This window comes from Mustelus asterias, chromosome 16 (genome assembly GCF_964213995.1).
Source record: "Mustelus asterias chromosome 16, sMusAst1.hap1.1, whole genome shotgun sequence".
In the NCBI taxonomy this organism is placed as follows: Eukaryota; Metazoa; Chordata; class Chondrichthyes; order Carcharhiniformes; family Triakidae; genus Mustelus; species Mustelus asterias.
Genome location: NC_135816.1, coordinates 98,195,599 through 98,265,585, shown reverse-complemented (window position 1 = coordinate 98,265,585; position 69,987 = coordinate 98,195,599). Strand labels below are relative to the sequence as shown.

The 69,987-nt window shown below is 54.4% G+C and overlaps 3 non-coding genes across 3 annotated transcripts; 2 read left to right on the top strand and 1 right to left on the bottom strand.

The window, feature by feature from the left end:
- Positions 1 to 38,570: 38,570 nt before the first annotated feature.
- trnak-uuu (transfer RNA lysine (anticodon UUU)) lies at positions 38,571 to 38,643 on the bottom strand. The gene has a single exon. It is a non-coding gene; the product is annotated as a tRNA-Lys (tRNA).
- A 1,576-nt stretch (positions 38,644 to 40,219) lies between these two features.
- Positions 40,220 to 40,293, top strand: trnat-agu (transfer RNA threonine (anticodon AGU)). Its single transcript has one exon. It is a non-coding gene; the product is annotated as a tRNA-Thr (tRNA).
- A 12,034-nt stretch (positions 40,294 to 52,327) lies between these two features.
- On the top strand, positions 52,328 to 52,401 carry trnat-agu (transfer RNA threonine (anticodon AGU)). The gene has a single exon. It is a non-coding gene; the product is annotated as a tRNA-Thr (tRNA).
- Positions 52,402 to 69,987: the final 17,586 nt, after the last annotated feature.

Below are 69,987 nucleotides of genomic sequence, written 5' to 3'. Positions count from 1 at the left end.
GATGCGTAGGTTAGAGGGATTAGCAGGTAAATATGTGGGGATAGGGCCTGGGTGGGATTGTGGTCGGTGCAGACTCGATGGGCCGAATGGCCTCCTTCTGCACGGTTGGGTTTCTATGATTTCAATGAGTGCCCACTGTCAATAAGGAGTGCCCCCTGTCAACGAGGAATGCCCACTGTCAATGAGGAGTGCCCCCCGTCAACGAGCAATGCCCACTGTCAATGAAGAGTGCCCCCCGTCAATGAGGTGTGCCCCCTTCCAATGAGGAGTGCCCCCTGTCATCGAGGAGTGCCCCCTGTCATCGAGGAGTGCCCCCTGACAATGAAGAGTGCCCTCCCCCCGTCTATCAGGAGCACTCCCTGTCAATGAGGTGTGCCCCCTGTCAATGAGAAGCACCCCCGTCAATGAGGAGTGACCCTGTAAATGAGGAGTGCCCCATCGTCAATGAGCAGTGACCGGTGTAAATTAGGAGTGCCCCCCGTCATAAAGCAGTGCACCCCGTCAATGACGAATGCCCCCTGTCAATGAGCAGTGCAGCCCGTCAATGAGGAGTGTCCCCCACGCCCCGGTCAATGAGGAGTTCCCTCTGTCAATGAGAAGTGCCCCCTGTCAATGAGGAGTGCACCCTGTCAATGAGGAGTCCCAGCTGTTAATTAGGAGTGCCCCCTGTCATTGAGGAGAGCCCCCTGTCAATGAGGAGAGCCCCTTGTCAATGAGGAGTGCACCCTGTCAATGAGGAGTCCCAGCTGTTAATTAGGAGTGCCCCCTGTCATTGAGGAGAGCCCTCTGTCAATGTGGAATGTCCCCTGTCAATGCGGAGGGCCCCCTGTCAATGAGGAGTGCCCCCGTCAATGAGGAGTGCCCCATGTCAATGAGGAGTGCCCCCCGTCAATGAGGAGTGCCCCATGTCAATGAGGTAGTGCCCCCTTTCAATGAGGACAGCCCCCTGTCAATGAGGAGTTCCCCGTGTCATTGAGGAGTGCCCCCCCGTCATGAGGTGTGCCCCCACCGTCAATGAGGAGTGCCCCCTGTCAATGAGGAGTGCCCCCTTGCAATTTGAAGTGCCCCCCTGTCAATGAGGGGTGCCCCCTTTCAATGAGGAGTGCCCGCTGTCAATGAGGATTGGCCCTGTCAATTAGGAGTCCCCCCTTTCAATTAGGAGTGCCCCATATCAAATACGAGCTCCCCATGTCAATAAGGAGTGCCCCCTGTCAAATAGGAGTGCCTCATGTCAATTAGGAGTGCCCCCTGACAAATTGCCCATGTCAATTAGGAATGCCCCCTGTCAATTGGGAGGCCCCTGTCAATGAGGAATTCCCCTTGTCAATGAGGAGTGCCACTCCGTCAATGAGGAGTGCCCCCCCCCCGTCAATCAGGAGTGCCCCACCGTCAATGACGAATGCCTCCCCCCCCCCGCGTTAATGACGAGTGCCCCACCGTCAATGTGGAGTGACCCCTAGTCAATGACGAATGCACCACCGTCAATGAGGAGTGCCCGCTGTCAATGGCGAGTGCCCCCCTGTCAATGAGAAGTGTCCACTGTCGATTAGGTGTGCTCCCTGCCAATGTGGAGTGCCTCCTGTCAATGAGGAGTGCCCCCTGACAAGGAGGAGTGCCCCCTGTCAATGAGGAGTTCCCCCTGTCAATGAGGAGTGCCCCCCGTCAATGAGGAGTGCTTTCTGTCAATGAGGAGTTCCCCCTGTCAATGAGGAGTGCCGCCTGTCAATGAGGAGAGTTCCCTGTCAATGAGGAGTGCACCCTGTCAATGAGGAGTGCCCCATGTGAATCAGGAGTGTCCCCCTTCAATGGGAACAGCCCCCTGTCAATGCGGAGTTCCCCGAGTCAGTGAGGAGCGCCCCCCCCCCCCCCCGTCAATGAGGAGTGCCCCCACCGTCAATGAAGAGTGTCACCTGTCAATGAGGAGCGCCCCCCATCACCTAGGGGCGACCGCTGTAAATTATGAGTGACCCCCTTTCAATTCGGAGTGCCCCCCTGTCAATGAGGACTGCCCTCTGTCAAGGTGGAGTGCCCCCTGTCAATGAGGAGTTCCCCCTGTCAATGATGAGTGCCGCCTGACAATGAGGAGTGCTCCCTGTCAATCAGGAGCTCCCCCTGTCAATGAGGAGTGCGGCCTGTCAATGCGGAGTGCTCCCTGTCAATGAGGAGTGCCCCCTGTCGATGAGGAGTGTCCGACCGTCACTGTGGAGTGCGGCACCGCCCATGAGGAGAGCCCCACCATCAGTGCGGAGTGCCCCTGTCAATGCGGAGTGCCCCCCGTCAATGAGGAGTACCCCCTTGCAATTAGGAGTGCCGCTTGTCAGTTAGGAGCTCCCACTGTCAGTTCGGAGTACCCCCTGTCAATAAGGAGTCCTCCCTGTCATTTTCGAGTGCCCCCTGCCAATTCGGAGTGACGCAGGAAATTAGGAGTGCCCCCTGTCAATTTCGAGTTCCCCCTGTCAATTGGAGTGCCCCTGTCAATTGGAGTGTCCCCTGTCTATTGGAGTGCCCCCTGTCAATGAGGAGTGCCCCCTGTCAACGAGGACTGCCCCTTGTCAATGAGGTGTGCCCCCTGTCAATCAAGTGTGCCGCCTGTCAATTAGCAGTGCCCCCTGTCAATTAAGTCTGCCCTCTGGCAATGAGGATTGCGCCTTGTCAATTAGGAGTGGCCCCCTATCAATTAGGAGTGCCCCTGTCAATTAGGAGAGCCCTTTGTCAATGAGGACTTCACCATGTCAATGAGGATTGCCCCACCGTCAATGAGGAGTGCCACCCTGTGAATGAGTCGTGCCCCCCCTCCCCGACTATGACGATGCCCCCCAGGTCAATGAGGAGTGCCCCACCGTCAATGAGGAGTGCAACCCTGTCAATGAGGATTGCCCCTTGTCAATGAGAATTGCCCCCTGTCAATAATGAGTTCCCCGTCAATGAGGTGTGCCCCGTGTGAATGAGGACTGCCCCCTTTCAATGAGGAGTTCCCCGTGTCAATGAGGAGTGCCCCCATCAATGAGGAGGGCCCCACCGTCAATAAAGACTGCCCCCCGTCAATGAGGAGTGCACCCACCGTCAATGGGGAGTGCCCCCTTTCAATGAGGTGTGCCCCCTATCACCTAGGAGTGACCCCTGTCAATTGGGAGCTCCCCCTGTCATTGAGGGGTGCCCCCTTTCAATGAGAAGTGCCCGCTGTCAATGAGGATTGGCCCTGTCAATTAGGACTCCCCCCTTTCAATTAGGAGTGCCCCATATCAATTTTGAGCTCCCCATGTCAATTAGGAGTGCCCCAATATCAATTAGGATTGCCCCATGTCAATTAGGAGTGCCCCCTGACAAATAGCAGTGCCCCATGTCAATTAGGAGTGCCTCATGTCATTTAAGAGTGCGCCCTGTCAATTAGGAGTGCCCCCTGTCAATTGGGAGGCCCCTGTCAATGAGGAATTCCCCTTGGCAATGAGGAGTGCCACTCCGTCAACGAGGAGTTCCCCCCCGTCAAGCAGGAGTACCCCACCGTCAATGAGGAGTGCCCCACCGTCAATAAGGTCGACCTCACCGTCAATGAGGAGTGCCCCATATGAATTGGGAGTGCCCCCAGTCAATTCGGAGAGCCCCCGTCAATTATGAGTGAACCCTGTCAATTTGGAGTGCCCGCTGCCAATTAGGAGTGCCCCCTGTCAATTAGGAGTTCCCCCATGTCAATTGGAGTGCACCCTGTCATTTGGTGTGCTCCGTGTCGATTGGAGTGCCGCCTGTCAATTGGAGTGCCCCCCTCAATTGGAGTGTCCCCTGTCAATGCGGAGTGCCCCCTGTCAATGAGGAGTGCCACCTGTCAATGAGGAGCGCCCCCATGTCAATTAGAGTGCACCCTGTCAATTGGAGTGCTCCGTGTCGATTGGAGTGCCCCCTGTCAATGAGGAGCACCCCCTGTCAATGAGGAGTGCACCCTGTCAATGAGGAGCACCCCCTGTCAATGAGGAGTGCCCCCTGTCCATAAAGATTGTCCCCTGTCAATTACAAGTCTCCCCTGACAATGAGGAGTGCTCCCTTTCATGCAGGAGTGCCCCTTGTCAGTTAGGAGCTCCTCTTTTCAATTAGGAGTGGCCCCAGAAAATAAGCAGTGCCCCCGGTCAATTAGGAAGCCCCTTTCAATGAGGAGATCCCCTTGTCAATGAGGAGTGCCGCCCCCGTCAATGACGAGTGTCCCATCGTCAATGAGGAGTGACCCATAGTCAATGACGAATGCACCACCGTCAATGGGGCGTGCCCGCTGTCAATGACGAGTGCCCTCCTGTCAACGAGGAGTGTCCACTGTCAATTAGGTGTGCCCCCTGTCAATGAGGAGTGCCCCCTGTCTATGAGGAGTGCCCTCTGTCAAGGAGGAGTGCCCCCTGTCAATGGGGAGTTCCCCCTGTCAATGAGGAGTGCCGCCTGCCAATGATGAGTGCTCCCTGTCAATGAGGAGTTCCCCCTGTCAATGAGGAGTGCCGCCTGTCAATGAGGAGTGCCGCCTGTCAATGAGGAGTGCCCCCTGTCAATGAGGAGTGTCCGACCGTCAATGAGGAGTGCCGCACCGTCCATGAGGAGTACCCCCTTGCAATTAGGAGTGTCGCTTGTCAGTTAGGAGCTCCCACTGTCAGTTAGGAGTGCCCCCTGTCAATTAGGAATCCTCCCTGTCATTCTGGAGTTCCCCCTGCCAATTCGGAGTGACGCAGGAAATTAGGAGTGCCCCACCGTCAAATTCGAGTTCCCCCTGTTAATTAGGAGTGGCCCCTGTCAATTAGGAGTGGCCCCTGTCAATTGGAGTGCCCCCTGTCTATTGGAGTGCCCCCTGTCAATGAGGAGTGCCGCCTGTCAACGAGTACTGCCCCTTGTCAATGAGGTGTGCCCCCTGTCAATCAAGTGTGCCGCCTGCCAATTAGGAGTGCCCCTGACAATTAGGCCTGCCCTCTGTCAATGAGGATTGCGCCTTGTCAATTCGGAGTGGCCCCCTATCAATTAGAAGTGTCCCTGTCAATTAGGAGAGCCCCCTGTCAATGAGGAATTCACCCTGTGAATGAGTAGTGCCCCCCCCCCCCACCGCCGTCTATGAAGATTCCCCTTGGTCAAAGTGGAGTGCCCCCCGTCAATGAGGAGTGCCCCCCGTCAATGAGGAGTGCCCCCTGTCAATGAGGATTGCCCCTTGTCAATGAGGATTGCCCCCTGTCAATGATGAGTGCCCGCTGTCAATGAGGAGTGCCCCATGTGAATGAGGAGTGCCCCCTTTCAATGAGGACAGCCCTCTGTCAATGAGGAGTTCCCTGTGTCAATGAGGAGTGCCCCCCCGTGAATGAGGAGTGCCCCACCGTCAATGAAGAGTGCCCCTCGTCAATGAGGAGTGCCCCCACCGCCAATGAGGAGTGCCCCCTGTCAATGAGGAGTGCCCCCTATCACCTAGGGGCGACCGCTGTGAATTAGGAGTGACCCCCTTTCAATTTGGAGTGCCCCCCTGTCAATGAGGGGTGCCCCCTTTCAATGAGGAGTGCCCGCTGTCAATGAGGATTGGCCCTGTCAATTAGGACTCCCCCCTTTCAATTAGAAGTGCCCCATATCAAATACGAGCTCCCCATGTCAATAAGGAGTGCCCCCTGTCAAATAGGAGTGCCTCATGTCAAGTAGGAGTGCCCACTGACAAATAGCAGTGCCCCATGTCAATTGGGAGTGCCCCATGTCAATTAAGAGTGCCCCCCGTCAATTAGGAATGCCCCCTGTCAATTGGGAGGCCCCTGTCAATGAGGAATTCCCCTTGTCAATGAGGAGTGCCACTCCGTCAATTAGGAGTGCCCCCCCCCGTCAATCAGGTGTACCTCACCGTCAATGACGAACGCCACCCCCCCGTCAATGACGAGTGCCCCACTGTCAATGAGGAGTGACCCCTAGCCAATGATGCATGCACCACCGTCGATGGGGAGTGCCCGCTGTCAACGACGAGTGCCCCCCTGTCAATGAGGAGTGTCCACTGTCGATTAGGTGTGCCCCCTGTCAATATGGAAAGCCCCCTGTCAATGAGGAGTTCCCCCTGTCAATGAGGAGTGCCCCCTGACAATGAGGAGTGCTTCCTGTCAATGAGGAGTGTCCCCTGTCAATGAGGAGTGCCCCATGTGAATGAGGAGTGTCCCCTTTCAATGAGGACAGCCCTCTGTCAATGCGGAGTTCCCCGCGTCAATGAGGAGTGCCCCCCGTCAATGAGGAGTGCCCCACCGTCAATGAAGAGTGCCCCCCGTCAATGAGGAGTGCCCCCACCGTCAATGAGGAGTGCCCCCTGTCAATGAGGAGTGCCCCACCGTCAATGAAGAGTGCCCCCCGTCAATGAGGAGTGCCCCCACCGTCAATGAGGAGTGCCCCCTGTCAATGAGGAGTGACCCCTGTCAATGAGGAGTGACCCCTGTCAGTTAGGAGTCCCTCCCCGAAAATGACGAGTGCCCCCCATCAATGAGCAGTGCCCCATGTCAATGAGTAGTGCCCTCTGTCAAAGAGTGACCCTGTCAATGAGGAGTGGCACGGTAGCACAGTGGTTAGCACTGCTGCTTCACAGCTCCAGGGTCCTGGGTTCGATTCCCGGCTCGGGTCACTGTCTGTGTGGAGTTTGCACATTCTCCTCGTGTCAGCGTGGGTTTCCTACGGGTGCTCCGGTTTCCTCCCACAGTCCAAAGATGTGCGGGCTAGGTTGATTGGCCAGGTGAAAAAATAATTGCCCCTTAGAGTCCTGAGATGCGTAGGTTAGAGGGATTAGCAGGTAAATATGTGGGGATAGGGCCTGGGTGGGATTGTGGTCGGTGCAGACTCGATGGGCCGAATGGCCTCCTTCTGCACGGTTGGGTTTCTATGATTTCAATGAGTGCCCACTGTCAATAAGGAGTGCCCCCTGTCAACGAGGAATGCCCACTGTCAATGAGGAGTGCCCCCCGTCAACGAGCAATGCCCACTGTCAATGAAGAGTGCCCCCCGTCAATGAGGTGTGCCCCCTTCCAATGAGGAGTGCCCCCTGTCATCGAGGAGTGCCCCCTGTCATCGAGGAGTGCCCCCTGACAATGAGGAGTGCCCTCCCCCCGTCTATCAGGAGCACTCCCTGTCAATGAGGTGTGCCCCCTGTCAATGAGAAGCACCCCCGTCAATGAGGAGTGACCCTGTAAATGAGGAGTGCCCCATCGTCAATGAGCAGTGACCGGTGTAAATTAGGAGTGCCCCCCGTCATAAAGCAGTGCACCCCGTCAATGACGAATGCCCCCTGTCAATGAGCAGTGCAGCCCGTCAATGAGGAGTGTCCCCCACGCCCCGGTCAATGAGGAGTTCCCTCTGTCAATGAGAAGTGCCCCCTGTCAATGAGGAGTGCACCCTGTCAATGAGGAGTCCCAGCTGTTAATTAGGAGTGCCCCCTGTCATTGAGGAGAGCCCCCTGTCAATGAGGAGAGCCCCTTGTCAATGAGGAGTGCACCCTGTCAATGAGGAGTCCCAGCTGTTAATTAGGAGTGCCCCCTGTCATTGAGGAGAGCCCTCTGTCAATGTGGAATGTCCCCTGTCAATGCGGAGGGCCCCCTGTCAATGAGGAGTGCCCCCGTCAATGAGGAGTGCCCCATGTCAATGAGGAGTGCCCCCCGTCAATGAGGAGTGCCCCATGTCAATGAGGGAGCTCCAGCCAATGAGGAGTATCCCCTGTCAATGAGGAGTGACCCCCCCTCTATGAAGAGTGCCCCCTGTCAATGAGCAGTGCACCCCGTCAATGAGGAGTGTCCCCCCACCCCACCCCTGTCAATGAGGAGTGCACCCTGTCAATGAGGAATCCCAGCTGTTAATTAGAAGTGCCCCCTGTCAATGAGGAGAGCCCCCGTCAATGAGGAGAGCCCCCTGTCAATGAGGAGTGCCCCCTGTCAATGATGAGTGTCCCCTGTCAATGATGAGTGCCCTCTGTCAATGTGGAATGCTCCTTGTCAATGAGGAGTACACCCTGTCAATGAGGAGTGCCCCCCCGTCTATGAAGAGTGCCACCTGTCAATGAGCAGTGCACCGCGCCAATGAGGAGTGTTCCCCCCCCCCCCCCGCCCCGGTCAATGAGGTGTTCCCTCTGTCAATGAGAAGTGCCCCCTGTCAATGAGTAGTGCACCCTGTCAATGAGAACTGCCAGCTGTTACTTAGCAGTGCCCCCTGTCAATGGGGAGAGCCCTCTGTCAATGAAGAGAGCCCCCTGTCAATGAGGAGTGCCCGCTGTTAATTATGAATGCCCCCTGTCAATGAGGAGTGCCCCCCCCCGTCTATTAGAGTACCCCACCCATCTATGAGGAGTACCCCCTGGCAATGCGGAGAGCCCCTGTGAATGATGAGTGTCCGCTGTCAATGAGAAGAACCCCCTGTCAATTAGGAGAGACCCCTGTCAATTAGGAGTCGTCCCCACCCCCGTCAATGACGAGTGGCCCCCTCCGCCCCCATCAATGAGGAGTGACCCCTGTAAATTAGGAGCGACCCCTGTAAATTTGGAGTCCCTGCCCCGTCGATGAGGAGGGGCTCCTGCCAATGTGGAATGCGCCCTGTAAATGAGGGGCAACCCTGTCAATGAGGAATGCCCTCAGCCAATGAGTGACCCTGACAATGAGGAGTGCTTCTTGTCAATGAAGAGTGCCCCTTGTCAATGAGGAGTGCCTCTGTCAACGGGGAGAGCCCCCTGTCAATGAGGAGTGCCCTCTGTCAATTAGGAGTGACCCTGTAAATGAGGAGTGCCCCCCCCCCAAATCAATGAGGAGTCACCTCTGCAAATTAGGATTGTCCCCCGTTAATGGGGAGTGCTCCCCGTAAATGAGCAATGCCCCCGGTCAATGAGGTGTGCCCCCTATCAATGAGGAGTGCCCCCTGTCAACGACATGTGCCCCCTGTCAACGAGTAGTTGGCCTGTAAATGATGAGTGCGCCCCATCAACGAGGAGCGCCCCCCGTCAAAGAGGAATACCCCACGTCAATGAGGAGTGCCCCCTGTCAATGACGAGTGCCCAATGTCAACGAGGAGTGCCCCCTGTCAATTAGGAGTGACCCTGTCAATTAGGACTCCCCCCGTCAATGACGAATACCCCCCATCAATGAGGAGTGCCCCCCGTCAATGAGGAATGAGCCTGTCAATGAGGAGTACCTCACGTCAATGAGGAAAGCCCCCTGTCAATGAGGAGGGCCCACTGTCAGTTAGGAGTCCCTCCCCGAAAATGACGAGTGCCACCCATCAATGAGGAGTGCCCCATGTCAATGAGTAGTGCCCTCTGTCAAAGAGTGACCCTGTCAATGAGGAGTGCTCACTATCAATAAGGAGTGCCCCTGTCAATGAGGAGTGCCCACTGTCAATGAGGAGTGCCCCGGTCAATGAGCAATGCCCACTGTCAATGAAGAGTGCCCCCCGTCAATGAGGTGTGCACCCCCCGTCTATCAGGAGTACCCCCAGACAATGAGGAGTGCCCCCAGTCAATGAGCAGTGCCCCCAGTCAATGAGGAGCGCCCCCTGTCAACGAGGTGTGATCCCTGTCAATGAGGAGTGCCACCCCACCCATCCCCCCTGTCAATGAGGAGTGCACCCTGTCAATGAGGAATCCCAGCGGTTAATTAGGAGTGCCCCCTGTCGATGAGGAGAGCCCCCTGTCAATGAGGAGAGCCCCCTGTCAATGAGGAGTGCCCCCTGTCAATGATGAGTGTCCCCTGTCAATGATGAGTGCCCTCTGTCAATGTGGAATGCTCCTTGTCAATGAGGAGTACACCCTGTCAATGAGGAGTGCCCCCACAACTATGAAGAGTGCCCCCTGTCAATGGGCAGTGCACCCCGTCAATGAGGAGTGCCCCTCCCCCCCCCCCCCGCCCCGGTCAATGAGGAGTTCCCTCTGTCAATGAGAAGTGCCCCCTGTCAATGAGTAGTGCACCCTGTCAACGAGGAGTGCCAGCTGTTAATTAGCAGTGCCCCCTGTCAATGGGGAGAGCCCTCTGTCAATGAGGAGAGCCCCCTGTCAATGAGGCGTGCCCGCTGTTAATTATATATGCCCCCTGTCAATGAGGAGTGCCGCAACCCCCCCCCCCCTCTATTAGAGTACCCCACCCATCTATGAGGAGTACCCCCTGGCAATGAGGAGTGCCCACTGTCAATGAGGAGTGCCCCTGTCAATGAGTAGTGCACCCTGTCAATGAGGAGTGCCAGCTGTTAATTAGCAGTGCCCCCTGTCAATGGGGAGAGCCCTCTGTCAATGGGGAGAGCCCCCTATCAATGAGGAGTGCCCGCTGTTAGTTATGAATGCCCCCTGTCAATGAGGAGTGCTCCCCCCCCCCGTCTATTAGAGTACCCCACCCATCTATGAGGAGTACCCCCTGGCAATGTGGAGTGCCCACTGTCAATGAGGAGTGCCCTCAGCCAATGAGTGACCCTGCCAATGAGGAGTGCTCCTTGTCAATGAAGAGTGCCCCTTGTCAATGAGGAGTGCCTCTGTCAATGAGGAGAGCCCTAAGTCAATGAGGAGTGCCCTCTGCCAATTAGGAGTGACCCTGTAAATGAGGAGTGCCCCCCCCCCCATTAATGAGGAGTCACCTCTGCAAGTTAGGATTGTCCCCCGTTAATGGGGAGTGCTCCCCGTAAATGAGCAATGCCCCCGGTCAATGAGGTGTGCCCCCTATCAATGAGGAGTGCCCCCTGTCAACGACATGTGCCCCCTGTCAACGAGTAGTTGGCCTGTAAATGATGAGTGCGCCCCATCAACGAGGAGCGCCCCCCGTCAAAGAGGAATACCCCACGTCAATGAGGAGTGCCCCCCGTTAATGAGGAGTGTTCTCTGTCAATGAGGAGTGCCCCCTGTCAATGACGAGTGCCCGCTGTCAACGAGGAGTGCCCCCTGTCAATTAGGAGTGACCCTGTCAATTAGGACTCCCCCCGACAATGACGAATACCCCCCATCAATGAGGAGTGCCCCCCGTCAATGAGGAATGAGCCTGTCAATGAGGAATGCCCTGTGTCAATGAGGAGTGCTCCCTGTCAATGAGGAGTGCCCCACGTCAATGAGGAAAGCCCCCTGTCAATGAGGAGGGCCCCCTGTCAGTTAGGAGTCCCTCCCCGAAAATGATGAGTGCCACCCATTAATGAGGAGTGCCCCATGTCAATGAGTTGTGCCCTCTGTCAAAGAGTGACCCTGTCAATGAGGAGTGCCCACTATCAATAGGGAGTGCCCCTGTCAATGAGGAGCGCCCACTGTCAATGAGGAGTGCCCACTGTCAATGATGAGTGTCCCCTGTCAATGATGAGTGCCCTCTGTCAATGTGTAGTGCTCCTTGTCAATGAGGAGTACACCCTGTCAATGAGGAGTGCCCCCCCCCGTCTATGAAGAGTGCCACATGTCAATGAGCAGTGCACCCCGCCAATGAGTAGTGTTCCACCCCCCCGCCCCGGTCAATGAGGAGTTCCCTCTGTCAATGAGAAGTGCCCCCTGTCAATGAGTAGTGCACCCTGTCAATGAGGAGTGCCAGCTGTTAATTAGCAGTGCCCCCTGTCAATGGGGAGAGCCCTCTGTCAATGAGGAGAGCCCCGTGTCAATGAGGAGTGACCGCTGTTAATTATGAATGCCCCCTGTCAATGAGGAGTGCCCCCTCCCGTCTATTAGAGAACCCCACCCATCTATGAGGAGTACCCCCTGGCAATGCGGAGAGCCCCTGTGAATGATGAGTGTCCGCTGTCAATGAGAAGAACCCCCTGTCAATTAGGAGAGACCCCTGTCAATTAGGAGTCGTCCCCACCCCCGTCAATGACGAGTGGCCCCCTCCGCCCCCATCAATGAGGAGTGACCCCTGTAAATTAGGAGCGACCCCTGTAAATTTGGAGTCCCTGCCCCGTCGATGAGGAGGGGCTCCTGCCAATGTGGAATGCGCCCTGTAAATGAGGGGCAACCCTGTCAATGAGGAATGCCCTCTGTCAATGAGGAGTGCCCTCAGCCAATGAGTGACCCTGACAATGAGGAGTGCTTCTTGTCAATGAAGAGTGCCCCTTGTCAATGAGGAGTGCCTCTGTCAACGGGGAGAGCCCCCTGTCAATGAGGAGTGCCCTCTGTCAATTAGGAGTGACCCTGTAAATGAGGAGTGCCCCCCCCAAATCAATGAGGAGTCACCTCTGCAAATTAGGATTGTCCCCCGTTAATGGGGAGTGCTCCCCGTAAATGAGCAATGCCCCCGGTCAATGAGGTGTGCCCCCTATCAATGAGGAGTGCCCCCTGTCAACGACATGTGCCCCCTGTCAACGAGTAGTTGGCCTGTAAATGATGAGTGCGCCCCATCAACGAGGAGCGCCCCCCGTCAAAGAGGAATACCCCACGTCAATGAGGAGTGCCCCCTGTCAATGACGAGTGCCCAATGTCAACGAGGAGTGCCCCCTGTCAATTAGGAGTGACCCTGTCAATTAGGACTCCCCCCGTCAATGACGAATACCCCCCATCAATGAGGAGTGCCCCCCGTCAATGAGGAATGAGCCTGTCAATGAGGAGTACCTCACGTCAATGAGGAAAGCCCCCTGTCAATGAGGAGGGCCCACTGTCAGTTAGGAGTCCCTCCCCGAAAATGACGAGTGCCACCCATCAATGAGGAGTGCCCCATGTCAATGAGTAGTGCCCTCTGTCAAAGAGTGACCCTGTCAATGAGGAGTGCTCACTATCAATAAGGAGTGCCCCTGTCAATGAGGAGTGCCCACTGTCAATGAGGAGTGCCCCGGTCAATGAGCAATGCCCACTGTCAATGAAGAGTGCCCCCCGTCAATGAGGTGTGCACCCCCCGTCTATCAGGAGTACCCCCAGACAATGAGGAGTGCCCCCAGTCAATGAGCAGTGCCCCCAGTCAATGAGGAGCGCCCCCTGTCAACGAGGTGTGATCCCTGTCAATGAGGAGTGCCACCCCACCCATCCCCCCCTGTCAATGAGGAGTGCACCCTGTCAATGAGGAATCCCAGCGGTTAATTAGGAGTGCCCCCTGTCGATGAGGAGAGCCCCCTGTCAATGAGGAGAGCCCCCTGTCAATGAGGAGTGCCCCCTGTCAATGATGAGTGTCCCCTGTCAATGATGAGTGCCCTCTGTCAATGTGGAATGCTCCTTGTCAATGAGGAGTACACCCTGTCAATGAGGAGTGCCCCCACAACTATGAAGAGTGCCCCCTGTCAATGGGCAGTGCACCCCGTCAATGAGGAGTGCCCCTCCCCCCCCCCCCCGCCCCGGTCAATGAGGAGTTCCCTCTGTCAATGAGAAGTGCCCCCTGTCAATGAGTAGTGCACCCTGTCAACGAGGAGTGCCAGCTGTTAATTAGCAGTGCCCCCTGTCAATGGGGAGAGCCCTCTGTCAATGAGGAGAGCCCCCTGTCAATGAGGCGTGCCCGCTGTTAATTATATATGCCCCCTGTCAATGAGGAGTGCCGCAACCCCCCCCCCCCTCTATTAGAGTACCCCACCCATCTATGAGGAGTACCCCCTGGCAATGAGGAGTGCCCACTGTCAATGAGGAGTGCCCCTGTCAATGAGTAGTGCACCCTGTCAATGAGGAGTGCCAGCTGTTAATTAGCAGTGCCCCCTGTCAATGGGGAGAGCCCTCTGTCAATGGGGAGAGCCCCCTATCAATGAGGAGTGCCCGCTGTTAGTTATGAATGCCCCCTGTCAATGAGGAGTGCTCCCCCCCCCCGTCTATTAGAGTACCCCACCCATCTATGAGGAGTACCCCCTGGCAATGTGGAGTGCCCACTGTCAATGAGGAGTGCCCTCAGCCAATGAGTGACCCTGCCAATGAGGAGTGCTCCTTGTCAATGAAGAGTGCCCCTTGTCAATGAGGAGTGCCTCTGTCAATGAGGAGAGCCCTAAGTCAATGAGGAGTGCCCTCTGCCAATTAGGAGTGACCCTGTAAATGAGGAGTGCCCCCCCCCCCATTAATGAGGAGTCACCTCTGCAAGTTAGGATTGTCCCCCGTTAATGGGGAGTGCTCCCCGTAAATGAGCAATGCCCCCGGTCAATGAGGTGTGCCCCCTATCAATGAGGAGTGCCCCCTGTCAACGACATGTGCCCCCTGTCAACGAGTAGTTGGCCTGTAAATGATGAGTGCGCCCCATCAACGAGGAGCGCCCCCCGTCAAAGAGGAATACCCCACGTCAATGAGGAGTGCCCCCCGTCAATGAGGAGTGTTCTCTGTCAATGAGGAGTGCCCCCTGTCAATGACGAGTGCCCGCTGTCAACGAGGAGTGCCCCCTGTCAATTAGGAGTGACCCTGTCAATTAGGACTCCCCCCGACAATGACGAATACCCCCCATCAATGAGGAGTGCCCCCCGTCAATGAGGAATGAGCCTGTCAATGAGGAATGCCCTGTGTCAATGAGGAGTGCTCCCTGTCAATGAGGAGTGCCCCACGTCAATGAGGAAAGCCCCCTGTCAATGAGGAGGGCCCCCTGTCAGTTAGGAGTCCCTCCCCGAAAATGATGAGTGCCACCCATTAATGAGGAGTGCCCCATGTCAATGAGTTGTGCCCTCTGTCAAAGAGTGACCCTGTCAATGAGGAGTGCCCACTATCAATAGGGAGTGCCCCTGTCAATGAGGAGCGCCCACTGTCAATGAGGAGTGCCCACTGTCAATGATGAGTGTCCCCTGTCAATGATGAGTGCCCTCTGTCAATGTGTAGTGCTCCTTGTCAATGAGGAGTACACCCTGTCAATGAGGAGTGCCCCCCCGTCTATGAAGAGTGCCACCTGTCAATGAGCAGTGCACCCCGCCAATGAGTAGTGTTCCACCCCCCCGCCCCGGTCAATGAGGAGTTCCCTCTGTCAATGAGAAGTGCCCCCTGTCAATGAGTAGTGCACCCTGTCAATGAGGAGTGCCAGCTGTTAATTAGCAGTGCCCCCTGTCAATGGGGAGAGCCCTCTGTCAATGAGGAGAGCCCCGTGTCAATGAGGAGTGACCGCTGTTAATTATGAATGCCCCCTGTCAATGAGGAGTGCCCCCTCCCGTCTATTAGAGAACCCCACCCATCTATGAGGAGTGCCCCCTAGCAATGAGGAGTGCCCACTGTCAATGAGGAGTGCCCCTGTCAATGAGTAGTGTACCCTGTCAAAGAGGAGTGCCAGCTGTTACTTTGCAGTGCCCCCTGTCAATGAGGAGTACCTCACGTCAATGAGGAAAGCCCCCTGTCAATGAGGAGGGCCCACTGTCAGTTAGGAGTCCCTCCCCGAAAATGACGAGTGCCACCCATCAATGAGGAGTGCCCCATGTCAATGAGTAGTGCCCTCTGTCAAAGAGTGACCCTGTCAATGAGGAGTGCTCACTATCAATAAGGAGTGCCCCTGTCAATGAGGAGTGCCCACTGTCAATGAGGAGTGCCCCCGTCAATGAACAATGCCCACTGTCAATGAAGAGTGCCCCCCGTCAATGAGGTGTGCACCCCCCGTCTATCAGGAGTACCCCCAGACAATGAGGAGTGCCCCCAGTCAATGAGCAGTGCCCCCAGTCAATGAGGAGCGCCCCCTGTCAACGAGGTGTGATCCCTGTCAATGAGGAGTGCCACCCCACCCATCCCCCCTGTCAACGAGGAGTGCCAGCTGTTAATTAGCAGAGCCCCCTGTCAATGGGGAGAGCCCTCTGTCAATGAGGAGAGCCCCCTGTCAATGAGGAGTGCCCGCTGTTAATTATATATGCCCCCTGTCAATGAGGAGTGCCGCAACCCCCCCCCCCCTCCCGTCTATTAGAGTACCCCACCCATCTATGAGGAGTACCCCCTGGCAATGAGGAGTGCGCACTGTCAATGAGGAGTGCCCCTGTCAATGAGTAGTGCACCCTGTCAATGAGGAGTGCCCGCTGTTAATTATGAATGCCCCCTGTCAATGAGGAGTGCTCCCCCCCCCGTCTATTAGAGTACCCCACCCATCTATGAGGAGTACACCCTGGCAATGTGGAGTGCCCACTGTCAATGAGGAGTGCCCTCAGCCAATGAGTGACCCTGCCAATGAGGAGTGCTCCTTGTCAATGAAGAGTGCCCCTTGTCAATGAGGAGTGCCTCTGTCAATGGGGAGAGCCCCCTGTCAATGAGGAGTGCCCTCTGTCAATTAGGAGTGACCCTGTAAATGAGGAGTGCCCCCCCCATTAATGAGGAGTCACCTCTGCAAGTTAGGATTGTCCCCCGTTAATGGGGAGTGCTCCCCGTAAATGAGCAATGCCCCCGGTCAATGAGGTGTGCCCCCTATCAATGAGGAGTGCCCCCTGTCAACGACATGTGCCCCCTGTCAACGAGTAGTTGGCCTGTAAATGATGAGTGCGCCCCATCAACGAGGAGCGCCCCCCGTCAAAGAGGAATACCCCACGTCAATGAGGAGTGCCCCCCGTCAATGAGGAGTGTTCTCTGTCAATGAGGAGTGCCAGCTGTTAATTAGCAGTGCCCCCTGTCAATTGGAAGAACCCTCTGTCAATGAGGAGAGCCCCCTGTCAATGAGGAGTGCCCGCTGTTAATTATGAATGCCCCCTGTCAATGAGGAGTGCTCCCCCCCCCCCGTCTATTAGAGTACCCCACGCATCTATGAGGAGTACCCCCTGGCAATGTGGAGTGGCCACAGTCAATGAGGAGTGCCCTCAGCCAATGAGTGACCCTGACAATGAGGAGTGATCCTTGTCAATGAAGAGTGCCCCTTGTCAATGAGGAGTGCCTCTGTCAATGAGGAGAGCCCCCTGTAAATGAGGACTGCCCTCTGTCAATTAGGACTAACCCTGTAAATGAGGAGTGCCCCCCCCCCCCATTAATGAGCAGTCACCTCTGCAAATTAGGATTGTCCCCCGTTAATGGGGAGTGCTCCCCGTAAATAGGCAATGCCCCCGGTCAATGAGGTGTGCCCCCTATCAATGAGGAGTGCCCCCTGTCAACGACATGTGCCCCCTGTCAACGAGTAGTTGGCCTGTAAATGATGAGTGCGCCCCATCAACGAGGAGCGCCCCCCGTAAAAGAGGAATACCCCACGTCAATGAGGAGTGCCCCCCGTCAATGAGGAGTGTTCGCTGTCAATGAGGAGTGCCCCCTGTCAATGACGAGTGCCCGCTGTCAACGAGGAGTGCCCCCTGTCAATTAGGAGTGACCCAGTCAATTAGGACTCCCCCCGACAATGACGAATACCCCCCATCAATGAGGAGTGCCCCCCGTCAATGAGGAATGAGCCTGTCAATGAGGAATGCACTCTGTCAATGAGGAGTGCTCCCTGTCAATGAGGAGTGCCCCACGTCAATGAGGAAAGCCCCCTGTCAATGAGGAGGGCCCACTGTCAGTTAGGAGTCCCTCCCCGAAAATGACGAGTACCACCCATCAATGAGGAGTGCCCCATGTCAATGAGTAGTGCCCTCTGTCAAAGAGTGACCCTGTCAATGAGGAGTGCTCACTATCAATAAGGAGTGCCCCTGTCAATGAGGAGTGCCCACTGTCAATGAGGAGTGCCCCCGTCAATGAGCAATGCCCACTGTCAATGAAGAGTGCCCCCCGTCAATGAGGTGTGCACCCCCCGTCTATCAGGAGTACCCCCAGACAATGAGGAGTGCCCCCAGTCAATGAGCAGTGTCCCCAGTCAATGAGGAGCGCCCCCTGTCAACGAGGTGTGATCCCTGTCAATGAGGAGTGCCACCCCACCCATCCCCCCTGTCAATGAGGAGTGCACCCTGTCAATGAGGAGTCCCAGCGGTTAATTAGGAGTGCCCCCTGTCGATGAGGAGAGCCCCCTGTCAATGAGGAGACCCCCTGTCAATGAGGAGTGCCCCCTGTCAATGATGAGTGTCCCCTGTCAATGATGAGTGCCCTCTGTCAATGTGGAATGCTCCTTGTCAATGAGGAGTACACCCTGTCAATGAGGAGTGCCCCCACATCTATGAAGAGTGCCCCCTGTCAATGAGCAGTGCACCCCGTCAATGAGGAGTGTCCCTCCCCCCCCCCCCCCCCCCGCCCCGGTCAATGAGGAGTTCCCTCTGTCAATGAGAAGTGCCCCCTGTCAATGAGTAGTGCACCCTGTCAACGAGGAGTGCCAGCTGTTAATTAGCAGTGCCACCTGTCAATGGGGAGAGCCCTCTGTCAATGAGGAGAGCCCCCTGTCAATGAGGAGTGCCCGCTGTTAATTATATATGCCCCCTGTCAATGAGGAGTGCCGAAACCCCCCCCCCCCCCGTCTATTAGAGTACCCCACCCATCTATGAGGAGTACCCCCTGGCAATGAGGAGTGCCCACTGTCAATGAGGAGTGCCCCTGTCAATGAGTAGTGCACCCTGTCAATGAGGAGTGCCAGCTGTTAATTAGCAGTGCCCCCTGTCAATGGGGAGAGCCCTCTGTCAATGAGGAGAGCCCCCTGTCAATGAGGAGTGCCCGCTGTTAATTATGAATGCCCCCTGTCAATGAGGAGTGCTCCCCCCCCCGTCTATTAGAGTACCCCACCCATCTATGAGGAGTACCCCCTGGCAATGTGGAGTGCCCACTGTCAATGAGGAGTGCCCTCAGCCAATGAGTGACCCTGCCAATGAGGAGTGCTCCTTGTCAATGAAGAGTGCCCCTTGTCAATGAGGAGTGCCTCTGTCAATGAGGAGAGCCCCCTGTCAATGAGGAGTGCCCTCTGTCAATTAGGAGTGACCCTGTAAATGAGGAGTGCCCCCCCCCCATTAATGAGGAGTCACCTCTGCAAATTAGGATTGTCCCCCGTTAATGGGGAGTGCTCCCCGTAAATGAGCAATGCCCCCTGTCAATGAGGTGTGCCCCCTATCAATGAGGAGTGCCCCTGTCAACGACATGTGCCCCCTGTCAACGAGTAGTTGGCCTGTAAATGATGAGTGCGCCCCATCAACGAGGAGCGCCCCCCGTCAAAGAGGAATACCCCACGTCAATGAGGAGTGCCCCCCGTCAATGAGGAGTGTTCTCTGTCAATGAGGAGTGCCCCCTGTCAATGACGAGTGCCCGCTGTCAACGAGGAGTGCCCCCTGTCAATTAGGAGTGACCCTGTCAATTAGGAGTCCCCCCGACAATGACGAATACCCCCCATCGATGAGGAGTGCCCCCCGTCAATGAGGAATGAGCCTGTCAATGAGGAATGCCCTCTGTCAATGAGGAGTGCTCCCTGTCAATGAGGAGTCCCCCACGTCAATGAGGAAAGCCCTCTGTCAATGAGGAGGGCCCCCTGTCAGTTAGGATTCCCTCCCCGAAAATGACGAGTGCCACCCATTAATGAGGAGTGCCCCATGTCAGTGAGTTGTGCCCTCTGTCAAAGAGTGACCCTGTCAATGAGGAGTGCCCACTATCAATAAGGAGTGCCCCTGTCAATTAGGAGTGCCCACTGTCAATGAGGAGTGCCCCCCGTCAATGAGCAATGCCCACTGTCAATGAAGAGTGCCCCCCGTCAATGAGGTGTGCCCCCCCCCGTCTATCTGGAGTACCCCCTGTCAATGAGGTGTGCCCCCTGTCAATGAGGAGTGCCCCCAGTCAATGAGGAGTGCCCGCAGTCAATGAGGATTGCCCCCAGACAATGAGGAGTGCCCCCAGTCAATGAGGAGTGCCCCCAGTCAATGAGGAGGGCCCCCTGTCAACGAGGTGTGATCCCTGTCAATGAGGAGTGCCCCCAGTCAATGGGGAGTGTCCCCTGTCAATGAGGATGGCCCCCTGTCAACGGGATGTGCTCCCTGTCAATGAAGAGAGCCCCCTGTCAATGACGACTGTCCCCTGTCAATGAGGAGAGACCCCTGTTAATTAGGAGTGACCCCGGTCACTTAGGAGTCCAAACCTCGTCAATGACGAGTGCTCCCCCAATCAATGAGGAGTGCCCCCTGTCAATGAGGAGGGCCCCCTATAAATGCGGAGGGCCCCATGACAATGAGGAATGCCCCCTGTCAATTAGGAGTGCCCCCTGTCAATGAGGAGTGCCCTCTGTCAATTAGGAGTGACCCTGTAAATGAGGAGTGCCCCCCCCCATCAATGAGGAGTCACCGCTGCAAATTAGGATTGTCCCCCGTTAATGGGGAGTGCTCCCCGTAAATGAGCAATGCCCCCGGTCAATGAGGTGTGCCCCCTATCATGAGGAGTGCCCCCTGTCAACGACACGTGCCCTCTGTCAACGAGTAGTTGGCCTGTAAATGATGAGTGCGCCCCATCTACGAGGAGCGCCCCCCGTCAAAGAGGAATACCCCACGTCAATGAGGAGTGCCCCCCGTCAATGAGGAGTGCTCTCTGTCAATGAGGAGTGCCACCTGTCAATGACGAGTGCCCGTTGTCAACGAGGAGTGCCCCCTGTCAATTAGGACTCCCCCCGACAATGACGAATACCCCCCATCAATGAGGAGTGCCCCCCGTCAATGAGGAATGAGCCTGTCAATGAGGAGCGCCCTCTGTCAATGAGGAGTGCTCCCTGTCAATGAGGAGTGCCCCACGTCAATGAGGAGTGCCCCCTGTCAATGATGAGTGCCCTCCGTCAATGTGGAATGTCCCCTGTCAATGCGGAGGTTCCCCTGTCAATGAGGAGTGCCCCCGTCAAAAAGGAGTGCCCCCCCGTCACAAATGAATGCCCTCTGTCAATGAGGAGTGCCCCCCCGTCAATGAGGAGTGCCCCCTGTCAATGAGGAGTGCCCCCTGTCAATGAGGGAGCCCCAGCCAATGAGGAGTACCCCCTGTCAATGAGGAGTGCCCCCCCTCTATGAAGAGTGCCCCCCGTCAATGAGGAGTGTCCCCCCACCCCACCCCTGTCAATGAGGAGTGCACCCTGTCAATGAGGAGTGCCCCCTATCAATGAGGAATCCCAGCTGCTAATTAGGAGTGCCCCTTGTCAATGAGGAGAGCCCCCTGTCAATGAGGAGTGCCCCCTGTCAATGATGAGTGTCCCCTGTCAATGATGAGTGCCCTCTGTCAATGTGGAATGCTCCTTGTCAATGAGGAGTGCACCCCCCCCCCGTCAATGAGGAGTGTCCCCCCCCCCCCCCCGCCCCGGTCAATGAGGAGTTCCCTCTGTCAATGAGAAGTGCCCCCTCTCAATGAATAGTGCACCCTGTCAATGAGGAGTTCCAGCTGTTAATTGGCAGTGCCCCCTGTCAATGGGGAGAGCCCTCTGTCAATGAGGAGAGCCCCCTGTCAATGAGGAGTGCCCGCTGTTAATTATATATGCCCCCTGTCAATGAGGAGTGCCCCCCCCCCGTCTATTAGAGTACCCCACCCATCTATGAGGAGTACCCCCTGGCAATGAGGAGTACCCACTGTCAATGAGGAGTGCCCCTGTCAATGGGAAGTGCACCCTGTCAATGAGGAGTGCCAGCTGTTAATTAGCAGTGCCCCCTGTCAATGGGGAGAGCCCTCTGTCAATGAGGAGAGCCCCCTGTCAATGAGGAGTGCCCGCTGTTAATTATGAATGCCCCCTGTCAATGAGGAGTGCCCCCCCCCCCGTGTATTAGAGTACCCCACTCATCTATGAGGAGTACCCCCTGGTAATGAGGAGTGCCCGCTGTCAATGCGGAGTGCTCCTGTCAATGATGAGTGTCCGCTGTCAATGAGAAGAACCCCCTGTCAATTAGGAGAGACCCCTGTCAATTAGGAGTCGTCCCCACCCCCGTCAATGACGAGTGCCCCCCCCCCCCATCAATGAGGAGTGCCCCCTGTCAATGAGGAGTGCCCCCTGTCAATGAGGGAGCCCCAGCCAATGAGGAGTACCCCCTGTCAATGAGGAGTGCCCCCCCTCTATGAAGAGTGCCCCCCGTCAATGAGGAGTGTCCCCCCACCCCACCCCTGTCAATGAGGAGTGCACCCTGTCAATGAGGAGTGCCCCCTATCAATGAGGAATCCCAGCTGCTAATTAGGAGTGCCCCTTGTCAATGAGGAGAGCCCCCTGTCAATGAGGAGTGCCCCCTGTCAATGATGAGTGTCCCCTGTCAATGATGAGTGCCCTCTGTCAATGTGGAATGCTCCTTGTCAATGAGGAGTGCCCCCCCCCCCGTCAATGAGGAGTGTCCCCCCCCCCCCGCCCCGGTCAATGAGGAGTTCCCTCTGTCAATGAGAAGTGCCCCCTCTCAATGAATAGTGCACCCTGTCAATGAGGAGTGCCAGCTGTTAATTGGCAGTGCCCCCTGTCAATGGGGAGAGCCCTCTGTCAATGAGGAGAGCCCCCTGTCAATGAGGAGTGCCCGCTGTTAATTATATATGCCCCCTGTCAATGAGGAGTGCCCCCCCCCGTCTATTAGAGTACCCCACCCATCTATGAAGAGTACCCCCTGGCAATGAGGAGTGCCCACTGTCAATGAGGAGTGCCCCTGTCAATGGGAAGTGCACCCTGTCAATGAGGAGTGCCAGCTGTTAGTTAGCAGTGCCCCCTGTCAATGGGGAGAGCCCTCTGTCAATGAGGAGAGCCCCCTGTCAATGAGGAGTGCCCGCTGTTAGTTATGAATGCCCCCTGTCAATGAGGAGTGCCCCCCCCCGTCTATTAGAGTACCCCACTCATCTATGAGGAGTACCCCCTGGCAATGAGGAGTGCCCGCTGTCAATGAGGAGTGCCCCCTGTCAATGATGAGTGTCCCCTGTCAATGATGAGTGCCCTCTGTCAATGTGGAATGCTCCTTGTCAATGAGGAGTGCCCCCCCCCCCCCCGTCAATGAGGAGTGTCCCACCCCCCCCGCCCCGGTCAATGAGGAGTTCCCTCTGTCAATGAGAAGTGCCCCCTCTCAATGAATAGTGCACCCTGTCAATGAGGAGTGCCAGCTGTTAATTAGCAGTGCCCCCTGTCAATGGGGAGAGCCCTCTGTCAATGAGGAGAGCCCCCTGTCAATGAGGAGTGCCCGCTGTTAGTTATGAATGCCCCCTGTCAATGAGGAGTGCCCCCCCCCGTCTATTAGAGTACCCCACTCATCTATGAGGAGTACCCCCTGGCAATGAGGAGTGCCCGCTGTCAATGAGGAGTGCCCCTGTCAATGGGAAGTGCACCCTGTCAATGAGGAGTGCCAGCTGTTAATTAGCAGTGCCCCCTGTCAATGGGGAGAGCCCTCTGTCAATGAGGAGAGCCCCCTGTCAATGAGGAGTGCCCGCTGTTAGTTATGAATGCCCCCTGTCAATGAGGAGTGCCCCCCCCCCGTCTATTAGAGTACCCCACTCATCTATGAGGAGTACCCCCTGGCAATGAGGAGTGCCCGCTGTCAATGTGGAGTGCTCCTGTCAATGATGAGTGTCCGCTGTCAATGAGAAGAACCCCTTGTCAATTAGAAGAGACCCCTGTCAATTAGGAGTCGTCCCCACCCCCGTCAATGACGAGTGCCCCCCCCCCCCCCCCATCAATGAGGAGTGACCCCTGTAAATTAGGAGTGACCCCTGTAAATTTGGAGTCCCTGCCCCGTCGATGAGGAGGGTCTTCTGCCAATTTGCAAGCGCCCTGTCAATGAGGAGCAACCCTGTCAATGAGGAATGCCCTCTGTCAATGAGGAGTGCCCTCAACCAATGAATGACCCTGACAATGAGGAGTGCTCCTTGTCAATGAAGAGTGCCCCTTGTCAATGAGGAGTGTCTCTGTCAATGAGGAGTGCCCTCTGTCAATTAGGAGTGACCCTGTAAATGAGGAGTGCCCCCCCCCAATCAATGAGGAGTCACCTCTGCAAATTAGGATTGTCCCCCGTTAATGGGGAGTGCTCCCCGTAAATGAGCAATGCCCCCGGTCAATGAGGTGTGCCCCCTATCAATGAGGAGTGCCCCCTGTCAACGACATGTGCCCCCTGTCAACGAGTAGTTGGCCTGTAAATGATGAATGCGCCCCATCAACGAGGAGCGCCCCCCGTCAAAGAGGAATACCCCACGTCAATGAGGAGTGCCCCCCGTCAATGAGGAGTGCTCTCTGTCAATGAGGAGTGCCCCCTGTCAATGACGAGTGCCCGCTGTCAATGAGGAGTGCCCCCTGTCAATTAGGAGTGACCCTGTCAATTAGGACTCCCCCCGTCCATGACGAATACCCCCCATCAATGAGGAGTGCCCCCCGTCAATGAGGAATGAGCCTGTCAATGAGGAGTGCCCTCTGTCAATGAGGAGGGCCCCCTGTCAGTTCGGAGTCCCTCCCCGAAAATGACGAGTACCACCCATCAATGAGGAGTGCCCCATGTCAATGAGTAGTGCCCTCTGTCAAAGAGTGACCCTGTCAATGAGGAGTGCTCACTATCAATAAGGAGTGCCCCTGTCAATGAGGAGTGCCCACTGTCAATGAGGAGTGCCCCCCGTCAATGAGCAATGCCCACTGTCAATGAAGTGTGCCCCCCGTCAATGAGGTGTGCCCCCCCCCCGTCTATCAGGAGTACCCCCTGTCAATGAGGTGTGCCCCCTGTCAATGAGGAGTGCCTCCAGTCAATGAGGAGTGCCCCCAGTCAATGAGGAGTGCCCCCTGTCAATTAGGACTCCCCCCGACAATGACGAATACCCCCCATCAATGAGGAGTGCCCCCCGTCAATGAGGAATGAGCCTGTCAATGAGGAGCGCCCTCTGTCAATGAGGAGTGCTCCCTGTCAATGAGGAGTGCCCCACGTCAATGAGGAGTGCCCCCTGTCAATGATGAGTGCCCTCCGTCAATGTGGAATGTCCCCTGTCAATGCGGAGGTTCCCCTGTCAATGAGGAGTGCCCCCGTCAAAAAGGAGTGCCCCCCCGTCACAAATGAATGCCCTCTGTCAATGAGGAGTGCCCCCCCGTCAATGAGGAGTGCCCCCTGTCAATGAGGAGTGCCCCCTGTCAATGAGGGAGCCCCAGCCAATGAGGAGTACCCCCTGTCAATGAGGAGTGCCCCCCCTCTATGAAGAGTGCCCCCCGTCAATGAGGAGTGTCCCCCCACCCCACCCCTGTCAATGAGGAGTGCACCCTGTCAATGAGGAGTGCCCCCTATCAATGAGGAATCCCAGCTGCTAATTAGGAGTGCCCCTTGTCAATGAGGAGAGCCCCCTGTCAATGAGGAGTGCCCCCTGTCAATGATGAGTGTCCCCTGTCAATGATGAGTGCCCTCTGTCAATGTGGAATGCTCCTTGTCAATGAGGAGTGCACCCCCCCCCCGTCAATGAGGAGTGTCCCCCCCCCCCCCCCGCCCCGGTCAATGAGGAGTTCCCTCTGTCAATGAGAAGTGCCCCCTCTCAATGAATAGTGCACCCTGTCAATGAGGAGTTCCAGCTGTTAATTGGCAGTGCCCCCTGTCAATGGGGAGAGCCCTCTGTCAATGAGGAGAGCCCCCTGTCAATGAGGAGTGCCCGCTGTTAATTATATATGCCCCCTGTCAATGAGGAGTGCCCCCCCCCGTCTATTAGAGTACCCCACCCATCTATGAGGAGTACCCCCTGGCAATGAGGAGTACCCACTGTCAATGAGGAGTGCCCCTGTCAATGGGAAGTGCACCCTGTCAATGAGGAGTGCCAGCTGTTAATTAGCAGTGCCCCCTGTCAATGGGGAGAGCCCTCTGTCAATGAGGAGAGCCCCCTGTCAATGAGGAGTGCCCGCTGTTAATTATGAATGCCCCCTGTCAATGAGGAGTGCCCCCCCCCGTGTATTAGAGTACCCCACTCATCTATGAGGAGTACCCCCTGGTAATGAGGAGTGCCCGCTGTCAATGCGGAGTGCTCCTGTCAATGATGAGTGTCCGCTGTCAATGAGAAGAACCCCCTGTCAATTAGGAGAGACCCCTGTCAATTAGGAGTCGTCCCCACCCCCGTCAATGACGAGTGCCCCCCCCCCCCCATCAATGAGGAGTGCCCCCTGTCAATGAGGAGTGCCCCCTGTCAATGAGGGAGCCCCAGCCAATGAGGAGTACCCCCTGTCAATGAGGAGTGCCCCCCCTCTATGAAGAGTGCCCCCCGTCAATGAGGAGTGTCCCCCCACCCCACCCCTGTCAATGAGGAGTGCACCCTGTCAATGAGGAGTGCCCCCTATCAATGAGGAATCCCAGCTGCTAATTAGGAGTGCCCCTTGTCAATGAGGAGAGCCCCCTGTCAATGAGGAGTGCCCCCTGTCAATGATGAGTGTCCCCTGTCAATGATGAGTGCCCTCTGTCAATGTGGAATGCTCCTTGTCAATGAGGAGTGCCCCCCCCCCCGTCAATGAGGAGTGTCCCCCCCCCCCCGCCCCGGTCAATGAGGAGTTCCCTCTGTCAATGAGAAGTGCCCCCTCTCAATGAATAGTGCACCCTGTCAATGAGGAGTGCCAGCTGTTAATTGGCAGTGCCCCCTGTCAATGGGGAGAGCCCTCTGTCAATGAGGAGAGCCCCCTGTCAATGAGGAGTGCCCGCTGTTAATTATATATGCCCCCTGTCAATGAGGAGTGCCCCCCCCGTCTATTAGAGTACCCCACCCATCTATGAAGAGTACCCCCTGGCAATGAGGAGTGCCCACTGTCAATGAGGAGTGCCCCTGTCAATGGGAAGTGCACCCTGTCAATGAGGAGTGCCAGCTGTTAGTTAGCAGTGCCCCCTGTCAATGGGGAGAGCCCTCTGTCAATGAGGAGAGCCCCCTGTCAATGAGGAGTGCCCGCTGTTAGTTATGAATGCCCCCTGTCAATGAGGAGTGCCCCCCCCCCGTCTATTAGAGTACCCCACTCATCTATGAGGAGTACCCCCTGGCAATGAGGAGTGCCCGCTGTCAATGAGGAGTGCCCCCTGTCAATGATGAGTGTCCCCTGTCAATGATGAGTGCCCTCTGTCAATGTGGAATGCTCCTTGTCAATGAGGAGTGCCCCCCCCCCCCGTCAATGAGGAGTGTCCCACCCCCCCCGCCCCGGTCAATGAGGAGTTCCCTCTGTCAATGAGAAGTGCCCCCTCTCAATGAATAGTGCACCCTGTCAATGAGGAGTGCCAGCTGTTAATTAGCAGTGCCCCCTGTCAATGGGGAGAGCCCTCTGTCAATGAGGAGAGCCCCCTGTCAATGAGGAGTGCCCGCTGTTAGTTATGAATGCCCCCTGTCAATGAGGAGTGCCCCCCCCCCGTCTATTAGAGTACCCCACTCATCTATGAGGAGTACCCCCTGGCAATGAGGAGTGCCCGCTGTCAATGAGGAGTGCCCCTGTCAATGGGAAGTGCACCCTGTCAATGAGGAGTGCCAGCTGTTAATTAGCAGTGCCCCCTGTCAATGGGGAGAGCCCTCTGTCAATGAGGAGAGCCCCCTGTCAATGAGGAGTGCCCGCTGTTAGTTATGAATGCCCCCTGTCAATGAGGAGTGCCCCCCCCCCGTCTATTAGAGTACCCCACTCATCTATGAGGAGTACCCCCTGGCAATGAGGAGTGCCCGCTGTCAATGTGGAGTGCTCCTGTCAATGATGAGTGTCCGCTGTCAATGAGAAGAACCCCTTGTCAATTAGAAGAGACCCCTGTCAATTAGGAGTCGTCCCCACCCCCGTCAATGACGAGTGCCCCCCCCCCCCCCCCATCAATGAGGAGTGACCCCTGTAAATTAGGAGTGACCCCTGTAAATTTGGAGTCCCTGCCCCGTCGATGAGGAGGGTCTTCTGCCAATTTGCAAGCGCCCTGTCAATGAGGAGCAACCCTGTCAATGAGGAATGCCCTCTGTCAATGAGGAGTGCCCTCAACCAATGAATGACCCTGACAATGAGGAGTGCTCCTTGTCAATGAAGAGTGCCCCTTGTCAATGAGGAGTGTCTCTGTCAATGAGGAGTGCCCTCTGTCAATTAGGAGTGACCCTGTAAATGAGGAGTGCCCCCCCCCAATCAATGAGGAGTCACCTCTGCAAATTAGGATTGTCCCCCGTTAATGGGGAGTGCTCCCCGTAAATGAGCAATGCCCCCGGTCAATGAGGTGTGCCCCCTATCAATGAGGAGTGCCCCCTGTCAACGACATGTGCCCCCTGTCAACGAGTAGTTGGCCTGTAAATGATGAATGCGCCCCATCAACGAGGAGCGCCCCCCGTAAAAGAGGAATACCCCACGTCAATGAGGAGTGCCCCCCGTCAATGAGGAGTGCTCTCTGTCAATGAGGAGTGCCCCCTGTCAATGACGAGTGCCCGCTGTCAATGAGGAGTGCCCCCTGTCAATTAGGAGTGACCCTGTCAATTAGGACTCCCCCCGTCCATGACGAATACCCCCCATCAATGAGGAGTGCCCCCCGTCAATGAGGAATGAGCCTGTCAATGAGGAGTGCCCTCTGTCAATGAGGAGGGCCCCCTGTCAGTTCGGAGTCCCTCCCCGAAAATGACGAGTACCACCCATCAATGAGGAGTGCCCCATGTCAATGAGTAGTGCCCTCTGTCAAAGAGTGACCCTGTCAATGAGGAGTGCTCACTATCAATAAGGAGTGCCCCTGTCAATGAGGAGTGCCCACTGTCAATGAGGAGTGCCCCCCGTCAATGAGCAATGCCCACTGTCAATGAAGTGTGCCCCCCGTCAATGAGGTGTGCCCCCCCCCCGTCTATCAGGAGTACCCCCTGTCAATGAGGTGTGCCCCCTGTCAATGAGGAGTGCCTCCAGTCAATGAGGAGTGCCCCCAGTCAATGAGGAGTGCCCCCAGACAATGAGGAGTGCCCCCAGTCAATGAGGAGTGCCCCCAGTCAATGAGGAGCGCCCCCTGTCAACGAGGTGTGATCCCTGTCAATTTGGAGTGCCCCTAGTCAATGTGGAGTGTCTCCTGTCAATGAGGAGAGTCCCCTGTCAATGACGACTGTCCCCTGTCAATGAGGAGAGACCCCTGTCAATTAGGAGTAACGCCGGTCACTTAGGAGTCCAACCCACGTCAATGACGAGTGCCCCCCAATCAATGAGGAGTGCCCCCTGTCAATGAGGAGGGCCCCCTATAAATGCGGAGGGCCCCTTGACAATGAGGAGTGCCCCCTATCAATTAGGAGTGCCCCCTGTCAATGAGGAGCACCCTCTGTCAATGAGGAGTGATCTCTGTCAATGAGGATTGACACTGTCAATGAGGCGTGGCCTCTGTCTATGAGGAGTGCCCTCTGTCAATAAGTGATCCTGTCAATGAGGAGTGCCCCCTGTCAATGAGGAGGGCCCCCTGTCAATGAGGATTGCCCCCTGTCAATGAGGAGCACCCCCGTCAATGAGGAGTGACCCTGTAAATGAGGAGTGCCCCACCGTCAATGAGCAGTGACCGGTGTAAATTAGGAGTGCCCCCCATCATGAAGCAGTGCACCCCGTCAATGACGAATGCCCCCTGTCAATGAGGAGTACCCCCTGTCAATGAGGAGTACCCCCTGTCAATGAGGAGTGCCGCCCCCCCCCCCGTCTATGAAGAGTGCCCCCTGTCAATGAGCAGTGCACCCCGTCAATGAGGAGTGTCTCCCCCCCCCGGTCAATGAGGAGAGCCCTCTGTCAATGAGAAGTGCCCCCTGTCAATGAGGAGTGCACCCTGTCAATGAGGAGTGCCAGCTGTTAATTTGGAGTGCCCCTTGTCAATGAGGAGAGCCCCCTGTCAATGAGGAGTGCCCGCTGTTAATTACGAGTGTCCCCTGTCAATGAGAAGAGCCCCCTGTCAATTAGGAGTCGTCCCCCTCCCCGTCAATGACGAGTGTCCCCGCCCCCCATCAATGAGGAGTGACCCCTGTAAATTAGGAGTGACCCCTGTAAATTTGGAGTCCCCAACCCGTCGATGAGGAGTGACCCCCCTCAACGATGAGTGACCCCTGTCAGTTAGGAGTCCCTCCCCGAAAATGACAAGTGCACCCCCCCCACCCCATCAATCAGGAGTGCCACCTGTCAATGAGTAGTGCCCTCTGTCAAAGAGTGACCCTGTCAATGAGGAGTGCCCACTGTCAATAAGGAGTGCCCCCTGTCAATGAAGAGTGCCCCCCGTCAATGAGGTGTGCCCCCTTTCAATGAGGAGTGCCCCCTGTCATCGAGGGGTGTCCCCTGTCATCGAGGAGTGCCCCCTGACAATGAGGAATGCCGCCTCCCCGTCTATCAGGAGTACCCCCTGTCAATGAGGTGTGCCCCCAGTCAATGAGGAGTGCCCCCAGTCAATGAGGGGTGCCCCCAGTCAATGAGGAGTGTCCCCAGACAATGAGGAGTGCCCCCAGTCAATGAGGACTGTCCCCTGTCAATGAGGAGAGACCCCTGTCAATTAGGAGTAACCCCTGTAAATTAGGAATGACCCCTGTAAATTTGGACTGCCTGGCCCGTCAATGTGGAATGCCCCCTGTCAATGAGGAGGGCCCCCTATAAATGCGGAATGCCCCTTGACAATGAGGAATGCCCCCTGACAATTAGGAGTGCCCCCTGTCAATTAGGAGTGCCCCCTGTCAATGAGGAGTGCCCTCTGTCAATGAGGAGTGACCTCTGTCAATGAGGATTGACCCTGTCAATGAGGAGTGGCCTCTGTCAAGAAGTGATGCGGTCAATGAGGAGTGCCCCCTGTCAATGAGGAGTGCTCCGTGTCAATGAGGAGTGCCCTCTGTCAATGAGGAGTGCCCCGTTTCAATTAGGAGTGATCCCTGTCAATTAGGGGTGTTGCCTGTCAATTAGAAGTGATCCCTGTCAATGAGGACTGCACCTTGTCAATGAGGACTGCTCCCCCCCCCCATCTATGAGGAGTGCCCCCTGTCAATGATGAGTGCCCCCTGTCAATGAGGAGTGCCCCCTGTCAATGAGGAGTGCCCCCTATCAATGAGGGGTACCCCCTATCAATGAAAGGTGTCCCCTATCAATGAGGAGTGCCCCCTGTCAGCGAGGAGTGCCCCCTGTCAGCGAGGAGTGCCCCCTGTCAATGAGGAGCGACCGTGTAAATGAGGAGTGCGCCCCATCAATGAGGAGCTCCCCCATCAATGAGGATTACCCCCGTCAATGAGGAGTGCCCCCCGTCAATGAGGAGTGACCCCTGTCAATGAGGAGTGAACCGTGGCAATGAGGAGTGCCCCCTGTCTTTGAGGAGTGCCCCCCGTCAATGAGGAGTGCCCCCAGTCAATGAGGAGTTCTCCTGTCAATGAGGAAAGCCCCCTGTCAATGGGGAGGGCCCCCTGTAAATGCGGAGGGCCCCCTGACAATCAGGAGTGCTCCCTGTCAATGAGGAGTGCCCCCTGTCATTGAGGAATGACCCCTGTCAATGAGGATTGACCCTTGTGAATGAGGAGCCCTCTGTCGAAGAGTAACCCGGTCAATGAGGAGTGCCCTCTGTCAATGAGTGACCGTGTCAATGAGGAGTGCCCTTTGTCAATAAGGAGTGCCCCCTGTCAATGAGGAGTGCCCCCTCCCCGCCGTCAATGAGGAGTCACCTCTGCAAATTAGGAGTGCCCCCCGTCAATGAGGAGTGCCCCCCCGTCAATGGGCAATGCACCCTGTCAATGAGCAATGCCCCCGTCAATGAGGTGTGCCCCCTGTCAATGAGGAGTGCACCGCTGTCTACGAGGAGTAACCCATGTCAATGAGGTGTGCCCCCTGTCAATGAGGAGTGCCCGCAGTCAATCAGGAGTACCCCTGTCAATGAGGAGAGCCCCCTGTCAATTAGGAGTGACCCCTGTCAATTAGGCGTGACCCCTGTCACTTTGGACTGCCTGACCCGTCAATGTGCAATGCCCCCTGTCAATGCGTAGGGCCCACTATAAATGCGGAGGGCCCCCTGACAATGAGGAATGCCCCCTGTCAGTTTGGTGTGCCCCCTGTCAATTAGGAGTGCACCCTGTCAATGAGGAGAGCCCCCTGTCAATTAGGAGTGACCCCTGTCAATTAGGCGTGACCCCTGTCACTTTGGACTGCCTGACCGGTCAATGTGCAATGCCCCCTGTCAATGCGTAGGGCCCACTATAAATGCGGAGGGCCCCCTGACAATGAGGAATGCCCCCTGTCAGTTCGGTGTGCCCCCTGTCAATTAGGAGTGCCCCCTGTCAATAAGGAGGGCCCTCTGTTAATGAGGAATGCCCTCTGTCAATGAGGAGTGCCCTCAGTCAATGAGTGATGCTGTCAATGAGGAGTACCCCTTGTCAATGAGGAGCGCCCCTTGTCAATGAGGACTGCCTCTCTCAATGAGGAGAGCCCCCTGTCAATGAGGAGTGCCCTCTGTCAATGAGTGATGCTGTCAATGAGGAGCGCCCCTTGTCAATGAGGAGAGCCCTCTGTCAATGAGGAGTGACCCTGTAAATGAGGAGCGTAAATGAGAAACCTTTGATTTCCAAAACTGTGTTCACTATTTCCAGCCAGCCATCCGTAAAAAATAAATTGGATTGTCAATGAACACTTCATTCGGTAGCATGTTCCCATTGCCCAGGAATAGGCTGAAATGGTGTCGCAGATTTAACAGTTTTAACACTGCAGATCAGTCTCCTAAGTACCCAGTTCAAAGAAGAAAGTTGCTGGCGAATGTGGCCTCCATGTACTCCCAAGCAACGATAATCGTGTTTGTTGATGTCTGTCAGTACATCAGAAATAGGGGCATGAGTAGCATCCTCGTGGCTTGAGTAAAAGACATAAAAGTAAAATAGAAAATGTCTTGAAAATCTCAGCATTTGTCGAGAGAGAACAAAGACAACGTTTCGATCAGGATGACATCCCGTCAGGATGCAGAATCTCGACATGGAAATATAGAAGCTCGAAGGGTCGTCCGGCCCTCCGAGACTGTTCCGCCATTCATTTTGATCATGGCTGATCATCAAATCGTGATCGCCCTTCCTCCCATACCCCTGGATCCCTTTAGCCCCAAGAGCGAAAAGTAATTTCTTCTTGAAATCAAACAAAGTTTGACTTCAATGAAATTGTGTGGTAGTGAATTCAACTCATTCAGCACCCTGTGGTTGAAGAAATGTCCCGAAACGTTGTTTCTGTTCTCTGTGCCCAGATGCTGTCAGACCTGCTGCGATTTTCCAGCATTTTTGCTTTTGTTTCAGATTGCAGGGTCCACGGTCGGTTGCATTTATTTTTATATACAAATTGTAATGCTGCTGGGGCCGTTCCGTTGGCGCCGTGGCTTAGTTGGTTAAAGCGCCTGGTGTCATGAGCAGGCGATTCTGAGTTCGAATTTCAGCGGCACCTTCGTGTGCATGGCGTTTTGCAACAAACTCACTCTTGCTGTGAGACGCCGCAACTTGACCGCCATCCAGTTAGACAGCAGGAAAAGAAGACCAGAGGCGCATTTGGCTGTGCGGGCCATCAAGCACCGATGAAAATGGATGCATTTTGCTGGTGGCGACTTCTGCAATTGTCAATCGCGTGTGAGGAATTGGTTAAAGTTAAGCGAACTTGAACAACATCTCAAACAGTTGCGTGCAGGCTGGATGAAAAGCTCCGCTCGAACAGGGACTTGAACCCAAGACCCTCAAATAAAAAGTCTGATGCTCTGCCGACTGAGCTATCCGGGCTCCAGAATGCCAGTCATTTCCCTCCGTTGAACTAGCCGCGCTCTAGAGGAGAGAAGATTGGAAGAGAGTTCATTTTTAATGTGGCTGGGGAAGTGTCATGTTATCCACGTTAAATTCAAGATGAGTATTTCGCCTCACTTTCTAAATGACCAAAAGTCAAGTCGTGCTTAGAATTTCATCGATTTGGCACCACAACAACCTCATCAAATCATCCCCACTTTACGTGCCGACTCTCTCGTTCCAATATTGCGTCCATAAGACCATAAGACCATAAGACATAGGAGCGGAAGTAAGGCCATTCGGCCCATCGAGTCTACTCCACCATTCAATCATGGTTGATTTCAACTCCATTTACCCGGTCTCTCCCCATAGCCCTTAATTCCTCGAGAAATCAAGAATTTATCAATTTCTGTCTTGAAGACGCTCAACGTCTCGGCCTCCACAGCCCTCTGTGGCAATGAATTCCACAGACCCACCACTCGCTGGCTGAAGAAATTTCTCCTCATCTCTGTTCTAAAGTGACTCCCTTTTATTCTAAGGCTGTGCCCCCGCGTCCTAGTCTCCCCTGTTAATGGAAACAACTTCCCTACGTCCATCCTATCTAAGCCGTTCATTTTCTTGTAAGTTTCTATCAGATCTCCCCTCAACCTCCTAAACTCCAACGAATACAATCCCACGATCCTCAGACGTTCATCGTATGTCAGGCCTACCATTCCTGGGATCATCCGTGTGAATCTCCGCTGGACCCGCTCCAGTGCCAGTATGTCCTTCCTGAGGTGTGGGGCCCAGCATTGCTCACAGTACTCCAAATGGGGCCTAACCAGTGCTTTATAAAGCCTCAGAAGTACATCCCTGCTTTTGTATTCCAAGCCTCTTGAGATAAATGACAACATTACATTTGCTTTCTTAATTACGGACTCAACCTGCAAGTTTACCTTTAGAGAATCCTGGACTAGGACTCCCAAGTCCTTTTGCACTTTAGCATTATGAATTTTGTCACCGTTTAGAAAATAGTCCATGCCTCTATTCTTTTTTCCAAAGTGCAAGACCTCGCACTTGCCCACGTTGAATTTCATCAGCCACTTCTTGGACCACTCTCCTAAACTGTCTAAATCTTTCTGCAGCCTCCCCACCTCCTCAATACTACCTGCCCCTCCACCTATCTTTGTATCACGGCAAACTTGGCCAGAATGCTCCCAGTCCCGTTATCTAGATCGTTAATATATAAAGAGAACAGCTGTGGCCCCAACACTGAACCCTGCGGGACACCACTTGTCACCGGTTGCTATTCTGAGAAAGAACATTTTATCCCAACTCTCTGCCTTCTGTCTGACAGCCAATCGTCAATCCATGTTAGTACCTTGCCTCGAATACCATGGGCCCTTATTTTACTCAGCAGTCTCCCGTGAGGCACCTTGTCAAAGGCCTTTTGGAAGTCAAGATAGATAACATCCATTGGCTCTCCTTGGTCTAACCTATTTATTATCTCTTCAAAGAATTCTAACAGGTTTGTCAGGCACGGCCTCCCCTTACTAAATCCATGCTGACTTGTCCTAATCCGACCCTGCACTTCCAAGAATTTAGAAATCTCATCCTTAACGATGGATTCTAGAATTTTGCCAACAACTGAGGTTAGGCTAATTGGCCTATAATTTTCCATCTTTTTTCTTGTTCCCTTCTTGAACAGTGGGGTTACAACAGCGATTTTCCAATCCTCTGGGACTTTCCCTAACTCCAGTGACTTTTGAAAGATCATAACTAACGCCTCCACTATTTCTTCAGCTATCTCCTTTAGAACTCGAGGATGTAGCCCATCTGGGCTCGGAGATTTATCAATTTTCAGACCTTTTAGTTTCTCTAGCACTTTCTCCTTTGTGATGGCAACCATATTCAACTCTGCCCCCTGACTTTCCTGAATTGTTGGGATATTACTCATGTCTTCTACTGTGAAGACTGACGCAAAGTACTTATTAAGTTCCTCAGCTATTTCCTTGTCTCCCATCACTAGATTACCAGCGTCATTTTGGAGCGGCCCAATGTCTACTTTTGCCTCCCGTTTGTTTTTAATGTATTTAAAGAAACTTTTACTATCATTCCTAATGTTACTGACTAGCCTACCTTCATATTTGATCCTCTCCTTTCTTATTTCTCTCTTTGTTATCCTCTGTTTGTTTTTATACCCTTCCCAATCTTCTGACTTCCCACTACTCTTTGCCACATTATAGGCTCTCTCTTTTGCCTTGATGCATTCCCTGACTTCCTTTGTCAGCCATGGCTGCCTAATCCCCCCTCTGATAACCTTTCTTTTGTTTGGGATGAACCTCTGCACTGTGTCCTCAATTACTCCCAGAAACTCCTGCCATTGCTGTTCTACTGTCTTTCCCACTAGGCTCTGCTTCCAGTGGATTTTTGTCAGTTCCTCCCTCATGCGCCTGTTATTACCTTTATTTAACTGTGGAACCTTCACATCTGATTCTGCCTTCCTTCTTTCAAATTGCAGACTGAATTCTACCATATTATGATCACTGCTTCCTAAGTGTTCCCTTACTTTAAGATCTTTTATCACGTCTGGCTCATTACATAACACTAAGCCCAGAATAGCCTGTTCCCTCGTGGGCTCCATCACAAGCTGTTCCAAAAAGCCATCCTGTAAACATTCAATGAATTCCCTTTCTTCGGTCCACTGGCAACATTATTTACCCAGTCCACCTGCATATTGAAATCCCCCATGATCACTGTGACCTTGCCTTTCTGACATGCCCTTTCTATTTCGTGGTGCATTTTGTGCCCCTGGTCCTGACCACTGTCAGGAGGCCTGTACATAACTCCCATTATGGTTTTTTTGCCTTTGTGGTTCCTCAACTCTACCCACACAGACTCCACATCGTCTGACCCAATGTCGTTTAGTGCTATTGATTTAATTTCATTTCTAATTAACAAGGCAACCCCGCCCCCTCTACCCACCTCTCTGTCTTTTCGATAGGTTGTGAATCCCTGGATGTTTAACTGCCAGTCCTGAACCCCCTGCAACCACGTCTCTGTGATGCCTACCACATCATACCTGCCAGTCACAATCTGGGCCACAAGCTCATCTACCTTGTTCTGGACACGGCGGGCATTTAAATATAGCACCTTTAATTCACTATTGACCGTCCCTTTTTGTTTTCGTAGTGTGGTTGACCTTGGTTTACTGAGCCTTTCCAGACACTGTGTCATATTTTGTGAGATGGGGACTATCGTAACCTCTCCTGAGTGCTGTCTTTTCGTGATTTTTTGTAATCCTAAGCAGCTACGCTTCCCACTGATTCCTTCACCTCTTGGTTCCCTGACTTTCCCTTCCCCCCCAATCTCTAGTTTAAAGTCCTATTGACCACCCCATTTACTCTCTTCACCAGAACACTGATCCCAGCTCGGTCCAGGTGGAGACCATCCCAACGGTATAGGTCCCCCCTGCCCCAAAACTGATGCCAGTGTCCCATGAAAAAGAACCCCTCTTTCCCACACCACTCTTTCAGCCACGTGTTAACTTCCCTTATTCTTGCCTCCCTATGCCAATTTGCACGTGGCTCGGGCAGTAATCCGAAGATTATGACCCTTGAGGACCTGTTTTTTAATTTGAATCCTAGCTCTTTATAATCTCTAAACAGGTCCTCTTTCCTAGACTTGCCTATGTTGTTGGTACCAACATGGACCACAACAACTGGATCCTCCCCCTCCCTCTCCAGTATCCTTTCAAGCCGGTCAGAGATGTCCCGCACCCTAGCACCGGGCAGGCAACATACCATGCGGGACACTCTATCCTGCTCACAAAGGATACTATCTATCCCCCTGATAATAGAATCCCCTACAACTACAAAAGTAAGTCAACAGTGGTTCAGTTCGTTCATGCACTTGTCTAGTAGGCTGATATCCCTGAGTTGAAATCTCCGTGATACTTGTTTATGCATTTCACGTTGTACAATTTGAAGTGAATCACCATCTCACTGAGGACCACCAGTTTCAGTGTCCTGCATTCTGCAGCATAAAGTGTCCCTTTGACACATCGAGTCTGTTCCGGCCATCAAGAACGTGTCGATTCTATCTAAACATTGACTCTTTTTCTCTATGCACAGCTCTTCAAACTGTTAACGACGACTTTTGTTCATATGTACATCGTTGACAAATGATTTGCCGCAGCTTTAATCAAATTGATTTCCAAAACTGTGTTCTCTGTTTCCAGCAAGTCATCCGTGAAAAAGAAATTGGATTGTCAATGAACACTTCATTCGGCAGCATGTTCCCATTGCCCAGGAATAGGCTGAAATGGTTTCGCAAATTTAACAGTTTTAACACTGCAGATCAGTCACCAAAGGAGCCAGTTAAAAGAAGAAAGTTGCTGGCGAATCTGGCCTCCATGTACTCCAAAGCAACGATAATCGTGTTTGTTGATGTCTGTCAGTGCATGAGAAATAGGGGCATGAGTAGCATCCACTTAGCTTTAGTAAAGACATAAAAGTAAAATAGAAAATGTCTTGAAAATCTCAGCATTTGCCGAGTGAGAACAAAGACATCGCTTCGAGTCATGGTGGCATTCCGTCAGGAAGCACCATCTCGACATGGAAATATAGAAGCGAGAAGGGTCGTCCGGCCCTCCGAGACTGTTCCGCCATTCATTTTGATCATGGCTGATCATCAAATCGTGATCCCCCTTCCTCCCATACCCCTGGATCCCTTTCGCCCCAAGAGCGAAAAGTAATTTCTTCTTGAAATCAAACAAAGTTTGACTTCAATGAAATTGTGTGGTAGTGAATTCAACTCATTCAGCACCCTGTGGGTGAAGAAATGTCCCGAAACATTGTTTCTGTTCTCTGTGTCCAGATGCTGTCAGACCTGCTGTGATTTTCCACCGTTTTTGCTTTTGTTTCAGATTGCACGGTCCACGTTCGGTTACATTTTTTTTCATCTACAAATTGTAATGCTGCTTGCTGCGTTCCATTGGCGCCGTGGCTCAGTTGGTTAAAGCGCCGAGTAAACAGGAGATCCTGAGCTCGAATCTCAGCGGCACCTTCGTCTGCGTGGCGTTTCGCCGTTTTACAACAAACTCACTCTTGCTGTGAGACGCCGCAACTTGACAGTCATACAGTTCGACACCAGGAAAAGAAGACCAGAGGCGCATTTTGGCTCTGCCGGCCATGAAGCACCGATGAAAATAGGTGAATTTTGCTGTTGGCGACTTCTGCAATTGTCAATCGCGTGTGAGGAATTGGTTAAAGTGAAGCGAAATTGAACGACATCTCAAATAGTTGCGTTAAGGTTTGAAGATAAGCTACGCCCGAACAGGGACTTGAACCCTGGACCCTCAGATTAAAAGTCTGATGCTCTACCGACTGAGCTATCCGGGCTCCTGACTGCGGATCGTTTCCCTCCGTTCAACTGGCCGCGCTCTCGAGGAGAGAAGCTTGGAAGAGAGTTCATTTTTTCAATTGGCTTGGGAAGTGTCATGTTATCCACGTTAAATTCAAGATGAGTATTTCGCCTCACTTTCTCAATGTCCAAAAGTCAAGTCGTGCTTAGAATTTCATCGATTTGGCATCACAACTACCTCATCAAATCATCCCCACTTTACTTGCTGCCTCTCTCGTTCTTATATTCCGTACAAAAGTAAGTCAACGGTGGTTCAGTTCGTTCATGCACTTGTCCAGTCGGCTGATATTCCTGAGTTAAAATCTCCGTGGTACTTGTTTCTGCATTTCACGTTGTACAGTTTGAAGGAAATCACCATCTCCCTGAGGACCAGCAGTTTCAGTGTCCTGCATTCTGCAGGATAAAGTGTCCATTTGGCACATCGAGTCTGTTCGGGCCATCAAGCACGTGTCGGTTCTATCTGAACATTGACTCATTTTCTCTCTGCACAGATCTTCAACCTATTAACGACGACTTTTGTTCATATGTCCATCGTTGACAAATGATTTGCCGCAGCTTTTATCAAATTGATTTCCAAAACTGTGTTCTCTATTTCCAGCAAGCCATCCGTGAAAAGGAAATTGGATTGTCAAGTAACACTTCATTCGGCAGCATGTTCCCATTGCCCAGGAATAGGCTGAATTGGTTTCGCAGATTTAACAGTTTTAACACTGCAGATCAGTCACCGAAGTAGCCAGTAAAAAGAAGAAAGTTGCTGGAGAATCTGGCCTCCATGTACTCCAAAGCAACGATAATCGTGTTTGTTGATGTCTGTCAGTGCATGAGAAATAGGGGCATGAGTAGCATCCACTTAGCTTTAGTAAAGACATAAAAGTAAAATAGAAAATGTCTTGAAAATCTCAGCATTTGCCGAGAGAGAACAAAGACAACGTTTCGAGTCAGGATGACATTCCGTCAGGATGCAGAATCTCGACATGGAAATATAGAAGCTAGAAGGGTCGTCCGGCCCTCCGAGACTGTTCCGCCATTCATTTTGATCATGGCTGATCATCAAATCGTGATCCCCCTTCCTCCCATACCCCTGGATCCCTTTCGCCCCAAGAGCGAAAAGTAATTTCTTCTTGAAATCATAGAAATCATAGAAATCATAGAAACCCTACAGTGCAGAAGGAGGCCATTCGGCCCATCGAGTCTGCACCGACCACAATCCCACCCAGGCCCTACCCCCACATATTTTACCCGCCAATCCCACTAACCTCCGCATCTCAGGACTCTAAGGGGCAATTTTTAACCTGGCCAATCAACCTAACCCGCACATCTTTTAAATCAAACAAAGTTTGACTTCAATGAAATTGTGTGGTAGTGAATTCAACTCATTCAGCACCCTGTGGTTGAAGAAATGTCCCGAAACGTTGTTTCTGTTCTCTGTGCCCAGATGCTGTCAGACCTGCTGTGATTTTCCACCGTTTTTGCTGTTGTTTCAGATTGCACGGTCCACGGTCGGTTACATTTTCTTTCATCTACAAATTGTAATGCTGCTCACAGCGTTCCGTTGGCGCCGTGGCTTAGTTGGTTAAAGCGCCTGTCGAGTAAACAGGAGATCGTGAGTTCGAATCTCAGCGGCACCTTCGTGTACGTGGCGTTTCGCCGTTTTACAACAAACTCACTCTTGCTGTGAGACGCCGCAACTTGGCTGAAATGGTTTCGCAAACAAAGTTTGACTTTAATTAAATTGTGTGGTAGCGAATTCAACTCATTCAGCACCCTGTGGGTGAAGAAGTTTCCCGAAACGTTGTATCTGTTCACTTGCTGTGAGACGCCGCAACTTGACCGTCATCCAGTTCGACAGCAGGAAAAGAAGACCAGAGGCGCATTTTGGCCTTGCCGGCCATCAAGCACCGATGAAAATGGATGAATTTTGCTGGTGGTGACTTCTGCAATTGTCAATCGCGTGTGAGGAATTGGTTAAAGTTAAGCGAATTTGAACAACATCTCAAAAAGTTGCCTTTGTGGCTGGAAGGAAAGCTACGCCCGAACATGCACTGGACCCTGGACCCTCAGATTAAAAGTCAGATGCTCTACCGACTGAGCTATCCGGGCTCCTGGGTGCCAATCTTTTCCCTCCGTTGAACTAACCGCGCTCGAGAGGAGAGAAGATTGGAAGAGAGTTCATTTTTTAATGTGGCTGGGTGAGTGTCATGTTATCCACGTTAAATTCAAGATGAGTATTTCGCCTCACTTTCTAAATGTCCAAAAGTCAAGTCGTGCTTAGAATTTCATCGATTTGGCACCACACCGACCTCATCAAATCATCCCCACTTTACGTGCTGCCTCTCTCGTTCCTATATTGCGTCCAAAAATAAGTCAACGGTGGTTCAGTTCGTTCAAGCACTTGTTTGGTAGGCTGATATTCCTGAGTTAAAATCTCCGTGCCCCCTCGTAATTAGTAGTGCCCTCTGCCAATTAGTAGTGCCCGCTGCCAATTAGGAGTGGCCCCTGTAAATTAGGAATCCCCCGTGTCAATCGGAGTACACCCTGTCAATTGGAGTGCCCCCTGTCGATTGGAGTGCCCCCTGTCAATTGGAGTGCCTCCTGTCTCTTGGTGTGTCCCCTGTCTATTGGAGTGCCCCCTGTCAATGAGGAGTGATCCCTGTCAATGAGGAGTGCTCCCGATCAATGAGGTGTGCCCCCTGTCAATGAGGTGTGCCCCCTGTCAATGAAGTGTGCCGCCTGTCAATTAGGAGTTCCCCCTGTCAATTCGGTCTGCCCTCTGACAATTAGGATTGCGACTTGTCAATTAGGAGTGGCCCCTATCAATTTGGAGTGACCACTGTCAATTAAGAGAGCCCCCTGTCAATGAGGACTTCACCCTGTCAATGATTGCCCCACCGTCAATGAGATGTGCCACCCTGTGAATGAATAGTTCTCCCCCGCCCGTCTATGACGATTGCCCCCACGTCAATGTGGAGTGCCCCCCCGTCAATGAGGAGTGCCCCACGGTCAATGAGGAGTGCCCCCTGTCAATGAGGATTGCCTCTTGTCAATGAGGATTGCCCCTTGTCAATGAGGATTGCCCCCTGTCAATGAGGAGTGCCCCCTGTCAATGAGGAGTGCCACATGTGAATGAGAAGTGCTCCCTTTCAATGAGGACAGCCCCCTGTCAATGAGGAGTTCCCCGTGTCAATAAGGAGTGCCCCCCCTCCCCCGTCAATGAGGAGTGCCCTCTGTCAATGAGGAGTTCCCCCTGTCAATGGGGAGTGCCGCCTGTCAATGAGGAGTGCCCCCTGTCAAGGAGGAGTGCCCCATGTCAATGAGGAGTTCCCCTTGCCAATGAGGAGTGCCGCCTGTCAATTTGGTGTGCTCCCTGTCAAATTAGAGTACCCCCTGTCAATTAGCAGTGCCCCCTGGCAATTAGTAGTGCCCCCTGCCAATTAGTAGTGCACGCTGCCAATTAGGAGTGGCCCCTGTCAATTAGGAGTCCCCCATGTCAACCGGGGAACACCCTGTCAATTAAAGTGTCCCCTGTCGATTGGAGTACCCCCTGTCAATTGAAGTGCCCCCAGTCAATTGCAGTGCCCCCTGTCAATGAGGAGTGCTCCCTATCAATGAGGTGTGCCCCCTGTCAATGACGTGTGCACCCTGTCAATGAAGTGTGCCGCCTGTCAACTAGGAGTACCCCCTGTCAATTAGGTCTGCCCTCTGTCAATTAGGATTGCGCCTTGTCAATTAGGAGTGGCTCACTATCAATTTGGAGTGACACCTGTCAATTAGGAGAGCCCCCTGTCAATGAGGACTTCACCCTGTCAATGAGGATTGCTCCACCGTCAATGAGGTGTGCCAACCTGTGAATGAGTAGTGCCCCCCCACCCCCCGTCGATGACGATTGCCCCACGTCAATGTGGAGTGCCCCCCCCGTCAATGAGGAGTGCCCCACCGTCATTGAGGAGTGCCCCCTGTCAATGAGGATTGCCGCTTGTCAATGAGGATTGCCCCTTGTCAATGAGGAGTGCCCCCTGTCAATGAGGAGTGCCACATGTGAATGAGGAGAGCCCGCTTTCAATGAGGACAGCCCCCTGTCAATGAGGAGTTCCCGTGTCAATGAGGAGTGCCCCCCCCGTCAATGAGGAGTGCCCCACCTTCAATGATGAGTGCCCCCGCCCCGTAAATGGGGAGCCTCCCCCCCCCCGTCAATGGCGAGTGCCCCCTGTCAATGTGGAGTGCCCCCTGTCACCAAGCAGTGACCCATTTCAATTAGGAGTGACCCCCTGTCAATGAGGAGTGCCCCCTATCAACGAGGAGTGGCCCTGTCAATTAGGAGTGCCCCCTTTCAATTAGGAGTGCCCCATATCAATTACGAGCTGCCCAAATCAATTAGGATTGCCCCCGTGTCAATTAGAACTGCCGCACGTCAATTAGGAGTGCCCCCTGACAATTAGCAGTGCCCCATGTCAATTAGGAGTGCCGCACGTCAATTAGGAGTGACCCCTGTCAATTAGGAGTGCCCCCTGTCAATGCGGAGTGTCGGCTGTCAATGAGGAGTGCCCCCTGTCAATGAGGAGCGCCACCTGTCAATGAGGAGTGCCCCCTGTCAATGAGGAGTGCTCACTGTCCATTAGGATTACCCCCTGTCAATTACAAGTCTCCCCTGTCAATTAGGAGTGCCCCCTGTCAATTAGCAGTGCCCGATGTCAATTAGGAGTGCCCCCTGACAATTTGGAGTGCCCCCTGAGAATTAGCAGGACCCCATGTCAATTAGGAGTGCCCTCTGTCAATTAGGAGTGCCCCCTGTCAATTCGGAGTGCCCCCTGTCAATGAGGAGTGCCCCGTCAATGGGGAGCGCCCCCTGTCAATGAGGAGTGCCCCCTGTCCATGAGGAGTGCCCACTGTCCATGATGATTGCCTCCTGTCAATTACAAGTCTCCCCTGTCAATTAGGAGTGCCACCTTTCATATAGATTTGCCCCATGTCAGTTAGGAGCTCCCCTGTCAATTAGGAATGGCCCCAGTAAATTACGAGTGCCGCCTGTCAATTAGGATGCCCCTTTCAATGAAGAGTTCCCCCTGTCAATGAGGAGTGCCCCACCGTCAATGAGGACTGACCCCTAGTCAATGAGGAATGCCCCCTGTCAATTACGAGTGCCCCCCTGTCAATGAGGAGTGTCCACTGTCAATTAGGACTGCCCCCTGTCAAGGAGGAGTGCCCCCTGTCAATGAGGAGTTCCCCTGTCAATGAGGAGTGCCTCCTGTCAATGAGGAGTGCCCCCTGTCAATGAGGAGCGACCCCTGTCAATGAGGAGTGCCCCTGTCAATGAGGAGTGCTCACTGTCCATAAGGATTGCCCCCTGTCAATTACAAGTCTCCCCTGTCAATTAGGAGTGCCCCCTGTCAATTAGAAGTGCACCCTTTCATGTAGAAGTGCCCCATGTCAGTTAGGAGCTCTCCCTGTCAATTTGGAGTGGCCCCAGTAAATTAGGAGTGCCACCTGTCAATTAGGACGTCCCTTTCAATGAGGAGTTCCCCCTGTCAATGAGGAGTGCCCCACCGTCAATGGGGAGTGCCCCACCGTCAATGACGAGCGCCCCCCTGTTAATGAGGAGCGTCCACTGTCAATTAGGACTGCCCCCTGTCAATGAGGAGCGCCCCCTGTCAATGAGGAGTGCCCCCTGTCAAGGAGGAGTGCACACTGTCAATGAGGAGTTCCCCCTGTCAATGAGGAGTGCCCCCTGTCAATGAGGAGTGCCCCCTATCAATGAGGAGTGTCCCACCGTCAATGAGGAGAGCCGCACCGTCCATGAGGAGAGCCCCACCATCAATGCGGAGTGCCACTGTCAATGCGGAGTGCCCCCCGTCAATGAGGAGTACCCCCTTGCAATTAGGAGTGCCGCTTGTCAGTTAGGAGCTCCAACTGTCAGTTAGGGGTACCCTCTGTCAATCAGGAGTGCTCGCTGTCATCTTGGAATGCCCGCTGCCAATTCGGAGTAAGGCTGGAAATTAGGTGTGCCCCCTGTCAATTTGGAGTTCCCTCTGTCAATTTGGTGTGCCCCCTGTCAAATTGGAGTACCCCCTGTCAATTAGCAGTGCCCCCTGGCAATTAGTAGTGCCCCCTGTCAATTAGGAGAGCCCCCTGTCAATGAGGATTTCACCCTGTCAATCAGGATTGCCCCACCGTCAATGAAGAGTTCCACCCTGTGAATGAGTATTGCCCCCCCAGTCTATGACGATTCCCCCCACGTCAATGAGGAGTGCCCCCCCGCACAATGAGAAGTGCTCCACCGTCAATGAGGAGTGTCCCCTGTCAATGAGAATTGCCCCTTGTCAGTCACGATTGCCCCCTTTCAATGCGGACAGCCCCCTGTCAACGAGGAGTTCCCCGTGTCAATGAGGAGTGCCCCCCCCCGTCAATGAGGAGCGCCCCACCGTCAATGAAGAGTGCCCGCCGTCAATGAGGAGTGCCCCCTGTCAATGAGGAATGCCCCCTATCACCAAGGGGCGACCGCTGTCAATGAGGAGTGACCCCCTTGCAATTCGGAGTGCCCCCCTGTCAATGAGGGGTGCCCCCGTTCAATGAGGAGTGCCCCGTCAATGGGGAGCGCCCCCTGTCAATGAGGAGTGCCCCCTGTCAATGAGGAGTGCCCACTGTCCATGATGATTGCCTCCTGTCAATTACAAGTCTCCCCTGTCAATTAGGAGTGCCACCTTTCATATAGATTTGCCCCATGTCAGTTAGGAGCTCCCCTGTCAATTAGGAATGGCCCCAGTAAATTACGAGTGCCGCCTGTCAATTAGGATGCCCCTTTCAATGAGGAGTTCCCCCTGTCAATGAGGAGTGCCCCACCGTCAATGAGGGCTGACCCCTAGTCAATGAGGAATGCCCCCTGTCAATTACGAGTGCCCCCCTGTCAATGAGGAGTGTCCACTGTCAATTAGGACTGCCCCCTGTCAAGGAGGAGTGCCCCCTGTCAATGAGGAGTTCCCCTGTCAATGAGGAGTGCCGCCTGTCAATGAGGAGTTCTCCCTGTCAATGAGGAGTGCCTCCTGTCAATGAGGAGTGCCCCCTGTCAATGAGGAGCGACCCCTGTCAATGAGGAGTGCCCCTGTCAATGAGGAGTGCTCACTGTCCATAAGGATTGCCCCCTGTCAATTACAAGTCTCCCCTGTCAATTAGGAGTGCCCCCTGTCAATTAGAAGTGCACCCTTTCATGTAGAAGTGCCCCATGTCAGTTAGGAGCTCTCCCTGTCAATTTGGAGTGGCCCCAGTAAATTAGGAGTGCCACCTGTCAATTAGGACGTCCCTTTCAATGAGGAGTTCCCCCTGTCAATGAGGAGTGCCCCACCGTCAATGGGGAGTGCCCCACCGTCAATGACGAGCGCCCCCCTGTTAATGAGGAGCGTCCACTGTCAATTAGGACTGCCCCCTGTCAATGAGGAGCGCCCCCTGTCAATGAGGAGTGCCCCCTGTCAAGGAGGAGTGCACACTGTCAATGAGGAGTTCCCCCTGTCAATGAGGAGTGCCCCCTGTCAATGAGGAGTGCCCCCTATCAATGAGGAGTGTCCCACCGTCAATGAGGAGAGCCGCACCGTCCATGAGGAGAGCCCCACCATCAATGCGGAGTGCCACTGTCAATGCGGAGTGCCCCCCGTCAATGAGGAGTACCCCCTTGCAATTAGGAGTGCCGCTTGTCAGTTAGGAGCTCCAACTGTCAGTTAGGGGTACCCTCTGTCAATCAGGAGTGCTCGCTGTCATCTTGGAATGCCCGCTGCCAATTCGGAGTAAGGCTGGAAATTAGGTGTGCCCCCTGTCAATTTGGAGTTCCCTCTGTCAATTTGGTGTGCCCCCTGTCAAATTGGAGTACCCCCTGTCAATTAGCAGTGCCCCCTGGCAATTAGTAGTGCCCCCTGTCAATTAGGAGAGCCCCCTGTCAATGAGGATTTCACCCTGTCAATCAGGATTGCCCCACCGTCAATGAAGAGTTCCACCCTGTGAATGAGTATTGCCCCCCCAGTCTATGACGATTCCCCCCACGTCAATGAGGAGTGCCCCCCCGTCAATGAGAAGTGCTCCACCGTCAATGAGGAGTGTCCCCTGTCAATGAGAATTGCCCCTTGTCAGTCACGATTGCCCCCTTTCAATGCGGACAGCCCCCTGTCAACGAGGAGTTCCCCGTGTCAATGAGGAGTGCCCCCCCCCCGTCAATGAGGAGCGCCCCACCGTCAATGAAGAGTGCCCGCCGTCAATGAGGAGTGCCCCCTGTCAATGAGGAATGCCCCCTATCACCAAGGGGCGACCGCTGTCAATGAGGAGTGACCCCCTTGCAATTCGGAGTGCCCCCCTGTCAATGAGGGGTGCCCCCGTTCAATGAGGAGTGCCCGCTGTCAATGAGGATTGGCCCTGTCAATTAGGAGTCCCCCCTTTCAATTAGGATTGCCCCATATCAAATACTAGCTCCCCATGTCAATAAGGAGTGCCCCCTGTCAAATAGGAGTGCCTCATGTCAATTAGGAGTGCCCCCTGACAAATAGCAGTGCCCCCTTTCAATTAGGAGTGCCCCATATCAATTACGAGCCCACCATGTCAATTAGGAGTGCCCCCTGTCTATTAGGAGTGCCCCACCGTCAATGAAGAGTGCCCGCCGTCAATGAGGAGTGCCCCCTGTCAATGAGGAGTGCCCCCTATCACCTAGGGATGACCACTGTCAATTAGGAGTGACCCCCTTTCAATTAGGAGTGCCCCCCTGTCAATGAGAGGTGCCGCCTTTCAATGAGGAGTGCCCGCTGTCAATGAGGAGTGCTTCCTGTCAATGAGGAGTTCCCCCTGTCAATGAGGAGTGCCGCCTGTCAATGAGGAGAGCTCCCTGTCAATGAGGAGTTCCCCCTGTCAATGAGGAGTGCCGCCTGTCAATGAGGAGTGCCCCCTGTCAATGAGGAGTGCCCCATGTGAACCAGTTGTGTCCCCCTTCCATGAGAACAGCCCCCTGTCAATGCGGAGTTCCCCGAGTCAATGAGGAGCGCCCCCCCAGTCAATGAAGAGTGCCCCCACCGTTAATGAAGAGTGCCACCTGTCAATGAGGAGCGCCCCCTATCACCTAGGGGCGACCGCTGTAAATTATGAGTGACCCCCTTTCAATTCGGAGTGCCCCCCTGTCAATGAGGACTGCCCTCTGTCAAGGAGGAGTGCCCCCTGTCAATGAGGAGTTCCCCCTGTCAATGAGGAGTGCCGACTGACAATGAGGAGTGCTCCCTGTCAATGAGGAGTTCCCCCTGTCAATGAGGAGTGCGGCCTGTCAATGCGGAGTGCTCCCTGTCAATGAGGAGTGCCCCCTGTCGATGAGGAGTGTCCGACCGTCAATGAGGAGTGCCGCACTGCCCATGAGGAGAGCCCCACCATCAGTGCGGAGTGCCCCTGTCAATGCGGAGTGCCCCCCGTCAATGAGGAGTACCCCCTTGCAATTAGGAGTGCCGCTTGTCAGTTAGGAGCTCCCACTGTCAGTTCGGAGTACCCCCTGTCAATAAGGAGTCCTCCCTGTCATTTTCGAGTGCCCCCTGCCAATTCGGAGTGACGCAGGAAATTAGGAGTGCCCCCTGTCAATTTCGAGTTCCCCCTGTCAATTGGAGTGCCCCCTGTCAATTGGAGTGCCCCCTGTCTATTGGAGTGCCCCCTGTCAATGAGGAGTGCCCCCTGTCAACGAGGACTGCCCCTTGTCAATGAGGTGTGCCCCCTGTCAATCAAGTGTGCCGCCTGTCAATTAGCAGTGCCCCCTGTCAATTAAGTCTGCCCTCTGTCAATGAGGATTGCGCCTTGTCAATTAGGAGTGGCCCCCTATCAATTAGGAATGCCCCTGTCAATTAGGAGAGCCCCTTGTCAATGAGGACTTCACCCTGTCAATGAGGACTTCACCATGTCAATGAGGATTGCCCCACCATCAATGTGGAGTGCCACCCTGTGAATGAGTCGTGCCCCCCCCGTCTATGACGATGCCCCCCAGGTCAATGAGGAGTGCCCCCCGTCAATGAGGAGTGCCCCACCGTCAATGAGGAGTGCCCCCTGTCAATGAGGATTACCCCTTGTCAATGAGAATTGCCCCCTGTCAATAATGAGTTCCCCGTCAATGAGGTGTGCCCCGTGTGAATGAGGATTGCCCCCTTTCAATGAGGAGTTCCCCGAGTCAATGAGGAGTGCCCCCCATCAATGAGGAGGGCCCCACCGTCAATAAAGAGTGCCCCCCGTCAATGAGGAGTGCCCCCACCGTCAATGGGGAGTGCCCCCTTTCAATGAAGTGTGCCCCCTATCACCTAGGAGTGACCCCTGTCAATTAGGAGCTCCCCCTGTCAATGAGGGGTGACCCATTTCAATGAGAAGTGCCCGCTGTCAATGAGGATTGGCCCTGTCAATTAGGACTCCCCCCTTTCAATTAGGAGTGCCCCATATCAATTTTGAGCTCCCCATGTCAATTAGGTGTGCCCCCGTGTCAATTAGGATTGCCCCATGTCAATTAGGAGTGCCGCCTGACCAATAGCAGTGCCTCATGTCATTTAAGAGTGCGCCCTGTCAATTAGGAGTGCCCCCTGTCAATTGGGAGGCCCCTGTCAATGAGGAATTCCCCTTGGCAATGAGGAGTGCCACTCCGTCAACGAGGAGTTCCCCCCAGTCAAGCAGAAGTATCCCACCGTCAATGAGGAATGCCCCACCGTCAATAAGGTGGACCTCGCCGTCAATGAGGAGTGCCCCATATGAATTGGGAGTGCCCCCAGTCAATTCGGAGAGCCCCCGTCAATTATGAGTGAACCCTGTCAATTTGGAGTGCCCGCTGCCAATTAGGAGTGCCCCCTGTCAATTAGGAGTTCCCCCATGTCAATTGGAGTGCACCCTGTCAATTGGAGTGCTCCGTGTCGATTGGAGTGTCCCCTGTCAATGCGGAGTGCCACCTGTCAATGAGGAGCGCCCCCATGTCAATTAGAGTGCACCCTGTCAATTGGAGTGCTCCGTGTCGATTGGAGTGCCCCCTGTCAAGGAGGAGCACCCCCTGTCAATGAGGAGTGCCACCTGTCAATGAGGAGTGCCCCCTGTCCATAAAGATTGCCCCCTGTCAATTACAAGTCTCCCCTGTCAATGAGGAGTGCCCCCTTTCATGCAGGAGTGCCCCTTGTCAGTTAGGAGCTCCTCTTTTCAATTAGGAGTGGCCCCAGAAAATAAGCAGTGCCCCCGGTCAATTAGGAAGCCCCTTTCAATGAGGAGATCCCCTTGTCAATGAGGAGTGCCGCCCCCGTCAATGACGAGTGCCCCACCGTCAATGAGGAGTGACCCATAGTCAATGACGAATGCACCACCGTCAATGGGGCGTGCCCGCTGTCAATGTCGAGTGCCCTCCTGTCAACGAGGAGTGTCCACTGTCAATTAGGTGTGCCCCCTGTCAATGAGGAGTGCCCCCTGTCTATGAGGAGTGCCCTCTGTCAAGGAGGAGTGCCCCCTGTCAATGGGGAGTTCCCCCTGTCAATGAGGAGTGCCGCCTGCCAATGATGAGTGCTCCCTGTCAATGAGGAGTTCCCCCTGTCAATGAGGAGTGCCGCCTGTCAATGAGGAGTGCCGCCTGTCAATGAGGAGTGCCCCCTGTCAATGAGGAGTGTCCGACCGTCAATGAGGAGTGCCGCACCGTCCATGAGGAGAGCCCCACCATCAATGCGGAGTGCCCCTGTCAATGCGGAGTGCCCCCCGTCAATGAGGAGTACCCCCTTGCAATTAGGAGTGCCGGTTATCAGTTAGGAGCTCCCACTGTCAGTTAGGAGTGCCCCCTGTCAATTAGGAGTGACGCAGGAAATTTGGAGTGCCCCCTGTCAAATTCGAGTTCCCCCTGTCAATTAGGAGTGGCCCCTCTCAATTAGGAGTCCCCCAGTTCAATCGGAGTACACCCTGTCAATTGGAGTGCCCCCTGTCAATTGGAGTGCCCCCTGTCTATTGGAGTGCCCCCGGCAATGAGGAGTGCCCCCTGTCAACGAGTACTGCCCCTTGTCAATGAGGTGTGCCCCCTGTCACTCAAGTGTGCCGCCTGTCAATTAGGAGTGCCCCCTGTCAATTAGGCCTGCCCTCTGTCAATGAGGATTGCGCCTTGTCAATTAGGAGTAGCCCCCTATCAATTAGACGTGTCCCTGTCAATTAGGAGAGCCCCCTGTCAATGAGGACTTCACCCTGTCAAATAGGATTGCCCCACCGTCAATGAGGAGTGCCACCCTGTGAATGAGTAGTGCCCCCCCCTCCCCCACCGCCGTCTATGACGATTCCCCTTGGTCAAGGTGGAGTGCCCCCCGTCAATGAGGAGTGCCCCACCGTCAATGAGGAGTGCCCCCTGTCAAAGAGGATTGCCCGTTGTCAATGAGGATTGCCCCCTGTCAATGATGAGTGCCCGCTGTCAATGAGGAGTGCCCCATGTGAATGAGGAGTGCCCCCTTTCACTGAGGACAGCCCCCTGTCAATGAGGAGTTCCCCGTGTCAATGAGGAGTGCCCCCCCGTTAATGAGGAGTGCCCCACCGTCAATGAAGAGTGCCCCCCGTCAATGAGGAGTGCCCCCACCGTCAATGAGGAGTGACCCCTGTCAATGAGGAGTGCCCCCTATCACCTAGGGGCGACCGCTGTGAATTAGGAGTGACCCCCTTTCAATTCCGAGTGCCCCCCTGTCAATGAGGGGTGCCCCCTTTCAATGAGGAGTGCCCGCTGGCAATGAGGATTGGCCCTGTCAATTAGGACTCCCCCCCTTTCAATTAGGAGTGCCCCATATCAAATACTAGCTCCCCATGTCAATAAGGAGTGCCCCCTGTCAATTAGGAGTGCCCCATTTCAATTAGGAGTGCCCACTGACAAATAGCAGTGCCCCATGTCAATTGGGAGTGCCCCATCTCAATTAAGGGTGCCCCCCGTCAAGTAGGAATGCCCCCTGTCAATTGGGAGGCCCCTGTCAATGAGGAATTCCCCTTGTCAATGAGGAGTGCCACTCCGTCAATGAGGAGTGCCCCCCCCCCCGTCAATCAGGTGTGCCTCACCGTCAATGACGAACGCCACCCTCCCCCCTCGTCAATGAGGAGTGCCCCACCGTCAATGAGGAGTCAAAGATTTGCCGCAGCTTTCATCCATTTGATTTCCAAAACTGTTTTCTATGTTTCCAGCAAGTCATCCGTGCAAAAGACATTGGATTGTCAATGAACACTTCATTCGGCAGCATGTTCCCATTGCCCAGGAATAGGCTGAAATGGTTTCGCAGATTTAACAGTTTTAACACTGCAGATCAGTCACCTAAGTACCCAGTTAAAAGAAGAATGTTGCTGGCGAATCTTGCCTCCCTGTACTCCAAAGCAACGATAATGGTGTTTGTTGATGTCTGTCAGTGCATGAGAAATAGGGGCATGAGTAGCATCCACTTAACTTTAGTAAAGACATCAAAGTAAAATAGAAAATGTCTTGAAAATCTCAGCATTTGCCGAGAGAGAATTCAACTCAATTCAGCACCCTGTGGTTGAAGAAATGTCCCGAAACGTTGTTTCTGTTCTCTGTGCCCAGATGCTGTCAGACCTGCTGTGATTTTCCACCGTTTTTGCTTTTGTTTCAGATTGCACGGTCCACGGTCGGTTACATTTTTTTTCATCTACAAATTGTAATGCTGCTCGCAGCGTTCCGTTGGCGCCGTGGCTTAGTTGGTGAAAGCGCCTGTCTAGTAAACAGGAGATCGTGAGTTCGAATCTCAGCGGCACCTTCGTGTACGTGGCGTTTCGCCGTTTTACAACAAACTCACTCTTGCTGTGAGACGCCGCAACTTGGCTGAAATGGTTTCGCAAACAAAGTTTGACTTTAATTAAATTGTGTGGTAGCGAATTCAACTCATTCAGCACCCTGTGGGTGAAGAAGTTTCCCGAAACGTTGTATCTGTTCACTTGCTGTGAGACGCCGCAACTTGACCGTCATCCAGTTCGACAGCAGGAAAAGAAGACCAGAGGCGCATTTTGGCCTTGCCGGCCATCAAGCACCGATGAAAATGGATGAATTTTGCTGGTGGTGACTTCTGCAATTGTCAATCGCGTGTGAGGAATTGGTTAAAGTTAAGCGAATTTGAACAACATCTCAAAAAGTTGCGTTCTTTCTGGAAGGAAAGCTACGCCCGAACATGCACTGGACCCTGGACCCTCAGATTAAAAGTCAGATGCTCTACCGACTGAGCTATCCGGGCTCCTGGGTGCCAATCTTTTCCCTCCGTTGAACTAACCGCGCTCGAGAGGAGAGAAGATTGGAAGAGAGTTCATTTTTTAATGTGGCTGGGTGAGTGTCATGTTATCCACGTTAAATTCAAGATGAGTATTTCGCCTCACTTTCTAAATGTCCAAAAGTCAAGTCGTGCTTAGAATTTCATCGATTTGGCACCACACCGACCTCATCAAATCATCCCCACTTTACGTGCTGCCTCTCTCGTTCCTATATTGCGTCCAAAAATAAGTCAACGGTGGTTCAGTTCGTTCAAGCACTTGTTTGGTAGGCTGATATTCCTGAGTTAAAATCTCCGTGCCCCCTCGTAATTAGTAGTGCCCTCTGCCAATTAGTAGTGCCCGCTGCCAATTAGGAGTGGCCCCTGTAAATTAGGAATCCCCCGTGTCAATCGGAGTACACCCTGTCAATTGGAGTGCCCCCTGTCGATTGGAGTGCCCCCTGTCAATTGGAGTGCCTCCTGTCTCTTGGTGTGTCCCCTGTCTATTGGAGTGCCCCCTGTCAATGAGGAGTGATCCCTGTCAATGAGGAGTGCTCCCGATCAATGAGGTGTGCCCCCTGTCAATGAGGTGTGCCCCCTGTCAATGAAGTGTGCCGCCTGTCAATTAGGAGTTCCCCCTGTCAATTCGGTCTGCCCTCTGACAATTAGGATTGCGACTTGTCAATTAGGAGTGGCCCCTATCAATTTGGAGTGACCACTGTCAATTAAGAGAGCCCCCTGTCAATGAGGACTTCACCCTGTCAATGATTGCCCCACCGTCAATGAGATGTGCCACCCTGTGAATGAATAGTTCTCCCCCGCCCGTCTATGACGATTGCCCCCACGTCAATGTGGAGTGCCCCCCCGTCAATGAGGAGTGCCCCACGGTCAATGAGGAGTGCCCCCTGTCAATGAGGATTGCCTCTTGTCAATGAGGATTGCCCCTTGTCAATGAGGATTGCCCCCTGTCAATGAGGAGTGCCCCCTGTCAATGAGGAGTGCCACATGTGAATGAGAAGTGCTCCCTTTCAATGAGGACAGCCCCCTGTCAATGAGGAGTTCCCCGTGTCAATAAGGAGTGCCCCCCCTCCCCCGTCAATGAGGAGTGCCCTCTGTCAGTGAGGAGTTCCCCCTGTCAATGGGGAGTGCCGCCTGTCAATGAGGAGTGCCCCCTGTCAAGGAGGAGTGCCCCATGTCAATGAGGAGTTCCCCTTGCCAATGAGGAGTGCCGCCTGTCAATTTGGTGTGCTCCCTGTCAAATTAGAGTACCCCCTGTCAATTAGCAGTGCCCCCTGGCAATTAGTAGTGCCCCCTGCCAATTAGTAGTGCACGCTGCCAATTAGGAGTGGCCCCTGTCAATTAGGAGTCCCCCATGTCAACCGGGGAACACCCTGTCAATTAAAGTGTCCCCTGTCGATTGGAGTACCCCCTGTCAATTGAAGTGCCCCCAGTCAATTGCAGTGCCCCCTGTCAATGAGGAGTGCTCCCTATCAATGAGGTGTGCCCCCTGTCAATGACGTGTGCACCCTGTCAATGAAGTGTGCCGCCTGTCAACTAGGAGTACCCCCTGTCAATTAGGTCTGCCCTCTGTCAATTAGGATTGCGCCTTGTCAATTAGGAGTGGCTCACTATCAATTTGGAGTGACACCTGTCAATTAGGAGAGCCCCCTGTCAATGAGGACTTCACCCTGTCAATGAGGATTGCTCCACCGTCAATGAGGTGTGCCAACCTGTGAATGAGTAGTGCCCCCCCACCCCCCGTCGATGACGATTGCCCCACGTCAATGTGGAGTGCCCCCCCCGTCAATGAGGAGTGCCCCACCGTCATTGAGGAGTGCCCCCTGTCAATGAGGATTGCCGCTTGTCAATGAGGATTGCCCCTTGTCAATGAGGAGTGCCCCCTGTCAATGAGGAGTGCCACATGTGAATGAGGAGAGCCCGCTTTCAATGAGGACAGCCCCCTGTCAATGAGGAGTTCCCGTGTCAATGAGGAGTGCCCCCCCGTCAATGAGGAGTGCCCCACCTTCAATGATGAGTGCCCCCGCCCCGTAAATGGGGAGCCTCCCCCCCCCCGTCAATGGCGAGTGCCCCCTGTCAATGTGGAGTGCCCCCTGTCACCAAGCAGTGACCCATTTCAATTAGGAGTGACCCCCTGTCAATGAGGAGTGCCCCCTATCAATGAGGAGTGGCCCTGTCAATTAGGAGTGCCCCCTTTCAATTAGGAGTGCCCCATATCAATTACGAGCTGCCCAAATCAATTAGGATTGCCCCCGTGTCAATTAGGACTGCCGCACGTCAATTAGGAGTGCCCCCTGACAATTAGCAGTGCCCCATGTCAATTAGGAGTGCCGCACGTCAATTAGGAGTGACCCCTGTCAATTAGGAGTGCCCCCTGTCAATGCGGAGTGTCGGCTGTCAATGAGGAGTGCCCCCTGTCAATGAGGAGCGCCACCTGTCAATGAGGAGTGCCCCCTGTCAATGAGGAGTGCTCACTGTCCATTAGGATTACCCCCTGTCAATTACAAGTCTCCCCTGTCAATTAGGAGTGCCCCCTGTCAATTAGCAGTGCCCGATGTCAATTAGGAGTGCCCCCTGACAATTTGGAGTGCCCCCTGAGAATTAGCAGGACCCCATGTCAATTAGGAGTGCCCTCTGTCAATTAGGAGTGCCCCCTGTCAATGCGGAGTGCCCCCTGTCAATGAGGAGTGCCCCGTCAATGGGGAGCGCCCCCTGTCAATGAGGAGTGCCCCCTGTCAATGAGGAGTGCCCACTGTCCATGATGATTGCCTCCTGTCAATTACAAGTCTCCCCTGTCAATTAGGAGTGCCACCTTTCATATAGATTTGCCCCATGTCAGTTAGGAGCTCCCCTGTCAATTAGGAATGGCCCCAGTAAATTACGAGTGCCGCCTGTCAATTAGGATGCCCCTTTCAATGAGGAGTTCCCCCTGTCAATGAGGAGTGCCCCACCGTCAATGAGGACTGACCCCTAGTCAATGAGGAATGCCCCCTGTCAATTACGAGTGCCCCCCTGTCAATGAGGAGTGTCCACTGTCAATTAGGACTGCCCCCTGTCAAGGAGGAGTGCCCCCTGTCAATGAGGAGTTCCCCTGTCAATGAGGAGTGCCGCCTGTCAATGAGGAGTTCTCCCTGTCAATGAGGAGTGCCTCCTGTCAATGAGGAGTGCCCCCTGTCAATGAGGAGCGACCCCTGTCAATGAGGAGTGCCCCTGTCAATGAGGAGTGCTCACTGTCCATAAGGATTGCCCCCTGTCAATTACAAGTCTCCCCTGTCAATTAGGAGTGCCCCCTGTCAATTAGAAGTGCACCCTTTCATGTAGAAGTGCCCCATGTCAGTTAGGAGCTCTCCCTGTCAATTTGGAGTGGCCCCAGTAAATTAGGAGTGCCACCTGTCAATTAGGACGTCCCTTTCAATGAGGAGTTCCCCCTGTCAATGAGGAGTGCCCCACCGTCAATGGGGAGTGCCCCACCGTCAATGACGAGCGCCCCCCTGTTAATGAGGAGCGTCCACTGTCAATTAGGACTGCCCCCTGTCAATGAGGAGCGCCCCCTGTCAATGAGGAGTGCCCCCTGTCAAGGAGGAGTGCACACTGTCAATGAGGAGTTCCCCCTGTCAATGAGGAGTGCCCCCTGTCAATGAGGAGTGCCCCCTATCAATGAGGAGTGTCCCACCGTCAATGAGGAGAGCCGCACCGTCCATGAGGAGAGCCCCACCATCAATGCGGAGTGCCACTGTCAATGCGGAGTGCCCCCCGTCAATGAGGAGTACCCCCTTGCAATTAGGAGTGCCGCTTGTCAGTTAGGAGCTCCAACTGTCAGTTAGGGGTACCCTCTGTCAATCAGGAGTGCTCGCTGTCATCTTGGAATGCCCGCTGCCAATTCGGAGTAAGGCTGGAAATTAGGTGTGCCCCCTGTCAATTTGGAGTTCCCTCTGTCAATTTGGTGTGCCCCCTGTCAAATTGGAGTACCCCCTGTCAATTAGCAGTGCCCCCTGGCAATTAGTAGTGCCCCCTGTCAATTAGGAGAGCCCCCTGTCAATGAGGATTTCACCCTGTCAATCAGGATTGCCCCACCGTCAATGAAGAGTTCCACCCTGTGAATGAGTATTGCCCCCCCAGTCTATGACGATTCCCCCCACGTCAATGAGGAGTGCCCCCCCGTCAATGAGAAGTGCTCCACCGTCAATGAGGAGTGTCCCCTGTCAATGAGAATTGCCCCTTGTCAGTCACGATTGCCCCCTTTCAATGCGGACAGCCCCCTGTCAACGAGGAGTTCCCCGTGTCAATGAGGAGTGCCCCCCCCCCGTCAATGAGGAGCGCCCCACCGTCAATGAAGAGTGCCCGCCGTCAATGAGGAGTGCCCCCTGTCAATGAGGAATGCCCCCTATCACCAAGGGGCGACCGCTGTCAATGAGGAGTGACCCCCTTGCAATTCGGAGTGCCCCCCTGTCAATGAGGGGTGCCCCCGTTCAATGAGGAGTGCCCGCTGTCAATGAGGATTGGCCCTGTCAATTAGGAGTCCCCCCTTTCAATTAGGATTGCCCCATATCAAATACTAGCTCCCCATGTCAATAAGGAGTGCCCCCTGTCAAATAGGAGTGCCTCATGTCAATTAGGAGTGCCCCCTGACAAATAGCAGTGCCCCCTTTCAATTAGGAGTGCCCCATATCAATTACGAGCCCACCATGTCAATTAGGAGTGCCCCCTGTCTATTAGGAGTGCCCCACCGTCAATGAAGAGTGCCCGCCGTCAATGAGGAGTGCCCCCTGTCAATGAGGAGTGCCCCCTATCACCTAGGGATGACCACTGTCAATTAGGAGTGACCCCCTTTCAATTAGGAGTGCCCCCCTGTCAATGAGAGGTGCCGCCTTTCAATGAGGAGTGCCCGCTGTCAATGAGGATTGGTCCTGTCAATGAGGAGTAGCCCCTGTCAATTAGGAGTGCCCCCTTTCAATTAGGAGTGCCCCATGTCAATTACGAGCTCACCATGTCAATTAGGAGTGCCCCCTGTCAATTAGGAGTGCCCGATGTCAATTAGGAGTGCCCGCTGACAAATAGCAGTGCCCAATTCAATTAGGAGTGCCCCATGTCAATCAAGAGTGCCCCCTGTCAAATAGGAGTGCCCCCTTTCAATTAGGAGTGCCCCATACCAATTAAGAGCTCCCCATGTCAATTAGGAGTGCCCCCTGTCAATTAGGAGTGCCCCCTGGCAATTAGGAGTGCCCCTGTCAATTGGGAGGCGACTGTCAATGAGGAATTCCGCTTGTCAATGAGGAGTGCCACTCCGTCAATGAGGAGTGCCCTCCGTCAATCAGGAGTGCCCCACCGTCAATTAGGAGTGCCCCCTGTCAATGAGGAGTGCACCCTGTCAAGGAGGAGTGCTCCCTGTCAATCAGGAGTTCCCCCTGTCAATCAGCCGTGCGGCCTGATAATGAGGAGTGCTCCCTGTCAATGAGGAGTGCCCCCTGTCAACGGGTACTGCCCCCTGTCAATGTGGTGTGCCCCCTGTCAATCAAGTGTGCCGCCTGCCAATTAGGAGTGCCCCCTGTCAATTAGGCCTGCCCTCTATCAATGAGGATTGCGCCTTGTCAATTAGGAGTGGCCCCCTATCAATTAGGAGTGCCCCTGTCAATTAGGAGAGCCCCCTGTCAATGAGGACTTCACCCTGTCAATGAGGATTGCCCCACCGTCAATGAGGAGTGCCACCCTGTGAATGAGTAGTGCCACCCCCACCCCCGTCTATGACGGTTCCCCTAGGTCAAAGTGGAGTGCCCCCCGTCAATGAGGAGTGCCCCACCGTCAATGAGGAGTGCCCCCTGTCAATGAGGATTGTCCCTTGTCAATGAGGATTGCCCCCTGTCAATGATGAGTGCCCGCTGTCAATGAGGAGTGCCCCATGTGAATGAGGAGTGCCCCCTTTCAATGAGGACAGCCCCCTGTCAATGAGGAGTTCCCCGTGTCAATGTGGAATGCCCCCCCCCCCGTCATGAGGAGTGCCCCACCGTCAATGAAGAGTGCCCCGCGTCAATGAGGAGTGCCCCCACCGTCAATGAGGAGTGCCCCCTGTCAATGAGGAGTGCCCCCTATCACCTAGGGGCGACCGCTGTCAATGAGGAGTGACCCCCTTGCAATTCGGAGTGCCCCCCTGTCAATGAGGGGTGCCCCCGTTCAATGAGGAGTGCCCGCTGACAATGAGGATTGGCCCTGTCAATTAGGAGTCCCCCCTTTCAATTAGGAGTGCCCCATATCAAATGCAAGCTCCCCATGTCAATTAGGAGTGCCCCCTGTCAATTTGGAGTGCCCGATGTCAATTAGGAGTGCCCGCTGACAAATAGCAGTGCCCAATTCAATTAGGAGTGCCCCATGTCAATTAAGAGTGCCCCCTGTCAAATAGGAGTGCCCCCTTTCAATTAGAAGTGCCCCATAACAATTAAGAGCTCCCCATGTCAATTAGGAGTGCCCCCTGTCAATTAGGAGTGCCCCTGGCAATTAGGAGTGCCCCTATCAATTGGGAGGCGACTGTCAATTAGGAATTCCGCTTGTCAATGAGGAGTGCCACTCCGTCAATGAGGAGTGCCCTCCGTCAATCAGGAGTGCCCCACCGTCAATGAGGAGTGCCCCCCCGTCAATGAGGAGTGCCCCCTGTCAATGAGGAGTGCACCCTGTTAGGGAGGAGTGCCCCCTGTGAATCAGGAGTTCCTCCTGGCAATGAGGAGTGCGGCCTGCCAATGAGGAGTGCTCCCTGTCAACGGGTACTGCCGCTTGTCAATGAGGTGTGCCCCCTGTCAATCAAGTGTGCCGCCTGCCAATTAGGAGTGCCCCCTGTCAATTAGGCCTGCCCTCTGTCAATGAGGATTGCGCCTTGTCAATTAGGAGTGGCCCCCTATCAATTAGGAGTGCCCCTGTCAATTAGGAGAGCCCCCTGTCAATGAGGACTTCACCCTGTCAATGAGGATTGCCCCACCGTCAATGAGGAGTGCCACCCTGTGAATGAGTAGTGCCCCCCCCCACCCCCGTCTATGCCGATTCCCCTAGGTCTAAGTGGAGTGCCCCCCGTCAATGAGGAGTGCCCCACCGTCAATGAGGAGTGCCCCCTGTCAATGAGGATTGCCCCTTGTCAATGAGGATTGCCCGCTGTCAATGAGGAGTGCCCGCTGTCAATGAGGAGTGCCCCATGTGAATGAGGTAGTGCCCCCTTTCAATGAGGACAGCCCCCTGTCAATGAGGAGTTCCCCGTGTCATTGAGGAGTGCCCCCCCGTCATGAGGTGTGCCCCCACCGTCAATGAGGAGTGCCCCCTGTCAATGAGGAGTGCCCACTTGCAATTTGAAGTGCCCCCCTGTCAATGAGGGGTGCCCCCTTTCAATGAGGAGTGCCCGCTGTCAATGAGGATTGGCCCTGTCAATTAGGAGTCCCCCCCTTTCAATTAGGAGTGCCCCATATCAAATACGAGCTCCCCATGTCAATAAGGAGTGCCCCCTGTCAAATAGGAGTGCCTCATGTCAATTAGGAGTGCCCCCTGACAAATTGCCCATGTCAATTAGGAATGCCCCCTGTCAATTGGGAGGCCCCTGTCAATGAGGAATTCCCCTTGTCAATGAGGAGTGCCACTCCGTCAATGAGGAGTGCCCCCCCCCGTCAATCAGGAGTGCCCCACCGTCAATGACGAATGCCCCCCCCCCCCGCGTTAATGACGAGTGCCCCACCGTCAATGTGGAGTGACCCCTAGTCAATGACGAATGCACCACCGTCAATGAGGAGTGCCCGCTGTCAATGGCGAGTGCCCCCCTGTCAATGAGAAGTGTCCACTGTCGATTAGGTGTGCTCCCTGCCAATGTGGAGTGCCTCCTGTCAATGAGGAGTGCCCCCTGACAAGGAGGAGTGCCCCCTGTCAATGAGGAGTTCCCCCTGTCAATGAGGAGTGCCCCCCGTCAATGAGGAGTGCTTTCTGTCAATGAGGAGTTCCCCCTGTCAATGAGGAGTGCCGCCTGTCAATGAGGAGAGTTCCCTGTCAATGAGGAGTGCACCCTGTCAATGAGGAGTGCCCCATGTGAATCAGGAGTGTCCCCCTTCAATGGGAACAGCCCCCTGTCAATGCGGAGTTCCCCGAGTCAGTGAGGAGCGCCACCCCCCGTCAATGAGGAGTGCCCCCACCGTCAATGAAGAGTGTCACCTGTCAATGAGGAGCGCCCCCCATCACCTAGGGGCGACCGCTGTAAATTATGAGTGACCCCCTTTCAATTCGGTGTGCCCCCCTGTCAATGAGGACTGCCTTCTGTCAAGGGGGAGTGCCCCATGTCAATGAGGAGTTCCCCCTGTCAATGAGGAGTGCCGCCTGACAATGAGGAGTGCTCCCTGTCAATGAGGAGCTCCCCCTGTCAATGAGGAGTGCGGCCTGTCAATGCGGAGTGCTCCCTGTCAATGAGGAGTGCCCCCTGTCGATGAGGAGTGTCCGACCGTCACTGTGGAGTGCCGCACCGCCCATGAGGAGAGCCCCACCATCAGTGCGGAGTGCCCCTGTCAATGCGGAGTGCCCCCCGTCAATGAGGAGTACCCCCTTGCAATTAGGAGTGCCGCTTGTCAGTTAGGAGCTCCCACTGTCAGTTCGGAGTACCCCCTGTCAATAAGGAGTCCTCCCTGTCATTTTCGAGTGCCCCCTGCCAATTCGGAGTGACGCAGGAAATTAGGAGTGCCCCCTGTCAATTTCGAGTTCCCCCTGTCAATTGGAGTGCCCCTGTCAATTGGAGTGTCCCCTGTCTATTGGAGTGCCCCCTGTCAATGTGGAGTGCCCCCTGTCAACGAGGACTGCCCCTTGTCAATGAGGTGTGCCCCCTGTCAATCAAGTGTGCCGCCTGTCAATTAGCAGTGCCCCCTGTCAATTAAGTCTGCCCTCTGGCAATGAGGATTGCGCCTTGTCAATTAGGAGTGGCCCCCTATCAATTAGGAGTGCCCCTGTCAATTAGGAGAGCCCTTTGTCAATGAGGACTTCACCATGTCAATGAGGATTGCCCCACCGTCAATGAGGAGTGCCACCCTGTGAATGAGTCGTGCCCCCCCTCCCCGACTATGACGATGCCCCCCAGGTCAATGAGGAGTGCCCCACCGTCAATGAGGAGTGCAACCCTGTCAATGAGGATTGCCGCTTGTCAATGAGAATTGCCCCCTGTCAATAATGAGTTCCCCGTCAATGAGGTGTGCCCCGTGTGAATGAGGACTGCCCCCTTTCAATGAGGAGTTCCCCGTGTCAATGAGGAGTGCCCCCCATCAATGAGGAGGGCCCCACCGTCAATAAAGACTGCCCCCCGTCAATGAGGAGTGCACCCACCGTCAATGGGGAGTGCCCCCTTTCAATGAGGTGTGCCCCCTATCACCTAGGAGTGACCCCTTTCAATTGGGAGCTCCCCCTGTCATTGAGGGGTGCCCCCTTTCAATGAGAAGTGCCCGCTGTCAATGAGGATTGGCCCTGTCAATTAGGACTCCCCCCTTTCAATTAGGAGTGCCCCATATCAATTTTGAGCTCCCCATGTCAATTAGGAGTGCCCCAATATCAATTAGGATTGCCCCATGTCAATTAGGAGTGCCCCCTGACAAATAGCAGTGCCCCATGTCAATTAGGAGTGCCTCATGTCATTTAAGAGTGCGCCCTGTCAATTAGGAGTGCCCCCTGTCAATTGGGAGGCCCCTGTCAATGAGGAATTCCCCTTGGCAATGAGGAGTGCCACTCCGTCAACGAGGAGTTCCCCCCCCGTCAAGCAGGAGTACCCCACCGTCAATGAGGAGTGCCCCACCGTCAATAAGGTCGACCTCACCGTCAATGAGGAGTGCCCCATATGAATTGGGAGTGCCCCCAGTCAATTCGGAGAGCCCCCGTCAATTATGAGTGAACCCTGTCAATTTGGAGTGCCCGCTGCCAATTAGGAGTGCCCCCTGTCAATTAGGAGTTCCCCCATGTCAATTGGAGTGCACCCTGTCATTTGGTGTGCTCCGTGTCGATTGGAGTGCCCCCTGTCAATTGGAGTGCCCCCCTCAATTGGAGTGTCCCCTGTCAATGCGGAGTGCCCCCTGTCAATGAGGAGTGCCACCTGTCAATGAGGAGCGCCCCCATGTCAATTAGAGTGCACCCTGTCAATTGGAGTGCTCCGTGTCGATTGGAGTGCCCCCTGTCAATGAGGAGCACCCCCTGTCAATGAGGAGTGCACCCTGTCAATGAGGAGCACCCCCTGTCAATGAGGAGTGCCCCCTGTCCATAAAGATTGTCCCCTGTCAATTACAAGTCTCCCCTGACAATGAGGAGTGCTCCCTTTCATGCAGGAGTGCCCCTTGTCAGTTAGGAGCTCCTCTTTTCAATTAGGAGTGGCCCCAGAAAATAAGCAGTGCCCCCGGTCAATGAGGACTGCCCTCTGTCAAGGAGGAGTGCCCCCTGTCAATGAGGAGTTCCCCCTGTCAATGAGGAGTGCCGCCTGACAATGAGGAGTGCTCCCTGTCAATGAGGAGTTCCCCCTGTCAATGAGGAGTGCGGCCTGTCAATGCGGAGTGCTCCCTGTCAATGAGGAGTGCCCCCTGTCGATGAGGAGTGTCCGACCGTCAATGAGGAGTGCCGCACTGCCCATGAGGAGAGCCCCACCATCAGTGCGGAGTGCCCCTGTCAATGCGGAGTGCCCCCCGTCAATGAGGAGTACCCCCTTGCAATTAGGAGTGCCGCTTGTCAGTTAGGAGCTCCCACTGTCAGTTCGGAGTACCCCCTGTCAATAAGGAGTCCTCCCTGTCATTTTCGAGTGCCCCCTGCCAATTCGGAGTGACGCAGGAAATTAGGAGTGCCCCCTGTCAATTTCGAGTTCCCCCTGTCAATTGGAGTGCCCCCTGTCAATTGGAGTGCCCCCTGTCTATTGGAGTGCCCCCTGTCAACGAGGACTGCCCCTTGTCAATGAGGTGTGCCCCCTGTCAATCAAGTGTGCCGCCTGTCAATTAGCAGTGCCCCCTGTCAATTAAGTCTGCCCTCTGTCAATGAGGATTGCGCCTTGTCAATTAGGAGTGGCCCCCTATCAATTAGGAATGCCCCTGTCAATTAGGAGAGCCCCTTGTCAATGAGGACTTCACCCTGTCAATGAGGACTTCACCATGTCAATGAGGATTGCCCCACCGTCAATGAGGAGTGCCACCCTGTGAATGAGTCGTGCCCCCCCCGTCTATGACGATGCCCCCCAGGTCAATGAGGAGTGCCCCCCGTCAATGAGGAGTGCCCCACCGTCAATGAGGAGTGCCCCCTGTCAATGAGGATTACCCCTTGTCAATGAGAATTGCCCCCTGTCAATAATGAGTTCCCCGTCAATGAGGTGTGCCCCGTGTGAATGAGGATTGCCCCCTTTCAATGAGGAGTTCCCCGAGTCAATGAGGAGTGCCCCCCATCAATGAGGAGGGCCCCACCGTCAATAAAGAGTGCCCCCCGTCAATGAGGAGTGCCCCCACCGTCAATGGGGAGTGCCCCCTTTCAATGAAGTGTGCCCCCTATCACCTAGGAGTGACCCCTGTCAATTAGGAGCTCCCCCTGTCAATGAGGGGTGACCCATTTCAATGAGAAGTGCCCGCTGTCAATGAGGATTGGCCCTGTCAATTAGGACTCCCCCCTTTCAATTAGGAGTGCCCCATATCAATTTTGAGCTCCCCATGTCAATTAGGTGTGCCCCCGTGTCAATTAGGATTGCCCCATGTCAATTAGGAGTGCCGCCTGACCAATAGCAGTGCCTCATGTCATTTAAGAGTGCGCCCTGTCAATTAGGAGTGCCCCCTGTCAATTGGGAGGCCCCTGTCAATGAGGAATTCCACTTGGCAATGAGAAGTGCCACTCCGTCAACGAGGAGTTCCCCCCAGTCAAGCAGAAGTACCCCACCGTCAATGAGGAATGCCCCACCGTCAATAAGGTGGACCTCGCCGTCAATGAGGAGTGCCCCATATGAATTGGGAGTGCCCCCAGTCAATTCGGAGAGCCCCCGTCAATTATGAGTGAACCCTGTCAATTTGGAGTGCCCGCTGCCAATTAGGAGTGCCCCCTGTCAATTAGGAGTTCCCCCATGTCAATTGGAGTGCACCCTGTCAATTGGAGTGCTCCGTGTCGATTGGAGTGTCCCCTGTCAATGCGGAGTGCCACCTGTCAATGAGGAGCGCCCCCATGTCAATTAGAGTGCACCCTGTCAATTGGAGTGCTCCGTGTCGATTGGAGTGCCCCCTGTCAAGGAGGAGCACCCCCTGTCAATGAGGAGTGCCACCTGTCAATGAGGAGTGCCCCCTGTCCATAAAGATTGCCCCCTGTCAATTACAAGTCTCCCCTGTCAATGAGGAGTGCCCCCTTTCATGCAGGAGTGCCCCTTGTCAGTTAGGAGCTCCTCTTTTCAATTAGGAGTGGCCCCAGAAAATAAGCAGTGCCCCCGGTCAATTAGGAAGCCCCTTTCAATGAGGAGATCCCCTTGTCAATGAGGAGTGCCGCCCCCGTCAATGACGAGTGCCCCACCGTCAATGAGGAGTGACCCATAGTCAATGACGAATGCACCACCGTCAATGGGGCGTGCCCGCTGTCAATGTCGAGTGCCCTCCTGTCAACGAGGAGTGTCCACTGTCAATTAGGTGTGCCCCCTGTCAATGAGGAGTGCCCCCTGTCTATGAGGAGTGCCCTCTGTCAAGGAGGAGTGCCCCCTGTCAATGGGGAGTTCCCCCTGTCAATGAGGAGTGCCGCCTGCCAATGATGAGTGCTCCCTGTCAATGAGGAGTTCCCCCTGTCAATGAGGAGTGCCGCCTGTCAATGAGGAGTGCCGCCTGTCAATGAGGAGTGCCCCCTGTCAATGAGGAGTGTCCGACCGTCAATGAGGAGTGCCGCACCGTCCATGAGGAGTACCCCCTTGCAATTAGGAGTGTCGCTTGTCAGTTAGGAGCTCCCACTGTCAGTTAGGAGTGCCCCCTGTCAATTAGGAATCCTCCCTGTCATTCCGGAGTTCCCCCTGCCAATTCGGAGTGACGCAGGAAATTAGGAGTGCCCCACCGTCAAATTCGAGCTCCCCCTGTTAATTAGGAGTGGCCCCTGTCAATTAGGAGTGGCCCCTGTCAATTGGAGTGCCCCCTGTCTATTGGAGTGCCCCCTGTCAATGAGGAGTGCCGCCTGTCAACGAGTACCGCCCCTTGTCAATGAGGTGTGCCCCCTGTCAATCAAGTGTGCCGCCTGCCAATTAGGAGTGCCCCTGACAATTAGGCCTGCCCTCTGTCAATGAGGATTGCGCCTTGTCAATTAGGAGTGGCCCCCTATCAATTAGAAGTGTCCCTGTCAATTAGGAGAGCCCCCTGTCAATGAGGACTTCACCCTGTCAATGAGGATTGCCCCACCGTCAATGAGGAGTGCCACCCTGTGAATGAGTAGTGCCCCCCCCCCACCGCCGTCTATGAAGATTCCCCTTGGTCAAAGTGGAGTGCCCCCCGTCAATGAGGAGTGCCCCCCGTCAATGAGGAGTGCCCCCTGTCAATGAGGATTGCCCCTTGTCAATGAGGATTGCCCCCTGTCAATGATGAGTGCCCGCTGTCAATGAGGAGTGCCCCATGTGAATGAGGAGTGCCCCCTTTCAATGAGGACAGCCCTCTGTCAATGAGGAGTTCCCTGTGTCAATGAGGAGTGCCCCCCCGTGAATGAGGAGTGCCCCACCGTCAATGAAGAGTGCCCCTCGTCAATGAGGAGTGCCCCCACCGCCAATGAGGAGTGCCCCCTGTCAATGAGGAGTGCCCCCTATCACCTAGGGGCGACCGCTGTGAATTAGGAGTGACCCCCTTTCAATTCGGAGTGCCCCCCTGTCAATGAGGGGTGCCCCCTTTCAATGAGGAGTGCCCGCTGTCAATGAGGATTGGCCCTGTCAATTAGGACTCCCCCCTTTCAATTAGAAGTGCCCCATATCAAATACGAGCTCCCCATGTCAATAAGGAGTGCCCCCTGTCAAATAGGAGTGCCTCATGTCAAGTAGGAGTGCCCACTGACAAATAGCAGTGCCCCATGTCAATTGGGAGTGCCCCATGTCAATTAAGAGTGCCCCCCGTCAATTAGGAATGCCCCCTGTCAATTGGGAGGCCCCTGTCAATGAGGAATTCCCCTTGTCAATGAGGAGTGCCACTCCGTCAATGAGGAGTGCCCCCCCCCCGTCAATCAGGTGTACCTCACCGTCAATGACGAACGCCACCCCCCCGTCAATGACGAGTGCCCCACTGTCAATGAGGAGTGACCCCTAGCCAATGATGCATGCACCACCGTCGATGGGGAGTGCCCGCTGTCAACGACGAGTGCCCCCCTGTCAATGAGGAGTGTCCACTGTCGATTAGGTGTGCCCCCTGTCAATATGGAAAGCCCCCTGTCAATGAGGAGTTCCCCCTGTCAATGAGGAGTGCCCCCTGACAATGAGGAGTGCTTCCTGTCAATGAGGAGTGTCCCCTGTCAATGAGGAGTGCCCCATGTGAATGAGGAGTGTCCCCTTTCAATGAGGACAGCCCTCTGTCAATGCGGAGTTCCCCGCGTCAATGAAGAGTGCCCCCCGTCAATGAGGAGTGCCCCACCGTCAATGAAGAGTGCCCCCCGTCAATGAGGAGTGCCCCCACCGTCAATGAGGAGTGCCCCCTGTCAATGAGGAGTGCCCCACCGTCAATGAAGAGTGCCCCCCGTCAATGAGGAGTGCCCCCACCGTCAATGAGGAGTGCCCCCTGTCAATGAGGAGTGACCCCTGTCAATGAGGAGTGACCCCTGTCAGTTAGGAGTCCCTCCCCGAAAATGACGAGTTCCCCCCATCAATGAGCAGTGCCCCATGTCAATGAGTAGTGCCCTCTGTCAAAGAGTGACCCTGTCAATGAGGAGTGGCACGGTAGCACAGTGGTTCGCACTGCTGCTTCACAGCTCCAGGGTCCTGGGTTCGATTCCCGGCTCGGGTCACTGTCTGTGTGGAGTTTGCACATTCTCCTCGTGTCAGCGTGGGTTTCCTACGGGTGCTCCGGTTTCCTCCCACAGTCCAAAGATGTGCGGGCTAGGTTGATTGGCCAGGTGAAAAAATAATTGCCCCTTAGAGTCCTGAGATCCGTAGGTTAGAGGGATTAGCAGGTAAATATGTGGGGATAGGGCCTGGGTGGGATTGTGGTCGGTGCAGACTCGATGGGCCGAATGGCCTCCTTCTGCACGGTTGGGTTTCTATGATTTCTATGAGTGCCCACTGTCAATAAGGAGTGCCCCCTGTCAACGAGGAATGCCCACTGTCAATGAGGAGTGCCCCCTGACAATGAGGAGTGCTTCCTGTCAATGAGGAGTGTCCCCTGTCAATGAGGAGTGCCCCATGTGAATGAGGAGTGTCCCCTTTCAATGAGGACAGCCCTCTGTCAATGCGGAGTTCCCCGCGTCAATGAGGAGTGCCCCCCGTCAATGAGGAGTGCCCCACCGTCAATGAAGAGTGCCCCCCGTCAATGAGGAGTGCCCCCACCGTCAATGAGGAGTGCCCCCTGTCAATGAGGAGTGCCCCACCGTCAATGAAGAGTGCCCCCCGTCAATGAGGAGTGCCCCCACCGTCAATGAGGAGTGCCCCCTGTCAATGAGGAGTGACCCCTGTCAATGAGGAGTGACCCCTGTCAGTTAGGAGTCCCTCCCCGAAAATGACGAGTGCCCCCCATCAATGAGCAGTGCCCCATGTCAATGAGTAGTGCCCTCTGTCAAAGAGTGACCCTGTCAATGAGGAGTGGCACGGTAGCACAGTGGTTAGCACTGCTGCTTCACAGCTCCAGGGTCCTGGGTTCGATTCCCGGCTCGGGTCACTGTCTGTGTGGAGTTTGCACATTCTCCTCGTGTCAGCGTGGGTTTCCTACGGGTGCTCCGGTTTCCTCCCACAGTCCAAAGATGTGCGGGCAAGGTTGATTGGCCAGGTGAAAAAAAAATTGCCCCTTAGAGTCCTGAGATCCGTAGGTTAGAGGGATTAGCAGGTAAATATGTGGGGATAGGGCCTGGGTGGGATTGTGGTCGGTGCAGACTCGATGGGCCGAATGGCCTCCTTCTGCACGGTTGGGTTTCTATGATTTCTATGAGTGCCCACTGTCAATAAGGAGTGCCCCCTGTCAACGAGGAATGCCCACTGTCAATGAGGAGTGCCCCCCGTCAACGAGCAATGCCCACTGTCAATGAAGAGTGCCCCCCGTCAATGAGGTGTGCCCCCTTCCAATGAGGAGTGCCCCCTGTCATCGAGGAGTGCCCCCTGTCATCGAGGAGTGCCCCCTGACAATGAGGAGTGCCCCCCCCGTCTATCAGGAGCACTCCCTGTCAATGAGGTGTGCCCCCTGTCAATGAGAAGCACCCCCGTCAATGAGGAGTGACCCTGTAAATGAGGAGTGCCCCATCGTCAATGAGCAGTGACCGGTGTAAATTAGGAGTGCCCCCCGTCATAAAGCAGTGCACCCCGTCATTGACGAATGCCCGCTGTCAATGAGCAGTGCAGCCCGTCAATGAGGAGTGTCCCCCGCGCCCCGGTCAATGAGGAGTTCCCTCTGTCAATGAGAAGTGCCCCCTGTCAATGAGGAGTGCACCCTGTCAATGAGGAGTCCCAGCTGTTAATTAGGAGTGCCCCCTGTCATTGAGGAGAGCCCCCTGTCAATGAGGAGAGCCCCTTGTCAATGAGGAGTGCACCCTGTCAATGAGGAGTCCCAGCTGTTAATTAGGAGTGCCCCCTGTCATTGAGGAGAGCCCTCTGTCAATGTGGAATGTCCCCTGTCAATGCGGAGTGCCCCCTGTCAATGAGGAGTGCCCCCGTCAATGAGGAGTGCCCCATGTCAATGAGGTGTGCCCCCCGTCAATGAGGAGTGCCCCATGTCAATGAGGGAGCTCCAGCCAATGAGGAGTATCCCCTGTCAATGAGGAGTGCCCCCCCTCTATGAAGAGTGCCCCCTGTCAATGAGCAGTGCACCCCGTCAATGAGGAGTGTCCCCCCACCCCACCCCTGTCAATGAGGAGTGCACCCTGTCAATGAGGAATCCCAGCTGTTAATTAGAAGTGCCCCCTGTCAATGAGGAGAGCCCCCGTCAATGAGGAGAGCCCCCT